Raw genomic sequence first — 57,492 nt, 5'->3', positions numbered from 1 at the left:
ATCAGATCAGACCCACAGAGTAGCCCCCCAGGACTTGGTCCTCCCAGTGAAATCAACGCATGTGTGCTGAGGGGCTGAGAGAGAGAGCATGGTTGATTTTGACTGGGCATTTCATCAACTGGAGACTTAAGGGTATTCCTTAAAATATCACTGGTTTGGCTTCCATTGATTTATAAGACTCTCCTTGAGCAGTTTTTCCCTTGACCATTTTTATACATCAAAAGAAATCTGAGCACTGAAGAATTGATTCTTTCAATCTGTGGTGCTAAAGAAGACTCTTGCGAGTCCCTTGGACAGCAAAGAGATTCAGTCAGTCAATCCTAAAGGAAATCAACCCTGAATGTTCATTGGAAAGACTGATGCTGAAGCTGAAACTCCAATACTTTGGCCACTTAATGCGAAGAACCAACTCATTGGAAAAGACTTTGATACTGGAAAGAATGAGGATAGGAGGAAAAGGAGAAGGGGACAGAGGAGAAGGGGGCAAAGAGGGTGAGATGGTTGGATGGCATCATTAACTCAATGGACGTAAACGTGAAAGTTGCTCAGTGGTGTTTGACTCTTTGCAACCCCATGGACTATATATAGAGAACCCCATGGGGTTCTCCAGGTCAGAATACTGGAGTGGGTAGCCATTCCCCTCTCCTGGGGATTTTCCCAACCCAGGGATCAAACCCAGATCTCCAGCATTGCAGGTGGATTCTTTTCCATCTGAGCCACCAGGGAAGCCCAGGAATACTGGAGTGGGTACCTTATCCCTCTCCAGAGGATCTTCCCCACCCAAGAATTGAACTGCAGTCTCCTGCATTGCAAGTGGATTCTTTATCATCTGAGCTACCAGGGAAGCCATGAGTTTGAGTAAACTCCAAGAGACAGTGAAGGACAGGAAAGCCTGGCATGCTGCAGTCCATGGGGCCGTGAAGAGTTGGACAGGACTTAGCAACTGAACAACAACAGTAACGCTTCTTTGAGGCCCTAAATCTCTGTAGAGGATATTCCTGAAAGTTCTGTTCACTATCACCCAATTTTGGTGAGTTAGGAAGAGTGAGGTAAGGCAGGTTCTCTGTGAATGAGAAACTTCCTCTTCACATGATTTTTCCTGGCTTTGAGGGGAAAAAAGCCAAAAGAAGTCGCCATGCTTATTTATATCAGAGGTTTAGATAAGAAGTATATAGTTTGCTCCAAGGGGTCAAAATATGTGTTATTTCCTCACATCCAGTTCTTCTTCTTGCCCCTGGATAATAACTGAGGCAGAACCCATGGCTTTTTTGCTGTCTGTGAAGTGGAATAAGTCCTTGGGCAGCCACTGAAATGCCTCTGGCCGTTCCCTGTCATAAGCAGAGCCCGGAACATGGCTCAGAAGTCAGTGTTCTCACTCTTTCCAGCGTGGGCTCAATGTGGGCAGAGAAAGAAGGAGAAGTGACCCTTGCTTTCTCTTTTTCCAGGCCCACTTCAACTCCTCCTCTTCCCAAACTGCCAAGGAGGGAGAGGAGGGAAGAGGCTGGGACGTTCTTATCTGATCAGCCTTTCTGGGCGCCAGCATCTGCTCTCAGGTATTTAGACCTGACTCTTTGTTGGAGACACTCCTCCCTTCCCTGAGTGCCTGTCACCTGCAGCTCGCCTGCCAGGAGTCAATGCATCTCACTGGTCTGAGCCACCAGGGAAGCCCTGTGTGGAAAAGTTTCCACAATGTCTGAGAGGGAACCCTTAACTGAGGGTTCTCTCCTTTGTTCAGAGGACACAAATTTATGTCTTTGCTCTCTTGATTTGAGATGGAGAGAGTTCTCCAAAAATTCATGGATCACTTCTAACACCTGTTCATAGAACCCTAGCTTGGTGTGAGACCACGTCACAACCGACTCACGCTTCTTTGCCAGAGACTGCTCTAGGTTGGGCCTGGAGCCCGGTTCTGGGCCATAAAGGAAACCCCACCAGTCGCTGCTGGGAGACATTTCTCTTTGATGAGAAAGAGGCCTGTGAGGAAAAAACCTTGTCATGAAATCCCTGTTGCCAGCCCTCACTTCTGGTTTTGGGCGCTGATACATGCAGACCCGTTTCTTAGACTTGCGGCAGCCATCTTGTGACCAGGGGGCAAAAGGTCCCAGGATGAAAGTCACCTCCGGGGAAGCAAGAATGGGAGCATGACGGCCGTCGGGTCCTGGATGGCTCCATGGAACTGCAAACCACACCAGGACTGGCTGCTCTGTTAAACTATCCTCGCTACTGTACAAAATGCTGTAGGTGTTTTTTTAAGTGGGCTTCCCTGGTGTCTCAGACGGTAAAGCGTCTGTCTGCAACGTGGGAGACCTGGGCTCAATCCCTAGGTCTGGAAGATCCCCTGGAGAAGGAAATGGCAACCCACTCCAGTATTCTTGCCTGGAGAATTCCATGGACAGAGGAGCCTTGTAGGCTACAGTCCATGTAGCAAAGAGTCAGACACGACTGAGCGACTTCACTTCACTTCACTTCATTTTGTCAAGCAAGACCACGAAATGCTTTTATTACCTAACCACTTCTTAGTCAGGCATTTTGACCCTTAGTCAAATGCATGTTGACTGGTGAAAAGTGAAAGTGTTAGTCACTCAGTCATGTTTGACTCTTTGTGACCCCACAAACTAATAGCCCACCAGTCTCCCCTGTCCATGGAATTTCCCAGGCAAGAATCCTAGAGTGGGTTGCCGTTCCATTCTCCAGGAGATCTTCCTAACCCAGGGGCCAAACCCTGGTCCCCTGGACTGAAGGCAGATTCTTTACTTTCTGAGCCTCCAGGGAAGCCCCTATTGATTGGTACTCAGGCTGAATCCCTGGAAGCGATGAGAGGTGACAGAGTGACAAAGAGACAGAGAGAAAGAGAGACAGATTTGGAGTCCAAGTCAGCAAGTGAGTATTTCACGTTTCTGCACAGTCAGGACTTTCCAAGCAAGTTTTACCAGAACCTGGGCTTAACAAGCATTGGAAGTTAAGTTATGACTATGACAGAATAGTTAGTGAGACGACTCTAGAAAGATTTACCTCCCTGGAGATAAGTGTTTACATTTCAAATGGGGGAAAAATCTGGAGTCAGGACCTGTAGACCAGAGAGGCTTCACTTGTCTTCCTTCCCCCAGAGACATCTATTTATATTCCAGAAGGTAAGAGCACCGGACCTTTCCCTTATCTTCCCAAGAAAATTAGTGTTAATTAGGCAGAAGAGCTTTCCCTCCCTTTCTCGTGAGATGAAGAAGGGAGCTCTTCCTCTCATGTATAAATTCTGAGGTGCTTATTGGGATAGAGACTCTGTACTCTCCTGCAGTACAGAGTCGGGAACATACAGGGGAGCATCTGATTCCATTCAGCTTACCCTGGGCAAAGAGAGCAACTGATGTAATAAAAACTGATCTCCGCTCCAGAAACCCCATATTTGCATTCAGGATAATATAAATAAATATAGATATTAAAAACCAACCAGCTGTAGAAAGAGGCTCATGCATGGTTCTTCACTGGAGACTGTGACTCAGTGATACTAGGACACATTGTAATAGGTTGAAAGTACTGTGCAGATATAGCAAAGGAGACAGATATATCCCTGGCCTCAGTCCTAATCTGATTCAATCATTTCTGGGTACATTTCAATAAGAAAACTGAGAAATTAGAGTATTTCTAATCTCAAGGAGATAGCTGGAGAAGTGATGGACTTGGAAAACATATCATGTGAGCAAAGGTGGAAGAATCTGAGTACGCTGGTAGGTCATCCCACAGATAACTGGAGATTCACTTCCTTTTGACTGCTCACATACAAGAAGAGGCATATTTTAGCATCATATAAAGAAGACTTTTTCTAACAGAGATTTCAGCAACACAATGAGCTGCTTTGAAAAGTCGTGAGTCCTCTTGTCATTGGAAATAGTCAGGTGGCAGCTGCGATGGCCATCTGTTGAAGGATTTGCAGAAGAAATTTGCATTTGATTTAGAAAGTTGGTCTGTTTGAGATTTTAGGACCCTGACAATTTTATATATCCACCAAGTTTAACTGATCATCATCTGAATATTCTTTTTCTAGCCATTATCCTGTAGAGTTCTCTTCCTTGATAGTCTGCCAAATTCAGAGTTGTTTTAACTTCTGGAGTTGAAGTCAAGACTTTATCACTTACATTGTGATTTCTAGTAAATTATTTAATCTTGTCTGTAAAAGGTGGATATCAATACCTCCTATTTTATTGGGTCATTATGGTGATTAAATTAAACAATGCCTGTAAAGCATGCATAGCACTTGGAACAGAACCTAGCAAGCACTCAATACCCAATGGTTACTAGTTTATTAGCCTCTTCACTTGTCTTACTCCATCTTTCATTTAGCTACCTACTCATCCTTCACATGTCTATTGGTTTAATTTATATCTCTTACTTTCAGTGAGTCTCTCTTGTCACATGATTAAAGAACCACTTGAGCAATTGAATTTTCATACCTTTCCCATTTAAAAATTGTTTTGCTGATAAGTCTATCATGTTAGTCATTTTACTATCAATTTATAGGAGTTTTTTATATATTAGATCTATGGAAATAGTTGTAACATTTCCCCCAGCTTATCCTTTGTCTTTTGGCCATAGAACTATTGAAGATTCTTTTGAAAGTTAGAGCATGTAGAATATTTTCAAAATATATAATGTTTATCAATCTTTTTGTTCATGCAGAGCCCCCACTTTTATCTTTACTCTTACTCCAAAAGAGAATTTTTAAGTATATATATATATTTTATATTGTAGTTGACTTACAATGCTTCAGGTTCACAGCAAGGTGATTCAGTTATACAAATACACATTTACTATTTTTTAAATTATTTTCCATCATAGGTTATTACAAGATATTGACTATAGTTCCCTATGCTATACAATAAACCTTTGTTGCTTGATGCATATCTACAAAAGGGGATTAAAAGAAGTAGCTCCTTGCATTAACATTATGAAATGAGCATTCTGATGTCTTTGTAGATACATAAAATAAAGTATTCCATCATCAAGATGCTTCGGCATCATGCTTTTAAAAGGGACTCACACTTCTTGACAGTAATTTTCCCAGTGTCTCTGCTGCTAAAGAATAGCTTTTCTTAACATTCTGTAGCTAAGTCACTACAGAGGCTCACTGCAAGTCTCCAGACAGACTGGAACTATCGTAACCATTATCCTTCAGTTCAGATCAGTTGCTCAGTCGTGTCGAACTCTTTGTGATCCCATGGACTGCAGAACCCAAGGCCTCCCTGTCCATTACCAACTCCTGGAGTTTACTCAAACTCATATGCATTGAGTCAGTGATGCCATCCAACCATCTCACCCTCTGTTGCCCACTTCTCCTCCTCGCTTCAGTCTTTCCCAGCATCAGGGTCTTTTCTAATGAGTCCATTCTTTGCATCAGGTGGCCAAAGTATTGGAGTTTCAGCATCAGTTCTTCCAATGAATATTCAGGACTGATTTCCTTTAGGATTGACTGGTTTAATCTCCTTGCAGTCCAAGGAACTCTCAAGAGTCTTCTCCAACACCACAGTTCAAAAGCATCAATTCTTTGGCACTCAGCTTTCTTTGTGGTCCAACATTCACATTCATACATGTCTACTGGAAAAACCATAGCTTTGACTATATGGACCTTTGTCAACAAAGTAATATCTCTGCTTTTTAATATGCTGTCTAGGTTGGTCATAATTTTTCTTCCAAGGAGCAAGCGTCTTTTAATTTTATGGCTGCAGTCACCATGTGCAGTGATTTTGCAGACCAGAAAATTAAAGTCTCTCACTGTTTCCATTGTTCTTCCATCTATGTGCCATGAAGTGATGGGACTGGATGCCATAATCTTCATTTTTTGAATGCTGAGTTTTAAGCCAGCTTTTTCACTCTCCTCTTTCACCTTCATCAAGAGGCTCTTTAGTTCCTCTTTGCTTTTTGCCATAAGGGTGGTATCGTGTGCATATCTGAGGTTATTGACATTTCTTGTTAAATACCATTATCCTTAACTGCCAGGAAATGATCAGATTGCCAGCCAAACCTACACTTGTGGCAACAGGAAAATTAAGTCCCTGCTGTTTAAACAAAAGGACCTGAATTAGTTGGCAGCAATGCTGATATTTTTAGCCCCATCTTCAGGCCAGTCCCTGAAAGGAGGCAGCCATGCTAAATGCTGGACTTGTATCGAGGCCAGGTTCACCCAGTTCCATTCAGTTCTGTTCAATTCAATTCATAATTCCTGATCTCTCATTAGGTGCCAGACACTCTGCCTGAGTTACGGACGCAAAGAAGAACCCGTTAGTCTTCTGTATACTGTCAGGAGCCCACAGTCTAAAAGGGGAAACAGAATAATCCGTGACAACATTAGAGTCAGCAACATCCAGATATATAGAACATGTTTCGAACATATAGAGCAGAAACCTGAAAGAGAAGCCTCAGTTTACTTCTAGATTTCTCCTTAATGTTACCTGCATACAGCCAACTCTTTCCTGGTGAGTTATCTTTACTCACAACATTTTAAACACCAAATGCAACTTTGTTTTTTGGGTTTTTTTTCTCCTCCTAACATCCAAATACATGGTATCTTTTCCAAAACCACATCTCCAACTCTCTGGACACCAACTGGTCCAAAATTCAATGTCAATTTTGACATTAACTACTTGGAGTTAGTACAGACTCCACAGGTTAAGGGCTCAGTCCTACATGACAGTCCTACTTCAGATGCCTGTCACAAGTTTTGGGGCCCACATACCTCTTACTGACTAGCTATAAATTGGGGGTTCCCATAACCCCCTCAGGTTAGACAATTTATTAGAACAGAACTCAGGAAGACACATTCCTTACTATACCAGTTCATTAGCAAGGATACACTTCAGGAACAGCCAAAATGGGAAAGATGGCAAGGAAGGAGGGAAGGGGCAGGGAGAGCCCAAGGCCTCTCCAGCTCCACCCTTCCTGTTCCTGGTGTGTTCACCAACCTAGAGGCCTTCTGATTCCCGAAGTGTTGGGTTGCTACAGATTTCCAGCAGACAGGCATGATTGCTTAAATCGCTGGCTCTTGGTGGTTAAGTCACTCTCCAGCCCCTCTCTCACTTTTAGAGACTAGGGGTGGTGCTGAAAATTCCAAGCGTCTAATCAAGTCTTGGCCGTTCTGGTGGTCAGCCCCATCCTGCAGCTATGGAGGGTCCTGCTGGAGTCATCTCATTCAAACAAAGTTGCTCCTGTTACCCTGTCACTCAAGAAGTTCTAAGAATTTTAGATGTCCTGTTCCAGGACTGAGGACAAAGACCAAGCATCTTCCTTATTGTGCCATGCCAGGACATTTTTTGCAATACATTGAGCCTCTTACATCCCAGACCACACTTACTATCCACCTCTTACCTCTTTCCTGCCCCAACACATTTCTTTTTCTTTTTCTAAAAGATTTATTGATTTTATTTTATTTATTTTTCTTGGCTGTGGTATGTCCTTGCTGCATGAGGACTTTCTCTAGATGAGGCGAGTCAAGGCTACTCCTCATTGCAGTGGCTTCTGCTGTTGCAGCTCACGGGCTCAGAGGTTGTGGCGCACCGGCCTTGTTTGTTGCCCCACAACATTTGGGATCTTCCCAGACCAGGGAATCTAAACTGTGTGCCTTGCATTGCAAGGCAGATTCTTAACCACTAAACCACCAAGGAAGCCCCCCATCACATTTCAAGGTGGCCTCCTGACTCTGCACCCAGGGGGCTGCACAACAGCACATTCTTCAGGCTCTGAAACTCAAAACCTTAACATTTGCCTGGATTCTTTCCACTACTTCTCTTCGAGACGCTGACCCCTCACTGTGCCCTGAACGCTCTTTCTTTGTAGTATTTCTCACTTTTCCCTCAGGCCTTAATCTCATCATTAAAATAACCTCTTGTCATATTGGAAATAAAAGCAAAAATAAACAAATGGGACCTAATGAAAATTAAAAGCTTTTGCACAACAAAGGAAACTATAAGTAAGGTGAAAAGACAGCCCTCAGATTGGGAGAAAATAATAGCAAATGAAGAAACAGATAAAGGATTAATCTCAAAAATATACAAGCAACTCCTGAAGCTCAATTCCAGAAAAATAAACGACCCAATCAAAAAATGGGCCAAAGAACTAAACAGACATTTCTCCAAAGAAGACATACAGATGGCTAACAAACACATGAAAAGATGCTCAGCATCACTCATTATCAGAGAAATGCAAATCAAAACCACAATGCGGTACCATTACACACCAGTCAGGATGGCTGCTATCCAAAAGTCTACAAGCAATAAATGCTGGAGAGGGTGTGGAGAAAAGGGAACCCTCTTACACTGTTGGTGGGAATGCAAACTAGTACAGCCACTATGGAAAACAGTGTGGAGATTTCTTTAAAAGCTGGAAATAGAACAGCCATATGACCCAGCAATACCAGTTCTGGGCATACACACTGAGGAATCCAGATCTGAAAGACACACGTGCACCCCAATATTCATCGCAGCACGGTTTATAATAGCCAGGACATGGAAGCAACCTAGATGCCCATCAGCAGATGAAGGGATAAGGAAGCTGTGGTACATATACACCATGGAATATTACTCAGCCGTTAAAAAGAATTCATTTGAATCAGTTCTAATGAGATGGATGAAACTGGAGCCCATTATACAGAGTGAAGTAAGCCTGAAAGATAGAGAACATTACAGCATACTAACACATATATATGGAATTTAGAAAGATGGTAACGATAACCCTATATGCAAAAAAGAAAAAGAGACACAGAAGTACAGAACAGACTTTTGAACTCTGTGGGAGAAGGTGAGGGTGGGATGTTTCGAAAGAACAGCATGTATATTATCTATAGTGAAACAGATCACCAGCCCAGGTGGGATGCATGAGTCAAGTGCTCGGGCCTGGTGGGCTGGGAAGACCCAGAGGAATCGGGTGGAGAGGGAGGTGGGAGGGGGGATCGGGATGGGGAATACGTGTAACTCTATGGCTGATTCATATCAATGTATGACAAAACCCACTGAAAAAAAATAATAAAAAATAATAATAATAAAAATAAATAAATAAATAAATAAAATAACCTCTTGTCCTCGATAATATTGTTCTCTGCACCATTCACCCTTCAATTTTTCTACTACTCAGATTCACTTTCCCCAGACTAATTTCATCTTGCAATTTTCAGTTTAAAACATGTTATATAATTCTCCACTGTATTCTGGATAAAATTCAAGCTCTGAAATCCATCCACAACAGTGAAATTGACAGGAAAGGTAGGAGGAATTCCATATGGATGGAGAGGAAGGGAAGCCTAAGGAAAGTACTGGCAGTCTCTGCTTTTCCATTCAGAATGGATGGAGCTGGGCCACTCGTGGCACTAAGACAGGAAGGGTGTTTAAAATATGTGTAATAGTGAAAAGATGCTTATAATGGACACCTGAACATGTATGTCCTCTAGGCTCTGTAGGACATCCTCATGGTTGATCCCAAGTGGAGCAGAGGACGGCCTCACCCAGATGGGAAGAGATGGGCTCCACCTTCAGGTAAAGGGCCCTGAGCCCCAATCCTGAGTGACCTGGTCACAGGCGGCTCACCGCACAGCTCGCCCCTTATTCTCTACAGCATCCCACCACTCTCCTGGTCCCACATGAAAATCACCTTTGGTCTGGGCTTCAGATTTTTGCTTTGCTTTGTTTTTTTTTTTTTTTAACATTAAGATAGAGAGTATTTGGGGGTACACTGGAGCAAGAATGGATATTCTGTGCTAAATTCACCGGATTCTCTAATTTTGCAGTGTCCAGGGATTTTGGTTTTAAGCACTGGCAAGCACTCTCTTTGGAATTTTCATTCTGGCCAAATGACTATCCAGCATTACAGCACCTCTCTGCCAGTCTCCCACTCAGAAAGGTGACAGGGTGAGAGCTTTGGCTTTGTTTTGTTTTAATGAAAATATAGTTGATTTACAATATTTTGTTAGCTTCAGGTATACACCAAAGTTATCTGTTTTTATATATATATGAATCCACATTTCCCTAATTCTTTTGCACTATAGTTTGTTACAAGATATTGAATATAGTTCCCTGTGTTACACAATAAACCCTGCTGTTTATTTTATATATGGTAGTTAGCATCTACCAATCCCATGCTCCCAATTTATCCCCCCCCCCCACCTTTCCTCTTTGGTAACCGGAAGTTTCCTTTCTATGTCTGTGAGTCTGTTTCTGCTATGTAAATAAATTCATTTTTTACTATTGTTTAGATCCTGCATGTAAGTGATATTAGGGAGTGTTTGTCTCTGACTTACTTCACTTAGTATGATCATCTCTAGGTCCATCCATGTTGCTGAAAATGGAATGATTGCATTCTTTTTCATGGCTGAGTCAGGATGAGAGTTTAAATACCCCCAGGAAATGTGTTTCCGCTTAGTAACACTTTCCACGGGGGGGCATTCATATGGAATAATTTGTCAGGGCCGCACCCCAGACTGTCTGAATCGAGCCTCAAAAGACTCCTAAATCCAATCTGTGTCAGAAGAGATCCATCTCCAGAACCAGCCGAGAGGGAGGAATTTAAACTCCAGAGTTTGGGGAAGTGACATGAATGATTACTTGAAAAACCAAGAATGTGTCAGTCATCCTCAGAATCTTCAGTAAGAAGCGTCTGTGAGAGGGACTGCTTCAAGCAACTCCAATACTAGATGGAGAAGCCGGAACTAGAACCAGAAATGCCCCCAGGGTAGAAGCATTCTGAAGAACCATGACCCAACAGCTTCAAGATCTGATTTTGTCTTTTATTAAAAAGTGAGAGGAAAAATAAATAAATAAATAAAAAGTGAAAGGCAAGGGATGGGGGCGTATAATCACACTCTCTTCAAAATCCAGATAGAAATTACCCTCTTAAAGAAACAATGCTTCTTTAAAAAAAAAAAAAAAATTTCTTTATTTGGCCGTGCCAGGTCTTCATTGCAGCATGTGGCATGTGAACCCTTAGTTTCAGCATGAAGCCACATGTGGAATCTCGTTCTCTGACCAGGAATCGAACCCTGGGCCCCTGTATTGGGAGTGCAAAGTCTTAGCCAATGGACCACCAGGGAAGTCCCTTAAATTTTGTGTTTTTCAATTTTTTGGCCTCACTGTGCAGCATATGGGATCTTTAGTTCCCTGACCAGGAATCCAACCCTTACCCTCTGCGTTGGAAGGACAGAGTCTTAAGCACTCAATGCTTCTTTTTTATACTTCATTTATTATCAAAGTATCGTTGAACCACAATGTATTAATTACTGTTGTACAGAAAAGTAACTCAGTCACACACACATATTCTTTCTCATATTCTTTTCCATTATGGTTTATCACAGGATATTGAATACAGTTCCCTGTGCTATACAGTAGGACTGTATTGTCCATTCATTCTATGTTTACCAGTCCTCATCTTCTAATCCCAAACTCCTACTTCTCCCCTCTCTCACCCACTTCCTCCTTGGAAACCACCAGTCTATTCTCTATGTTCTTGACTCTACTTCTCTTTCACAGACAGATTCATTTGGATCATAGTTTAGAGTTCTCATGTATGTGACATCCTAGGGTATTTGTCTTTCTCTTTCTGACTTACTTCAAAACAATGCTTCTTTAAAACAAACGCTAGCCTCTCCCAGATGTCACAGTGGGTAAGTGATTAGGTTTCACAGATTAATAAGTAGCTATGCATATGCATGCAGTCCAGAAATGCACCAGGAAGGGGAAGTTCCAAACCAGATAGAGAAAGGCAGTGGACCTTTTCTCTAAAAGGGAATGCAAACAGCCAAGACTCTTGATACCCCATGAAGCATCAGAGATGGGGAGAATGGAAAAAGATTTTCTTTCTGGGATTTGCTGCCAACACAATGAGCCCCTGACACCAGCTGCTTTGATTCAAAGCAGACATTCATTCTGCACTAGATAAACTTTGGACTTTGGGGGGAAGCCGCCAGAGCTAGCAGCCTGCTTTCTAATGGAAATGTTTGAACTGGGACAGTAAATTCTGAGAGTCCCCAAAAGCTGGTAACCCAAACAGCAAAAATAGAAAGACTATCTATTCATTTGAAAGTGCTTTAAAGATGAATTCCTGACTTGTGGAAGTTACTTTTCTTTCTTTTTTTCTTATTTTAATAAGCTGCTTCAGCAGCAGTGTTTCTTTCTTTCTTTTTTTTAGTAGCTCAGTCATGTCCGACTCTTTGTGACCCCATGGATTGGCTCCTCCGTCCACGGGATTTTCCAGGCAAGAGTACTGGAGTGGGTTGCCATTTCCTTCTCCAAGCAGTGTTTCTTATTCAAGTATTTTCTAAAGCAAGCAAGGCTATAGATAAGGCTACTATGGTAGAAGAAGCAGAGCGTCAATCCAAACAGAAGTGTCCATCTTTAGGATGTCTGAAGTCTCTAAAAACTTGGTTGGTCATGGGAGCCAGAAATACAGGAGACATACACTAAGAATGTGTTGAAACGACAGGCCTCATCTAAGTTTCTCTTGAGAATGAAGAACATATTTTCCCCAGGAAGTCCAAGGCAAGGAGGACCCACAGCGTTAACCTGCATACTGGATTTAAAGAAGCAATCAAGCACAGACAGTCATTTCTAATTCCCAGATGTTCCCTACTTTTTTGAGAAGTGGTTTCTCAGATGGGAGCACCGGCTCAAGATTGTTTAAGCTAGTGTGGCTGGAGGGACGACGTACCCAGCATTGATTCTGGTGGGGATCTGAATTCCAGATACTCTCATCTATTTTACCTGATTCTGAACTGTGAACTCTTCTTCAGCCCAGTAACCTAATAGCTAATTCGCATTTTCTCCCTCTGCATGACAATCCTGACCCCAGTTAAATCGGCGTTAGTGCTTCAGGTGTGGTGGTGCTCGGTCACTCATTGTGTCCCACCCTGTGTAAGCCCATGGACTGCAGCCCACCAGGCTCCTCTGTCCATGGGGCTTCCCAGGCAAGCATACTGGAGCGGTTGGCCGTGCTCTTCTCCCGGGGATCTCCCTGACACAGGGATCAAGCCCACGCCTCCAGTGTTTCCTGCACTGGCAGGTGGATTCTCCACCCCTGAACCACCAGGAAAGCCTGCTTCTTGTGCCTTCATATTGTCTTTTCTCTGCATGTGTCTGTTTCTCTTCACATAGTGTATTTTTTTTTCATCAGTACACCAGGCATACTGAATTAGGGGTCCATCCTATACCAAGGTGGCTTCATCTTAATCAGTGACACCTGCAATGACTCTATTTCCAAATAAGATCACACTCTGAGGGGCTTGGACTTCAACAGATGAATTTCGGGGAGGACCTAATTCAACCCATAACACTACATAGAGTTCTATCATAAAGCACTCATTTAAATTCATTGAAATGCTCTCAGCAAAGAACTATAAAAATAAGAAGAAAGGAAAAACACAATTTGAATAATCTGGGCGGTTTTGCCCACTATTTTACAATACATTATGCTACTCAGGGGAGACTGAGATGGAAGATGAGATTCTGCTGTTCACTCAGTCAGATGCAATTTCCTTTAACCTCTTGGGAACTCAGCATGAAGTCACTCAGAATATGATCTAGTGTTTAAAAATACGTATTTGATAATATGTGATATTTTTCCTAGAGGCTGGCTTTATTATTTCACTTTGGATGAGAGGCTATTTCGTGTTTTGCTGGGCTGCTCTAGTTTGCTCTACAGGGATGGTAGGAAAATGCTTTTAAACTTCATTGGATTCTTTCACTTTTACCTAGACTGCCCCCTCCATCCCTCTCTCACTGCAGCCATAACTAAACAAACAAGCAAAGGTGGAAAGCTCTCAGCTTTTCAGTGAGACAAAGAGGGAGTGAAGATGGAAAAAAAGGATACAAAAAATGAAAAACCTTAATGCAAGTGTAAGGCTCTATAGGCTATATGACACAGTCTTTTGTCTTCCTGCTTACCCAGACTAAATAAAAATGTCAAAAACTAGGGGAATGTGGTGGGGTGAATGGTCGCCCCCCCCACCCCCCCACCCCTGCCAAGAGATAGGTCCACATCCTAATCCCCAGAACAAGTAAATGTTACCTTATTTGGAAAAAGGATCTTAGTAGATGTAATTAAATTAAAGACCTTGAGGTGAAGAGAGTACCTGGATTATCTGGGTGGGTCCTAAATCCAGTGATAAGTGTCTTTATAAATACCACCATTATGGCAGAAAGCAAAGAAGAACTAAAGAGCCTCTTGATGAAAGCGAAAGGTGAAAAAACTGGTTTAAAACTCAACATTCAGAAAACTAAGATCATGGCATCCGGTCCCATCAACTTCATGACAAATACATGGGGAAACAACGGAAACAGTGATAGACTTTATTTTTCTGGGCTCCAAAATCACTGCCCATGGTGACTACAGCCATGAAATTAAAAGATGCTTTCTCCTTGGAAGAAAAGCTATGACCAACCTAGACAGCATATTGAAAAGGACAGACATTACTTTGCCGATGAAGTTCTATCTAGTCAAAGCTATGGTTTTTCCAGTAGTCATGTATGGATGTGAGAGTTGGACCATAAAGAATTGATGCTGAAGAACTGATGCTTTTGAATTGTGGCGTTGGAGAAGACTCTTGAGAGTCCCTTGGACTGCAAGGAGTTTCAACCAGTCCATCCTAAAGGAAATCAGTCCTGAATATTCATTGGAAGGACTGATGATGAAGCTGAAACTCCAAAGCTGAAACTTCAGTCACCTGATGTGAAGAACTGACTCATTGGAAAAGACCCTGATGCTGGGAAAGACTGAAGGTATGAAGAGAAGGGGATGGCAGAGGATGAGATGGTTGGATGGCATCACCAACTTGATGGACATGAGTTTGAGCAATCTCATGGGAGTTGGTGATGGACAGGGAAGCCTGGCAAGCTGCAGTCCATGGGGTGGCAAAGAGTCAGACACGACTGAGCGACAAAACTAACAGAGGATTTCCCTGATGGTCCAGTGGTTAAAACTGAGCCTTCCGATGCAAGGAGTGCAGGTTCGAGCCCTGGCTGGGGAAGTAAGATCCCACATGCCTCAGGGCCAAAAAACCAAAACAGAAAACAGAAACAATATTGTAACAAATTCGATAAAGACTTTAAAAATTGTCCACATCAAAAAAATTTTTTTAATCTTCTTAAAAAAAAAAAAGACACGCGGGAGATTGGAAGATACAGAGAAGAAAAGGTGGAGGCAGAAATGCGAGTGAGGTTGTCACAAACCAAGGAAGCCAGAGAATGCCAACAGCCACCATGAACTGGACGAGGGAGGGAAGGACTCCCCTCCAGAACCTCTAGAGGGAGCACACACAGCCCTGACAACATGCTGATTTCAGACATCTGCTCTCCAGACCCCTGAGAGGCTGCATTTCTGTTGTGGTAAGTCAGCTAGTTTGTGATCGTGTATGAGGGCAGCCATGGGCTTCCCAGGTGGTGCTGATGGTAAAGAAACCGCCTGCCGATGCAGGAGACACAGGAGACGTGGGTTCGATCCCTGGGTAGGGAAGATCCCCTGGAGGAGAGCGTGGCAACTCATCCAGTATTCTTGTCTGGAGAATCTCACGGGCAGAGGAGCCCGGTGAGCTACAATCCATAGAGTTGCAAAAAGTCAGACACGACTGAAGTGACTTAGCACGCTCGCATGCACATAACGGCAGCTGAGGAAGCTAATACAGGGAGTAAAAGTATGGAAGGGACAAAATGGACTTAATAGAATCAGTGTCAAAGCCCAGAGTCTAGGAAATCCCTATCTTCCACACCCCACACACCAAGCCAGCAAGAGCCATACACACCAAGCGTGTGCATCCCGTGTCTAGAAGTTTTCTCAGCCATCTTTCTCCTTACTACTTGGAGAGGCTCACAGTCAGTAAGTAACTTGCTGATGTCCAGTATGAATAACGCCTGTTTGTTTTACACACAGAGTTTGCTTAGCCTGCAACTGATCCGTCCTGCTGGCAGAACGGTAATGAAGTAAGAAAGGTCAGGACGCAAAGCGTCTGCTCCAGGAGGAGGTGAAACCACACAAAAGCAGCTCCGGACGGTCTAGGGAGCAAGACAGCTGGAAGCATTCTACCAAAAACAGCTGTGCTGCTGTTAGCTCCAGCAGGGTACCCGGTGCCACCAGGCCCTGGGCCTTTGAGGTTTCTGCAGAATAGTTAGGTGGCTTCTTCACTTTCCCCACTGCTGGTTGGGATTCAAGATTTTCAAGGCTGAGAAGTCAGTTTCCTGCTGCCCATCTGCTTGCCAGCCCTGAAACTTTATTGATCTCGTCTCTACTGCTGTTCTGTTTGTTCTAAAGCCTTTTAAAAAAGTATCTTTAAAATTCCTTTATCATCATTCTAGAAGGATGAAGGAGGGAGGGATAGAGAGAAGGAAGCAATGAGGGAGGGAGGAAGGGAGAGAGGTTAAAGTTAATGTATACGTTTAATCTTCCATCTTTAACTAGAATGATGCAAATTTTTCATCTGAAGATGTGTACCTTGATTCAGTTCTGGAAGATTCTTAGCTATTATCTCTTCAAATCTTGCTTCTCTGCTGAGTTGTTTTTTCTCTTCCTACAGTAATAAGTCACATAAACATAGCAGCTTAAGACAATGCAAATTTATTATCTCATAGTTCTGTAGGTCGGAAGTCCAAGCGGGCTCTGCTGTCAAAAGCAAGGTGTCAGCAGTCTGAGTTTTTACCTGGAGGGAAGAAAACAGAGGAAGAGATCTGCTTCCTCGTCCATCCCAGTTGTCGGCAGGCACTCAGCTCCCCGTTCCTGGGGCTGAGGCTCACGGGTCCCTGCGGGCTGTTAGCCTCCTTCAGCTCTCCTGGGACCCCCGCACTCATCGCATGCACCCACCAGCCTCAGACCCCCAGCAGCTGTCAAGCCCTGTTCACATCTGTTTGCTTTTAAGGGTTTGTGCAAATACATTGGGCCCACCTGAAAAATTCAGGACAATCTGCCTATTCTTAGGCTTTTAACGACCTTAATTACATCTGTAAATTCCCCCCTGCCAAGTAATATAACATATTCATTGGTACCAGAAATTTGGGTGTGGACATCTTTGGAGGAGAGGTCTGCCTGCCATAGCTGCTATTCCCTTCTGTGCCTCTTTAGAGTCTCTCAAGCTAGTATTTGTATTTCTTAATTGTGTTCTAAATGTACTTGTCTGCAAAGAAATGGGTTCTAGGTAAATTCTCTGATTCTTTTAACTATAATCTACATTTCATTCCACTTAATAATGTAAAGTTTTTGATGACTATAATTTTAATTTCCAGATTAAAACTAATTAAATCCAAATCCAGACTGGTTCCCTCTCATATGCATCTGTTCTTGTTTCATTTAACAATTCTTGTTCTTTCTAATGGAAGTTACTTCTTCCGTCTATCTAGACCAGTGGCTCTCAACCGGGATTGGTTTTGCCTACCAGGGGACAGTCGGCAGTATTTGGAGAGATCTTTGATTGTCACAACTTGGTGGGTGGTACTGGCATCTCGTGGACGGAAGCCAGGAATGCTACTCGACATTTCTACAGCACCTAGGACAGGCCCTCTGAAACAAAGAATTTTTCAGCCCTAAACATCCAAAAGGCCAACGTTGCAAAACTTTGATCCAGATCACCTTACACATATGCATTTTTAAAGCTTCATCAGCCTCTTCCGTCTAGAGAGAATTCATGGGTTTTTGAATTTTTATTTGTTTATTGTTGGCTATGCTGGGTCTTTGCTGCCGCGCAGACTTTTCTCTAGTTGCGGCGAGTGAGGGCTGCTCTCTAGCTGCTGTTTGCGCTTCTCGCTCAGGTGGCTTCTCCTGCTGGGGAGCACGGGCTCCAGGACACGCAGGCTTCAACAGCCAGGCACACGGGCTCAGCGGTTGCATCTCCCAGGCTCCCGAGCACAGGCTCAGCAGTTGTTGCGCGTGGGCTTAGCTGCTCTGGGGTGTGTGGAATCTCCCTGGATCGGGGACTGAACCACGTCTCCTGCCCTGGCAGGCAGATTCTTCACCACTGAGCTACCAGGGAAACCCAAGAATTCATGTTCTGATGTTTTATTGTGTTGGCTTTGTTAGCATCAGATTTCTTGATTGTTTTTGGTTTGCAAGCTCATTTTCAGTGAAAGGTTCTTTTTCTCTGGGGCTTCCCTGGTAGCTCAGCTGGTAAAGAATCCACCTGCAATGCAGGAGACTGACTCCCTCTGGATTCCTGGGTCAGGAAGTTTCCCCAGAGAAGGGATAGGCTGCCCACTCCAGTATTCATGGGCTTCCCTGGTGGCTCAGATGGCAAAGAATCTGCCTGCAATTCAGGTCCCATCTAGCTCTACCTCCTCCTAATTATCAATTTTGAGGGTAGGCCTACCAGGATTGACCCCCAATTCAGGACTCCCGTCCCCTGGTGATTTGGGGAGAGCCCAGAGCAAGCTCAGTTTCTACTTTCTTCTGCTTCCCTAGCCCTGCTGCTCCCCTAAAGCCTAGGACCTGGGTGGCAAACAGCAACAACTTTGGGTGTGCACCGGGGACCCTGACCTCAGTCCAACAGTGAACTTGCTCTGGTCTTCCATGTTACCTGGAGCAAAACTGGCCTATAACTTCAGTATCCCACTTACCTTTTAAAATTTCTTTGACTTTGATTCTTACATTTTCTAACTGCTATGCATTTGGGACAGAGTTATCTGGACTGGATGGCCACTGCATAGTCATTTTGGTGTGATTTAAAAAAAAATATTTGTTGTTCAGGAAAAAAAAAATGTATTTAAAGGTACATCTTCAAGACTACAAAAGCCATCTACAGAACCTAACTCACTTCCTCTTAGAAATGCCACAAAACAACTTTTAAAGCAGCCGGAAGGCAGACAAGACACAACGGAAACGGCTAAAACAATACATGAATGGGTACAAAGTATTCACAACCCACAAAGCAGTCAGGTAACATGCAAAGACAATACCTTTTCAGAATGAAAGTCCTACTTGCCAGAGCAGTAATCAGAAAGGAGAAAATGAGCTCGTCTCTGATCATCTAGAAGTTTTCACGCAAGAAATAGAATTCTACAATTTGACCATGTGTTTTCGGTTTATGAACAAACTCTCTAAACCGAGTTGATTTGGATTTAATTCCATTCACAAATGTTTATTGCGGTTAGTGCCAGAGAAACATAACTGAGTAAAATAATCTCTGACTTCAAGAATTCACAACTGGGGACGGCAGGGAGAGACATACAAACAAATAATTACGTTTTGACGGGATGAGTTGTAACTCACGGGATCAAAACATCATGATGTTATATCATCATAGCGGACTGAGTATTTTATAAGGGTCTACACATCTGGGCATGGGTGTGGGAGCAACAGTTAACTGTGTTAGGGGGCTGACACGGAAAGTTGCAATTGCGCCTGTCGTTGGAGATCAGGCGAAGGCGTCCCCCGAACGGGTGAAGGCAGGCTAATCCGCGGCAGGGACCAGGGCTGGGCGGGATTTTGACCCCGCGCCGAGAAGGTCAAGCAAGGCGCGCGATCGACTTGGAGGACTCCTACCGCCGGCAGCCGCTGAGGTTAGGGGCTCGCCGGCCGCCAGGGGGCGCCGCGGCCTCGCGCCGTGCGGGCCGTTGCGTTTCCGGGCACCGGGGCCCAGCGCCGCCATCCCGGTCGGGCGCGTCCCCGCTGCGCGCGGCGAAACGTCGGCCGCTCCCGTTACCGAGGCAACCGCGGCACCTCCTCCGCGCCGGCCCTGATCGTCTCTCCGCGCCATTTTCAAACTGTCCCAGCGCTGGAGCCGGTGTCTGGGCGGAAGGAGCCAGCGAGGGAGGCGAGGCGCGAGGGGAGATGCGACCGCAGGCGGAGGGAGCGGCGGCCGGGGCTGCGGCTGAGCGCGGCGCGGGGCGGGAGGGCTGGGCAGGGCGGTGCCTCCGCCTCCAGGGCCGTCCCCGCGGGCCGGGCCCGGCAGCTGCCGGGAGGGAGGCCGCGCGGCCTCGGGAGGAAGCGGGCCCCGGGCGGCCGGGGCGCGGAGCCCTGTCGCCTCGCCGCGGACACCCCCTTCCCTTCAGCGCCCGACCGCGGAACTGCGGCCCGGAGGTCGGCCTGGGGTTGCCAGGGCTCCCGGTTCCTCCGGCCCCGCTCGCCGCGCGTCTGTGCGGTTCCAGCAGATCCGCCTCCTACCGACTGATGGGTTGATTTAAAAGTTAAAATACCCTTTCGTATAAGAATCATACAGGCTCTTTGTAAAACAAAAGTGCCCCAAAGCCTAGGACGAGTCATTTATTAACCTTTGTCCGGCACCTTAGTAAACATCCCCTCTTCCACTCTCTACTGTTTTTAGTTCAGTGAGGGAGGATTCGCGAGATAACCTAGTTAATGATGGTTTGGGGTGTTTTGGTTTTCTAGCCCTTGTGCATATTTATTATATACACAGGAGATTATACACACACATGCACAGGATACTTTTGTAAAAATAAGATGCACCGGCTTTCAGACGTGAGCTCCCTAAAGTTAAGGAAGTGGGTGGTTCCAAACACGTACGCGTGGAGGACCTCCAAACCTTCCCTTTTGTGTTGTTCTGCTGGAAAACTTTCAGTATGGCCGCAGTGTTCGGATGATGTAGACGGGCGCGTTGTGTTGGTGGTGAAGGACAGCAGCCCATGCTTGGGTGGGGAAAGCCTAATGTGTTTTTGTCCTTCCTGAGAGGATTTTAATCTTTTTCATCTGTCGTATGTGTTGATGATTTTTCTTTTTTAGTACTTACTCATATTGTCTCTCAGAAGGATGTGAGGATGTATTCTTTCTGGGTAACCAAGTTGATACCAGACGAAAAGGAGGCATGTTTGAATTGTGAGGCCCTGCTGGTTCTTGTTCTGACAGGTGCACTTCTGACTTCTTCAGGACTTTTTCTAGAACACCTGCATCAGTCAGGTCCCTCTTGTGGAAGGAACCTAGAAAGAACCTAGCATAGAATGGGGACGTCATTCAGAGAAAAGGCTAACGAGAATGTGGAGAGGGAGAGATTTGTAGGAAGGAGTTATCAAGGAGTAGTCCTCACTTAGGAGTCATCTAGTAAGTTATCAAGGAGTAGTACTCACTTAGGAGTCACCTAGTAAGTTATCAAGGAGTAGTCCTCACTTAGGAGTCACCTAGTAAGTTATCAAGGAGTAGTCCTCACTTAGGAGTCACCTAGTAAGTTATCAAGGAGTAGTACTCACTTAGGAGTCATCTAGTAAGTTATCAAGGAGTAGTACTCACTTAGGAGTCACCTAGTAAGTTATCAAGGAGTAGTCCTCACTTAGGAGTCACCTAGTAAGTTATCAAGTAGTAGTACTCACTTAGGAGTCATCTAGTAAGTTATCAAGGAGTAGTCCTCACTTAGGAGTCACCTAGTAAGTTATCAAGGAGTAGTCCTCACTTAGGAGTCACCTAGTAAGTTATCAAGGAGTAGTACTCACTTAGGAGTCACCTAGTAAGTTATCAAGGAGTAGTACTCACTTAGGAGTCACCTAGTAAGTTATCAAGGAGTAGTACTCACTTAGGAGTCACCTAGTAAGTTATCAAGGAGTAGTACTCACTTAGGAGTCACCTAGTAAGTTATCAAGGAGTAGTACTCACTTAGGAGTCACCTAGTAAGTTATCAAGGAGTAGTCCTCACTTAGGAGTCACCTAGTAAGTTATCAAGTAGTAGTACTCACTTAGGAGTCATCTAGTAAGTTATCAAGGAGTAGTCCTCACTTAGGAGTCACCTAGTAAGTTATCAAGGAGTAGTCCTCACTTAGGAGTCACCTAGTAAGTTATCAAGGAGTAGTCCTCACTTAGGAGTCACCTAGTAAGTTATCAAGGAGTAGTCCTCACTTAGGAGTCACCTAGTAAGTTATCAAGGAGTAGTACTCACTTAGGAGTCATCTAGTACGTTGAGGCGGCATAATGCAGAAACTTGAGCGCTGGGTCAGGACTCAGGAGACCTGACTGCCCACCTGCTTGGTGACCTTGTGATTTAGAAAAAGTTCCTGTCTCTAGGCAGCCTTTCCTCATCTTTGAATGTGGAGGGTGTCCTTGACCCTTTTTCCCTCATAGTAGTTGTGAGGATCCAATTTTGCATATATCCATATCCATGCATGTTTTATATAAATTGTGAAAAGCAATACAGATGTAAAACAAAAATATTGAGTACTAGGACCACATTTACCTGGCAAAGGTTAGAAAAGAGAGCATGTTTTTTTTAAAGAAGTGATCTTTGGATAACTCCATTTTAGGGCAGTTTGATAGATGATATATTCATAGATATTTAAAAAGACAAGGATAAAAAGATGTCCAGAGTTACTTACATGTTGGGGTCTTTCTTTTTTAATCTCAGTAAACTTTACATATGCTATTTGAAAAGCTTTGATAAATGTATACATTGGTGTGATGTCTGTCCCCATTGCCACAATATTTTCATTACCTGAGAAAACTCCCTCATGCCCTTCCAGTCAGGCTCCAACTACCCCCATCACCCTAGGTGACAGCTGTTATGATTTCTATGTACATGGTTTAATTTTGCCTGTTTTGAACTTCATATAATCATGGCTTCTATTGCTCAGATGTTTTTAAATTCATCCATACTGTTGACAGGTACCAGTTCTGTTTTATTCTTGAGTGATATTACATTGTTTAAGTATAGTGTCCTTATCCTTCTTCTGTATAGGTTGTTTCCAGTTTGAAGCTATCATGAATAAAGATGCTTCAAATATTCTTGTAGAGTCTCTTTATAGATGTTTATTTTCATGTTCTTGAGTAAGTACCTTGGAGTAGAATTACACAGTCATAGGCTAGAAGTATGTTTAAATTTATGAGAAACTGCCACACTTTTTAATTTATTTTTAATTGGGGGATAATTGCTTTACGAGTTGTGTTGGCTTTGCTGTACTACAGCGTGACTCAGTTATGAGGACTTATATATCCTGTCCCTCTTGAGCCTCCCTCCCACAAACTTTTTCCACAGTGATTTCACACTCCGGTAGCAATATGAAAATTCCTGTTACTCCAAGTCCTTGAAGACATTTAGTATTGTACCTTCAATTTTAGCCATTCTAGTATGAACAAAATTATATTTCATTGTGGTTTTAATTTGTATTTCTCTGATGTCTAGTGGTGTTAAGCATCTTTTCATATGATTATTCTCATTTAAATATCTTTTGCAAATCTTAGCCTTGCATTTCTTATTGGGTTATCTTTATTATTGAATTGTAAGGGTTCTTTCTGTATTTTGTATACAAATCCTTTGTTAGATATTATGCATATGTTTCTCCTACTCTTCTAAGTTTTTGTTTTGTCAAATAAAAGGATATATTTTGATAAGCAGACATTTTTAATTTGAAGAAATCCAATTTATCAAGTTTCTCTTTTATATTTAAAAGAAAAACTTAAAAGAGGCTTCTCTAAGTATTCTCTGCCTGTCTCAGGTTTGAAAAAATATTCTTCTTTCTTTTGTCTAGAGGTTTTATTGTTTTAACTTCTGTGTATTAAGTTTATGAGGGGATATTTATTTTAATGCAGCAACATGGATATCTTTAGCATTGGATTTAAATAAATCTAAATATTCTAGAGAGCTGTCTGCCTGAAAAGAAATAAAAAAAAATAATTGCTTCATAATAAAAGAATCCTTTTTTAAAACATTAAACAATAATAATAACTGATAATAGAATGATGTTTCACTCTTTTCTTATAGGATTTTAATTTTTGGAAGTGAATAAACCTAGTTTGGAACACAAGATGACTACAGCTGCAGAAAGAAAGTATCTTAATATTAGGAAAAGATTGGATCCGTTGGGATACCGCCAGACTTTGACAGTGGACTGTTTACCTTTGGTGGAGAAACTTTTCAGGTAAAGATGGGAACACTACTGCAAACTTGTGTGACCCTGAATCCCCTTTATCTAGTTTCTTGTTGAGCTTTGTGCTTTAGTACAGAAATGGGTAGACTTTTAAAGTCCTTAAATCGTCTGAAGCTTCTCTCTTCTCCACGTCGCAAAACTCCAGGGTCACCGTGCAGTCTATACTGTTTAGAGTAAATGTTTCTGAGGGTTTTGTCTGTGAGTAAAATACAGTTTTTAATGTGATTTTCTGATCTAGTTAGGAGTTCTGTAGCTGCTTTATTCACTGGTTTTTATTTTATTGAAATGCAGTTGACATGATATTATGTTAGTCACTGGTCTCTAATTGCTACGAATTTATAATGCCGATCTAAGGTGGTTGATCATGACTTTAGCTGTGAACATGTTAATTTAGCTGAAAGATTCTTTGTGATTTTTATTCTTTTCCACATGAATCTTATTACTGTGATTTGAGACTAATTAGAGCAGAGAAATGGTCTAGGAAGTTTTTGCAGTAGGACTATAAGTGATAATGATGAAAAGAAGAGAGTGGATGAAAGATACTTTGTGGTCTCTAGTATGGCCTCCAGAATCCTTCATGATCTAGTTCTAGGTCAGCAATTCAGAATTATAGGGTGGGAGTATGTTTAACTTTCCAAGAAACTGACACACATTTTCCCCAGTGATTTTACATTCCCTTCATCTTCCCTGCACCAACCACCTAAGCTCCTGAAAACATGTTTGCTCTCGCCCTTGGTCTCTCCATGTGCTGTTCTGTCTGCCTGTAAAGTCTCTTTCTCCTCTCCTTCCTGCTTTGTCTTTACGCTCAGTTAGCTATATGGCCTGCAGCTCTCTGTCACATATACTGCACGTTACCTTAGCTGTTATTGTTGTTGGAAATTTGTTTTACCTTCCCATTAGAATGCAGACTTCCAAGAAACTAGAGACTGACTGTTTCACCGCCATACCTAGGACAGGCTGAACACAAGGTCGGCACTGAAATATTTATTGAGTTTATCACATAGTACCGTAACTTTTGACAAATTGTTAGTAGGATATAAGCTCCATGTCAGTGGGTTCCTTACCATGTTCCCTGCCCAGTAAATGTTGATGTAGTGAATATTCTGTTCATCTGTGTTCTTAGAGGTAGGTAACTGATCCGTGTTTGTTGCATCCCTGACACTTAACATGTAGCAGGCATTCAGTAAATGTTAAATGACCAAGTAAGATTCACAGATTCCACAGGATCAGGTGACTAATTAGACATGGGGGGTGAGTGAGATCAGGTTTAAAGATGGTTCTGCCTATATGTATATGTTTTATAACTTAATTACGACAGGAAAGTTTTGAGACCTTCTTAGTACCTTGAAAGACCTCTAGTGTTTGTTTTTGTATGTTTGATTTTCGATTTGATAGCATGTTAGTATTAACATTTAAGTCCTTTTAGAAGTCTGCTTTTAGTTATTAAAAGTTAATAGAATGTTTCCTTGTATTTGCATTTTCCATTCTTTAATGTTGGTGATCTAGTTCATACAACAGAAAGTCTTCGGAAATCAAAATTATCTGCTGTGAAAGCTGAAAAAGAGAGTGCCAATTTTGATTTTGTATTGGAACCTTATAAACTTGAAAATGCAAGGTTGAGTAAAGAAAATAATGAATTATACCTGGAATTAATGAAACTGAGAGAACAATCAGGTCAACATATTAAAGGTAAATTTTTGTGACTTTTGAAATTTTTGCCCTTTTCATTTTATATGTGGGAAATCCTACTCTACCTTTGAAACTATTGATTAGAAAATGTGATAGTCTTCCTACTGATAGTTCCTGAAATATTGTAGGGTGTGTTGAAGAATTTCCACAAGAAAAATAAATTTGCATTCCACAACTATATTCATCTTCACTGAATGTGGATTACATTTTTAGAATTAAAATTGCTGTAATGGTTGTGGTGTGCGCTCAGTTGTGTTTGACTCTTTGTGAACCTGTGAACTGTAACCCACCAATCTCCTCTGTCCATGGAATTTTCCAGGCAAGAATACTGGAGTGGGTTGCCTTTTACTTCACCAGGGGATCTTCCCAACCCAGGGATTGAACCCGCATCTCTTGTGTCTCCTGCATTGGCAGGCAGATTCTTTACCAACTGTGGCATCTGGGAAGCCCAGAAGTTGCTGTAGAAAATATTAAATGCTGGTACTGAAGAAAAATTTCCTTGTAACAACTTCTGTGTTTCTGAGAAAAAGTTGTGTGTCTATTGTTCTGATTCTTTTATACCCTGTTTTTGACCTGGAAGATAGAATGATTTCAGAGGTACTAGGCAAAGGGTAAATTATGTGGCTAACTTATTATAAAATCTTCTTGTATTTAGTAGAAAGCCCTGGCTAATGCTTGGCATGAATTGATAATCCCTTAGCTTCATATCCAATTTACTGGATCAAAAGCTCATATTAGTCTCATCACAGAAGAAAAATATAATTCCTTTTTGTGCTTAGTGACTTGTTTGCAGTTTTGTTAATCGTGGTAGAAAAGTTACAACCTTCTAACAAAGCATATAAGAATCAGGTGGAGCCTTTCAAATTATTGTGATTATTTTGTTTTATGAAATGGGAGAACTTCTTGATGTATAAAATGCTCTTTAAATCTTTTTCATTTTAAGAGTTGAAAACCACATTGAAAAAGTGCGCACATGAAACAGCTGATCTGAAATTTCTAAATAATCAATATATTCATAAACTCAAACTTATGGAGAAAGAAAGTAAAGCTAAGAATGGAAAAATTCAACAGCTTCAAGAAAAGAGTTTGCAAGCTGTAGTTCAAACTCCAGGTGAATCTGTTCCCTCTCAAAACAAATTATATACATCTAATCTTTTAAAGATGTTAAAACTGTTGACTGAAATGGGACTTTGGGTATTCATGCTTTAGACTTTAGTATTTGAAAAAATGTATTTGGATAGTCACAGAACCTTTAAAATTGATTTCTGGAGACCCAGCTTATATTCTATACATGTGCTTAGAAACTTATATAACAGTAAACTTCTTAGGTGTAAGTAGTCTATCCTCAGTGCCTAGGGTTTTCTTTCATTATTAATTTGAATTCTTTTTTCTATTATTATTATCATCATTATTAATTATAAAAATAATTCATACTCTAAAGACTTTGAAAATGATATACTTTGTTATTTCTTAGTTTATTTTAGTCTTCTTAGCCTAATGCTCAGTAGTTATCAGAGAAGGAAAAAGAAATGATGGGGCATATGCAGCGTTAGTGGTTGTCCAGGCTCAAAGTTGATGGAAGAACCCCCAGTAGTAGTAACCAGACCATGGAGGTGTCTGAACCATGAGATTAAGGTCACGGAAGTAAATGAGGGGAAGGGAGGTGCTGAATTATGAGACTTGGTAGAGACTGAGGGATTAAAGAACACGGCGAGGACCAGCAGTAATTTGGTCAGAATGAAGGCTGCCTCAGAAGAGAGCTGAAGATCTGGAAGCTGGCTCAGTTCTGTCTGGTAACACAGTCCAGGCTTAATCATGTTACTCTGTGCCTGGAGCTGAGTGAAGAGGAGACTCTAAGAACTGAAGAATTGCAAACTGGGAGGCCAGGATCAGGGAGGAATCCGTGGCAGAAAATAAGCTGGGAGAGCGAGGACCATGAGCCAAGGGCAGAAGAGATGCCGAAATGTGGGGGAACATCTCAGAAGAAACTAAAAGATTAAGAAAACTAAAAAAGGAGGATAATTAGATTTTCTGAGAAAAGAGTGGGCCTAAATCAAGGGTGATTTAGAGGTGTAATCTCTAAAATTTAGGGATGGATAAATTTAGTAAACTTGGGATGTAGAGGAATTTCCAAATTTCTGTTTGAAGTGAATGAGTGGATGAATGAGGATATTAATACTATTTCTTTCTCTTTTTTTTTTTTGGCTGCACCATGGGGCATGTGGGATGTTAGTTCCTTAACCAGGGATCAAACCTGCGCCCCTAGTGTTAACCACAAGACCACCAAGGATGTCCTGGTACTATTTCTTAAGATAGGGAATATGGAAAACAGAACAGAAGTCCACCGTCTACAAAGGGTTTGTTGAATATGTTTTATCCACAGGACATTCACATTGAAACTCCTAGTATGCAGTGGAATATGTAGATCTGTCCTCAGAAATATGGTCCTAGATGGAGAGTCACATTTGGAAATCATTGGAATATCCTGAGAACTGAAGCTTTGACTGTGGTAGGAGTTACTAGTGAGATTATGTAGATTGGAAAGAGAGGAGAACCAAAGACAGACCCTAGGAAATTGTCTTTTAAGGCACAGATGGAAGAAGAGGGTCTCTGAGAGAAACTGAGAAGGACCAGCCGAGGAGGAAAACCAGGAGATGAGGGAAGAAGAAAGTGGTTTGCATGTTCAGGTGTGTAACTACAAGCAGGTCACCTAAATGCTCTTGACCTGATTTCTTCATCCTCAAAACAAGAGGGTAGGAGTATAGAAAACTTGTTAGGATTCTGAGGAAGACAGAGTTATGGGTTGTGTTTGTTCTTTGTGAGGTTCAGTTAGTTTTTCAAGTACGTGTCTAATCTTGACCAGGTACTGGAAAAGCTGAATTATCCTTGTGGTTTGGACCAACATGGGATATATCTAGCCATTAAAAGAAATTACTCCTGCTGGTTTTAAGGATAATTAAGAAAATTCCCCATTAATTCAGGATACATATTCTGCTATATACTGATTTTGATTCTTAAAGTTTCAGTTATCTTCTCCTTTGGCCTTGCTTAATAAACATGTTTATTTTAGTTATCATTGCCTTGAAGCTTCTCATTTGACAGTTTTCTGCTGGCGATGACTTCTTGGGCTCTGTTATGTACCACAAGGCACACTCAACTTTTAATCTTGCCAGAGTTTGGTCCCCATCTCATGAAGGGACAGATTAAATCTGGGCATATATACCAAGCATGCAGAAAATAAAGGTTGCTTTCTAACCATGTGTTGTTGAGGTTTGCAGAAATGAGTTGTTCAGTTAAAGATCAGGTAGGTATTTATATGTAAGGGAGAAAACATTTGACCTGGCTCTTATGTAATAAGACCCAGAGACATAGTTTATAACAAAAAGGCTAGCCTTCTGAACTATTTAATTCTAAGACAGTGTTTTGTTTTCAGTTTTTTGAAATACACATTTGCTTTTTTTTTTAGGTGGCAAGAAAAGAAATATTGCTTTCAGGCGCCAGCGCATGCAGATTGATGAACCAGTCCCTCCCTCTGAAATCAGTTCATATCCGGTTCCTCAGCCGGATGGCCCTTACATCGCAGACCTCCTGCCCGTGGCTGATGACAGGTGCATTAAAGAATCCTCTGTTGGCTTTAGTTACCTCATCACTTGGTTAGCCCTAAGTTTCTTGATAGTACGGTTTTGTCTTCTTAACTAGCCTATCTCTGGTGTGTAGCATAGAACTTTGCATAAGCATCCAGTAAATGCTTTCTGAATATATTCTGAATATTGAAGGTTTTCACTTGTTTTGAAATTTGATTTCAAGTAAATCATATATCTGAGGTTTCTGTCCATATTTGCTTTGAAACAGTTTAGTGCCACCTAGAGCCTATTTCAGTAGAGTTGCTTTGACATTCAGCTTTATCACCCAAGTAAATCTTCCACAGATTCTCTGTTAGTTGAGATTTTTCTCAAATGCCAGTAGCATGAGTAGACTTGTAACTGGCTGTGAAAGTCTTGCTTCATGATTCTCTAGCTCTGTATGTTGGTGTTTCCTTAACTTGGAATCAGGTGTAAATTCTATTTTAATTATAATTTCAATAAACTCTTTGGAAAAGGCTATGTAAGTGTTCTCGGGCTGTAAAGATGCAACTTTTGAGAAACTTACAACCCGGTAAGAAGGTGAGACAAGGGGAAATACACAGAATGCCATTAAGAACATGTTAGAAGGTGCAGAGGAGCAGGAGAGCGCGAGTGACAGCCTCTCAGGTCTCGGCTGCAGACGCGGTTTAGGTGCAGAACACACTAGTGGGAATGGCTAGTGCAGCCGGCTTTTTACTTGTAGATCATGTAGACAATATGAGAGAGTTTTCTACTTTGTTATTAATGTCTGTAGCAATTTAAAAAAAGGACATTGATTGGGGGACTAATTAGGGTCTTCAGCTCAGTTATTCTCACACAATATTATGTACCTGTATTTATACACTTACTTGACTTTACCCATGAAATATTTTGTGTTTTTCTGGTACTTATAAATTAGGACTTAGACAATATGTTAGTATTATTTACCGAGTTTTAGACGGCTCCATATGTATTCGATTCAATGGACATGAACTTGGGCAAATTCTGGGAGATGGTGAGGAACAGTGAGGCCTGGGATGCTGCAGTCCATGGGGTCGCAGAGTTGGACACAGCTTGGTAACTGAACAACAACATGTGTATCTTTTCTGTCTCTTTCTTTGCCTTAGCATTCTTCTTTTCTGTCAAGCCATGGTAGGTAGCATCAGTCTCTTGATTATCTTACTTGTTTTACTTTGCACATGCACTGTGTTCAGTCACTCATGCGTGTGTGGGTGCGGTCGCGTGCGTGCTGCGCTCCTGCTCCTAGGTCAGTGGGCGGTGTTGGCTCTGGTAGTACTAGCAGCAGGTACACGCAGTGTTCAGTGGTGCTGTGCCGACCCTATGGAAAATCTCTCTCAAAATTAAACCTGGCTTCAGGCTTCATTTTTCCAGTATGAAAGTGATTATGTCCTGTTTTGTTAATGCTTGGCAAAGTTTGATGTAGTACAGTACATTTAGGCATTCATACAATTCAGATGATTTAGACAAATCTTGATTTTCTGGGAATTAACAAGTTCCAGGAAAGAGTAGGTTTTTTTTTGCTGTAGGTACCTGGAAAATTGGTATTTCTTAGTATTTTTCTTCTCTCTAAGATTGCAAGATAATTTGTTAGAAAATACAGGGTCATGTGGGGTCAGAAAACATTTAGTCCCTTATTTCACTTAATAGTATTGTGAGTTTTAGATTTGATGCTTAGTTCCCTGAACCTAAGAATTGGCAACAGTACCCAGAAGAATTTGTCTTAAGACTCAAAATGCAGTAGGAGACATAATGATTCTGAGGAGACATAATGATTCTGAGTTTCAGATTATTTACCACTCAGTTTTGTATCTGTTCTTATAAAATTAAATCTCTAAGATAATGTACTCTGTGCTGTGGCCTGGGAACCCTTTGGCCCAGCACCTCCTACCTCACTGAGAAACAAAAAGTTCAGGGTTTTTAAAAGAAGGCATCTAATTTCACTTTTGTAATTTTGTATTTCTTATCAAAAATATATTGAAATTACTTATAAATATGTTTCAGAATTCAAGAACTTCAACAGGAAGTGTGCCAGTTACAAGAGAAGTTAGCAGTGATGGAAAGTGGACTGAGATTATAACAAGCAGGTAGGATTTTTTATTTATCTAGTTGGGATTGAGGTGAGTGCGCTGTGACTGTAAATAGAATTGGGTTATGTTTAATATTTCTGATACCTGAGTTTTTAATACAGCTTTTCTTTTTAGTAAATTCGTTAATAGAATTAATAGATGGAATGGCTTAGATGGCTTCAGAGCCTTCAGTTCATTCCCTGCACTATGCATTGAGGTGAGTAGTAGTTTGTTTTTTTTTTAAGGTGAGTCATATATCTCCCCAAATATTATGACCATATTAACTGTTTCCATCTCAAGAGATATTTTATTGAAGTGTATTATGCTTTATGATAGTCTTTTTAAAAACTTGTTTTACCCTTTCTGTAGATTTTATCATTTTGAGTATGTCTTTGAAAGTTACTCTTCCAAGTGGCCATGCTTGTTGAATGTTTTCTCTAAAAGCACTGGTGCTCTGTAAAGAAGCAAGGGAGTGAACAGATTTGGGGTTACGTGAAAACTTTCTCTATAAGCACTGGTGCCCCATAAGATGGTTTTCTAAAGAAGCAAGGGAGTAAATAGACTCGGGGTTACATGAAAACTTTGAACAACCTTTGTTCTTTTATACTTTCTTTTTGTGTCTTGGATAAATTCTGATTTGGGTAATTATAGGCTTTCTTTCTTAATATGCTTACTGAAGTTTAAATCAGGTAGCACGTTTTTCATATTCTGCACATAACTACGTTTTTTTGGAGTAAAGAAATCTGCACATACCAGTATAGATATAACCTGTGTATTGGTATAAGTGTTAAGTTTATAAAGTACTTTGAAGATCACTTGGATAGATGGAGTTAAAAGGAATTGTAGTAATGTCATCCAAAAAACTTACTTTATGGAGAGATGTTGAACATATCAAATATGCATATGAGATGAATATTAATTGATATTTTTCAATTTATATTCAGTCATTCTTTCATCACATTTTTTTTCTAAGTACTTTATGAACATAAACTGATCAGTCTTTATTGTCTCCATGAGGTGGCTGAGGCGTTTGAAGAAAATAGCCTGACCGTTCTGATTGAAATCACCAATTTCATGTGGTTATCAGTCTTGATTGAGTCTGCTCTATCAGTTTTTTTTTTTTTTGGTGGGAGTTTGTTCTGTTCTCAGCATATATTCCAGATTTTACTGTTCTCTTCAAGCTCTTTCCATGGCCTGTAACACCCTCCTTCTTAGGACATCATCTTCTTTTTCATTTTCCTATCTCTGCCTTTAAAATGAGCAATATTCACAGGTTCTCCTTAAGACTTAATGGGTAGGATGGTATTCTTCCTGTTTTGTGTGCTTGGCCCCATTCCCTCTCTTCTCCTTAGGATATTGCTTTAATCAGTTATTCTTTAGCAAACTTATATGGCCATTTTAATGAGTATACATTTTTTCAGTACTGTGAGGAGATGCTTTTATCATCATCACTAATACCCCTTAAAAAATCTTTTAATTACCTTTCCCCTCTTGCTAACTAAGGCCTTCTTCTCCCTCATGCCTACTTCTCTGAAAGTGAAAGTGAAGTTGCTCAGTCATGTCCGACTCTTTGTGACCCCATCGTGTCTGACTCTTTGCGACCCCACGGATGGTAGCCTACCAGGCTCCGCGGTCCTTGGGATTTTCCAGGCAAGAATACTGGAGTGGGCTGCCATTTCCTTCTCCAGGGGATCTTCCCAACCCAGGGATCGAACCCGGGTCTCCTGCATTGCAGACAGATGCTTTACCGTCTGAGCCAGTCTAAAGGGTGTCTTATTCTTCTTTCTCTACTTCTTCACTTCCTGTTCACTTCTTAACCTTCTGTTGGCCTCTGTCCCCCACTGTATAAGTTGGTCTAGTTACTGTTACCATTGACATTAGTTGCCGCATCCGGAAGGATACTTTAAGTCTTCATTTTCCTGACTCACTCTGCAGTATTTGACATTATTGATCATTTCTCTTTGAAACTCTTCTGTGGCTTCATTTTCTTTTTGTTTTCCTTTTCTTGCCTTTTTTTTTTTAGCCTCTTATAATATCGTCTTTGCTCTTTTGTCTGCCTCCTCCCTAAAATATCACCAAACCCCAGGATTCTTTGACTTCTCCTCTCCATGTTTTCTCAGATAGTCTCATCTACTCTCTTAGTTTATTACCTGAATATTGGTGACTCCCCAGCCTCTCAGGCTGACACTTCTCTGCTGAGTTCTGTTCTGATATGCCCAGCTTGACACTGGCATTTCCATTTGGATGAAGGCTGTGTGTTCACATATGCCTAGTGCTGAACTTTCAGCTTCTGTCTCACATTCGTTTCTCCTTCTATATGCTCAACTTTGGTTGGAAGCTTCAGCATCGACCCAAGCCAGCATTCTGGAGTCTTTATACGTCTCATTCTCTGCCTGTCACATACCACTTGCCGAGTTCTATCAGTTCTTAAACTTACATATTCTGTTCTGTCCTGTCCCACTGTTTCTTAGGCTCTAATCATCTCTCATATGTTCCTACAGTAGGTCTCCTTGCTTCTGGCCCTATTCTTATCACATTCACCCTTTAGTCCTGAGTAATATTTCTCCCTAGTGAAGTATACAGAGCTTATCATAATTAGTTCCTGCCTAATTCTTTGGCCTCATCTCCAACTGTTAATTCCCCTTGCGTGTTGTAATTCAGTCACACTGAGTCACTTCTGCTCCTTTAAACATAGCGTGTTGCCTGTGCTTCTTTGTCACTGCCTAGAATATCCCTCCTTTCTTCTCTGCCTGGCATATTTTATAACTTTTTTGGACTTATTTGTTCCCTTGACTATTTTGGTACTATATACCTATTTCTATTATTGTATCATTGAACAACATATTAAAGCAATTATTGGTTTACTTTATTGCTTTTCCTGTAAAGCTGTGTGTTCCTGAAAGTAAGGGATCATGTTTTATTCATATTTGTATATTTAGAACTATGCTCAATAATTGTTTGTTAAATTGAATACTTGGTTTTTGTTTTCAATTTTTTTTTTGAAAAGAAAACCAAAGTTTGAAAGTGTGTGTGTTTTTGTAGATTCTTGCATGTGAATTCATGGTTGGTAGGGATGTTTTTGATTGTATGTCTGTTTTTTTCTACATAATAGATAGTAAAGCAAATTCATTCCGGCCTTATATCCTTTTTAATAATGAGTTTCAATAGCAAATCACTTTCTTTTTGTTTTATATTCATTTGTTTATCTCCCATTTATTTCACCAGGCACTGAAGTAGTTCAAACTCAGTTCCGGGACTTAGTTTCTTTTTGTATAAACATTGCCTAATCTTAGAGGAGGGAAAAAACAAAACATAAAATTAGAAAGAATCTCTTCAATAAAAATACTTATGAAACCTGTGTTGACAATTCTTAGGTTGAGATTTTCTGTGTATATTTTTGCTCTGCTTAAATGGATCTCATAATACCATTTATGTGTCAGTAACATATATGAATGCTAATCTTTTGTGTACATTGTGGGACATAAGAAAAATGGAAGTATATTCAAATAAACATTTGTGCAGTGTTAATCATTTCAGTTCAAAACCATATCTTTAAAAATGATAGCACAACTTTATGTTTTCAGATTGAACTTAGAGAACGAGAGATAGAACGACTGTCGATTGCATTGGATGGGGGTCGCTCCTCTGATATCCTTTCTCTGGAGACTAGAAATAAAGCCAATGAAAAGCTTATTGCTCATTTTAATATTCAGGTCACGACTCTTATGATTATTTCACTGAGCGTATAAAGTTGTAAGTGTTTTTAACAGTCTTTGGGTTTGTAAAGGTGGAAGGGTTTTTTATTTGGGTATTATCTACAGCAGAAAAAATTACATAGAGTCAGAGTATCCAAAATTGGGTACAGCTGTTGAAAAATCCTGTTTTTATATTTAATGAGGTGTAGGAATTGATAATACCACAGTATTAGGTGTTTAAAAGAAGAGAATAAACTACAGGTAAAAAGTAATCCTCAATTTGCTTTAAAAATTGTATATGTACTTTCAGAGAGAGAAAACACTAGAACTACGCCAAAATACACTAATAAAGGTTTATCTTTGTGTGGTGAGATAGTCTTCTTTATGATTTTCTCCATTTTCAAAATTTTTATTTCTTTTATAATATTACAAATATTATTTTTAAAAATAAATATAAAAAGTAAACATAGTTTTTATTTAACTATGTAGTAGTTTGCCTTGCCATGCGTTTGACCTAAGAGTGAAAGAACAAGAGATTTCTTGAAACATGACAAATGGCCTTTAGAAATTTTTTTTAACTGAAGCACAGCTGAGTCACTGTGTGTTACTCTCTGGCGTGCAGCAAGTGACTCAGTTATCCGTATTGTATCAGTGTTGTTTTTCATATTCTTTTCCGTTGTGGCTCTTCGTTTTTAACTGCACTGGGGCTCCTGTGCTGCACGTGGGCTTTGGTTCCCACGGCCGGGGCGACTGTAGGCAGCGCACAGGCGTCTTGCGGAGGCGGCTTCTCTTCTTGCCAAGCTTGAGCTCCAGGGCCCAGTCTTTAGCAGTTGCAGCGGGCGGGCTCGGGAGTTGCATTTTTCAGGCTTAGTTGCCCCGTGGCCTGCGGGATCCTAGTTTCTGGATGAGGGTTGCGCTAGTGTCCCCTGCTTTGGCAGCTGGGATTCCTAACTACTGGACCACTAGGGAAGTCCTTCCATTATGTTTTATTACATGTTATTGAATATAGTTCCCTGTGCTATATGGTAGGACCTTGTGTATTTTATATACAACAGTTTGTATCTGCTGATCCCAGACTCCTAATTTATCCCTCCCCAATCCCCTCTCCCCTTTGGTACCCATAAATTTGTTTTCTGTGTCTTCGAGTCTGTTTCTGCTTTGTAAGTAAGTTCATTTGTATTTTTTTATTCCACACATAAGGGATATCACCTGGTATTTGTCTTCTTTCTGACTTCATTTAGTGTGATAATCTCTAGGTTTGCCCATGTGTCTGTAAATGGCTTTATTCCCTTCTTTTTATGGCTGAATAATACTCTTGTGCGCACACACACACACACACACACACACACACACACACACACACACACACACACACACACACACACACACACACACACACACACACACTACATCATCTTTATCCATTCACCTGTCAAGGACATTAGGTTGTTTCCATAGGATCTTTAGAAATATAGATATCACTGCTGCCTGGACTGCAGCCAGAGTAGATTAAGTCCCAAATATTAGCATAGCTCTTGAGCAGTGCTGTTCAGTAGAAATAGGGTATGAGCCACATATGTCATTTAAAATTTCCTAGTAGTCTGATTAAAAAAAGTAAAAACAAGTGAAATTAATTTTAATAGTGTATCTACTTACATATATCCAAAATGTTATCATTTCAACATGTAGTTGGTGTTGTCAGATATCTTTGGCATATTGTACTATTTTTTTGTACTGAGTCTTTGGACTCCTCTTTGTATTTATAGCACACCTCTGGACTAGCCACATTTTAAGTGCTCAGCAGCCATATGCAGATGCTAGTGGCTACTGTATGGGACTGCACTCCAGACTAATATCATCATAGTGGTAATCTTGTCATATATTTAGAACTCTATATTGGGAAAAGGCTCACACAAATTTCTTACTTATCCTTTCCTTCCATGCTTGAAAACTGAAGACATATATATATTTTTACAAAACCACTCATCAGCAGTTTTACAAATCAAAACTATAAATTTGAAAATGTAGAATAGCTGGAGTTTTAAGTTTCAGTATTTTAAAAAACACAGTGTTTTGAAGTATTTTGAAAGTTCAGTATTTGATAATTTTCCGATTTATTGATTTATGAATTAGAAATTCCATTTAGGTTGACTTTCTTCAGCAAGCTAATAAAGACCTGGAAAAGCATATACAAGAGCTTATGGAAACCAAGGAAACAGTAACATCTGAAGTTGTTAATTTAAGTAACAAAAATGAAAAACTCTGCCAGGAATTAACTGAAATAGACCAGTTAGCACAGCAGTTGGAAAGACATAAAGAAGAAGTGCTCAAGACTGCCGACAAAGAACTTGAGGAAGCAAAGGTACGTCTCAGCTGTGGGGGCGCTCGTTAATTCTCCTGGAGTGGAGTGAGCTTGAGTTCTTTTGATATCCCATCCAGGTCTTTTGGTTTGTTTTGTAATTCAAGCTTTTTTAAAGTGTTATTTACATGCTCTAAATGTTGGCACTTTCTCCAGTTGTTCACGCGTCTTTCTGAAGCACATCTATTCTTATGGCAATTCTCCAGATTCCTTCCTCTTTTCACTCAAGATTTTCATCTGTCCTTTCTCTGCATTATGAGCAGACTTCTGAAGTTTGTCCTCTAGGTCATTATGTGCTCATGAACCCTTTAAAGGTATTTTTTGAAACTGTATATGTCCTTGTACATTTTTAAGTTGGTAGCTAACATTTTTCATCTTTAAATAGATGCAAAGGATGTAATTTCTAATCAGTTGTAAACATTGATCTCTTAAAGTTGTCATATTGTTCTTATAAATATAGCCAGTAGAATCCAAATGACCCTTCTTGAAATCCCCACAAAATTGTATCTTATTGTAACATATTTTATGCTTGAATATCTTTTTATGATAACTATCAAATGTCTGTGCAATTAAAAACACACATGAATTGAAATTTTTTTAATTTAAAAATGTCCTGTGACTGTAAGGTTCAGAATGTTAGCATTTTCCTGTAAAAAGTGTTATCATTATAATTATTAGTAGTCAATGGATCAAAGTGACAGATGTAGCACAAATGTTGGTACTTATCAGCTAAAAAAGTAAAATTGTACTGAAAAGACATCTTTTAGTAAGATATAATGGGAGAAAATAGCATCTTAATAAAAGGCTTTGACCAGCCCCAACATTTCAGGTGTTGTCTGGTACTTCAGAAGTTTTTTATATGTAGAGATATTATAGTATGAAATTAGAAGCTTGCTTTTCTTTTGAAAAGTGGGCAAAAGGCAATTGTGGGAGGGTAGATGGGAAAGAAGAATTCACATGATACCTAGACCACAGGTTTTCAGGTAGATAATTTTTAAGAAGGATATTTGCAAATTAGGAATCCAGATATTGATTTTGTAAAACTGTATGTATATGATAGTTTTGCATAATACTTGGATAATCTTTATATTATCCCAAGTATGAGTATAACCTATTGATAGTTTTAAGGTCACTACTTTACATCAAACTAAAATGAATTAATCTTATACAGTGTCATCTCCATTAATTAGTAGAATAGAAAGAAACTGCGTCAATAAAGGCCATATGTGAAAAGCCCACAGCTAACATCATACCCAGTGGTGAAATACTGAAACCTTTCCCTCTAAGATGAGAAACAAGACTAGGATGTCCATTCTCTCTACTTCTGTTCAACATAGTACTGGAAGTCTTGACCAGAGGAATTAGGCAAGAAAAAGAAGTAAAAGGCATTCAAATTGGAAATAAAGAAGTAAAATTTTGTTTCCAGATGAGATGATATTATGTACAGAAAACCCTAAAGATGCCAATAAAAAAAAAAGAACTAATAAATTCAGCAAACTTGCAGGATACAAAATCATTGCATAGGAATCTGGATGCATTTCTATATTAAAATCCAAAAAGAAAATTAAGAAAATAATCCTGTTTATAGTAGCGTCAAAAAGAATGAAGATCTTAGGGATAAACTTAACCAAGGAGGCAAAAGACTTATATACTGAAAACTATAGAACACTGCTGAAAGAATTTAGAGACAGAAATAAATGGAAAGATATCCTATGTTCATGGATTGGAAGACTTTATTGTTTGAATGTCCCCACTACCCAAAATAATCTGCAGATTCAGTGTGATCCCTCTCCAAATCCCAGGGATAGTTTTTTTTACAAAAATAGGAAAAAATCCAAAAATTCATATGGATCTCAAGGGACCCAGAATAGCCAAAACAACCTTGAAAATGAAGAAAACATAATTAGTGCAATTTTTAAAAATTGTTTATTTTACCAGTCTTAGTTGGCACGTGGGATCAAGTTCCCTGACCAGGGATCAAACCTGGGCCCCCTGTGTTGGGAGCATGGAGTCTTAGCCATTGAACCACCAGGGAAGTCTCGATTAGTACAGTTTTAATTTTGCTTTTGTGACTTTGGTTTCTTTGCAGTATTTCTGTTATCTCATTGCTCTCCTTTTCTACTTTCTTTGCATATTCTCTCATGTGTGCACAACATACTGAACAGTTTCACATGTCACATGGGCAGTAGTTGAGAATGACAACTTGGCTGAGTAAAAGATTCCTGTTAGGTCATAATATTTTAACCTTGGCATTCAGCACTCTTAGTTGCCATTTAGAGGATCCAGGTTGATCGTCTCCTGGATGAGGGCATGGCAGCCCTCTTCAGTATTCTTGCCTGGAGAATTCAATGGACAGAGGAGCATGGTGGGCTGCAGTCCTCGGGGTAGCCAAGAGTTGGACACAGCTGAGCACTGAGCACAAGCCCAGGTTGATAGTAGTGGGTGGTGGAAAAGCAAATAGGGTAGGAAAGTCAGGAAATGACAGGGCCGTAAGAGGAATTCTAAACATCAAGGCTTGAGGAAAGTCCTACAAGTACACAGACAGAAGATTTTCAAGTGGCTCTCTTGTTGCACGTGTTACAAATAGGTCCCTATAAGCATTCAGGATACCAGAAATTAAAGAGAAAGCTAAACTTTGCGTCCTCTTCATGGAAACTGAGGCCTAGAGCTGGCTGAAGCTTTGGCTCTCACTGATGGCAGGGAACATGAATTACTCAAAAATGACTTGGCCTCATCTTCACTGTCACCTAGCATTAAGTATTCTTGACTTTTAGGTATGTACCTAATAAGCTTTTCATTCCTAGAAAGAGATTAAAAAAAACCTTTCTGAAATGTGGAATCTTGAAGAAACAATGGGAAAACTTCAACTGGTGAGTAGGTTTTGTATTGAATTGCTAGAATTTTCATTAAAAATTTTATGTTTTATTTTACATTTTTTTGCTAAATATAATTTACCTATCATATTTACTGTTTTAAGTGTACAGCGGTTTTGGTATAGATACAAAGTAGTACAGCCATCACTACTAATTCCAGGACATTTTAATCACTCCAGAAAGAAACCTCGTACCCATTAGCAGTCAATCCTCGTTTTCCTCTGCTCAACCTCTGACAGTTGCTAATCTGCTTTCTGTCTCTGTAATCTATAATTTGCCTATTCTAGATATTCTATGTAAATGAAATTATACAATATGTAAACCTTTTATGTGTGATTTACACTTAACCCATTGTTTTCAATGTTCATGCATATCATAGCATGTATCATTACTTCTTTTTTATGGCCAGTAATATCCCATTGTATTATATATTTGGTTTTTTATATTATTTTTATTTATTTTTATATTATTATTTTATATTTATATTATTTATATTTCTAGAAATTAAAAAAAGTTTATTGGAATAGAGTTGATTTACAATGTTGTGTTAGTTTTAGATACACAGCAAAGTGAGTCAGTTATAATATACATATATTCACTCTTTTTTACAGATTCTTTTATGTATAGAGGCCATTACAAGAGTATTCAGTAGAGTTCCTTGAGCTATACAGGGGGTCCTTGTTAATTTCCTATTTTACATATAGCAGTGTGTATATACAGGGGGTCCTTGTTAACTTCCTGTTTTACATACAGCAGTGTGTACATACAGGGGTCCTCACTAACTTCCTGGTTTACATACAGCAGTGTGTACATACAGGGGTCCTCATTAACTTCCTGGTTTACATACAGCAGTGTGCACATACAGGGGGTCCTCATTAACTTCCTGGTTTATATACAGCAGTGTGCACATACAGGGGGTCCTCATTAACTTCCTGGTTTACATACAGCAGTGTGCACATACAGGGGTCCTCACTAACTTCCTGGTTTACATACAGCAGTGTGTACATACAGGGGGTCCTCACTCACTTCCTGGTTTACGTACAGCAGTGTGTATATACAGGGGTCCTCACTAGCTTCCTGGTTTATATACAGCAGTGTGCACATACAGGGGGTCCTCATTAACTTCCTGGTTTATATACAGCAGTGTGTACATACAGGGGTCCTCACTAACTTCCTGGTTTACATACAGCAGTGTGTACATACAGGGGGTCCTCATTAACTTCCTGGTTTACATACAGCAGTGTGCACATACAGGGGGTCCTCACTAACTTCCTGGTTTACATACAGCAGTGTGCACATACAGGGGTCCTCACTAACTTCCTGGTTTACATACAGCAGTGTGTACATACAGGGGGTCCTCACTCACTTCCTGGTTTACGTACAGCAGTGTGTATATACAGGGGTCCTCACTAGCTTCCTGGTTTACACACATCAGTGTGCATGTGTCGTGCCCAGTCCCACTTTACGCCCTCTCCCTGCTTACCTCCGGCTCACCGTGGGTTTGTTTGCTGCATCTGTAACTGTACATCTGTTTTGTAGATAAATTCATTTGTACCCATTTTTTAGATTCCATATATAAGTGATACCATATGATACTTGTCTTTCTCTGACTTATTTCAGTCAGAATGTATATTTGTATACTTCTTTAATCTCATATATAATAGGTAGCAAGTTACACTCAAATTTGGAAAGCCTGTTAGGAATTTTATATTACTTAAATGACTTCATGACTCGTCATTTTACTAATATTAAATGTAAAAACTGATAATTACTTGATAAAATTGTTGACCTTTATTAAAAAGAACTCAGTTTTCTTTTAATTATTTTGCTTGGAAGTACAAACCATCTTACTAGTCATATTGTTCATTCTGGTGGTCTTCAAATGAGACAACTAGTAATCATCCCAGCATAAACCTGGATGTAACCTAACTTAGATATAATCTTATAGCCTAGAACCGGCAGAAAGAATGTCTTGTGTACAAGTAGAAATTCCTAGGTGGTCACCTGATAGATAATTGAGACTTTTTTAATAGCCTGCTAAATTGGATGAGTCTCCATTAATGTTGGAAACAAAGACTAATACTACCTTCCAAGTTCTCTCATTACTACACTCTTTTTACAGTCTAGTAGTAATACTCTGTGGCAGTCATGAGGCAAATTAAAAATCGAAGCCTTTTGTGATACACTGGCTCATAGTAGGTGTTCAGATACTTAACTGGTTTTTCACTATGTTATGTTCATTATGAACAGTGTATCACAATGCCTTTCTGTTTTATCCAACTACTTTATCAGGTAGTCAGTTCAGCTGAACACTGAATAATTAGCTAAACCTGCTAGTTGTTGTCCACTTTTGAGTTTCATAGATACGTAAAAGTGTCCCATGAAGTCAGGAAATGTAAAGTAGATGTTTTGATGATGTTTTCACTATAGGGTAAGCTCCGTGAGGACAGGGAATTTTGCTGTTTGTTCACTGCTGTTTGTAATGCACACTGTTTGCAGTTGTATGTGATTTATAATATTGTCTCAGAACTGTGACCAAGTTTCAATATTGTTGCCTGACAGCAAGATGTAGCTACTTTCTGACCTTTCTTATTTTTTCCATTGGTATTACATTTTATGTATTTTTAAGATAAAGGCTAACAGTATTATTAGCTAACATTTATTAAGTACTTGCCATGTGTTAGACACTGTACAGAGTGTTTCACACTCATAGAATCACCCATAGGTGGACCTGTAGATGAGTCATCATAGATGACTCCTCGGTGTCCAGGTGCTGGTCTTACCCCCATTGTGTAGGTGAAACTGAGAATAACCCCGTGCTTATGTATACCCGTGGTGGTCTCAGAGCACCGTCTTCACTTACATATACCCGTGGTGGTCTCAGAGCACCGTCTTCACTTACATATACCCGTGGTGGTCTCAGAGCACCATCTGCACTTAACGTATACCTGTGGTGGTCTCAGAGCACCGTCTTCGCTTATGTAAACCCGTGGTGATCTCGGAGCACCGTCTGCGCTTACGTATACCCGTGGTGGTCTTAGAGCACTGTCTATTTTCGCTTTTCTTTAAACACAAAAACGCCTTAAAATTTTTTATTGAGCAAGTCATATTCACTTTTTTGAAAGACACTATGCTAAACAAATTAAAAGAAAATAAAATCCAATAATTCTACTACTTTAGAAGGGAGCACTGTTGAGTTTGGGTTTTATGATGCTTTTAGCCTCAATTGAGAATTAACTTTAATTGAAATGGTATATATTTGACTGACTAAAAGTGTGTGTATGTGAATTACTCTTAAATAAGTGTGCTTTCATGTTTTGTACAGTTTCTAGAAATCTTAATTTTTTTTTAAAATTTTTTAATTTTTTTAATTTTTCAGTGAGTTTTGTCATACATTGATATGAATCAGCCATAGAGTTACACATATTAGAAATCTTAATTTTAGTGTTAAAATTTTCAGGAATTAAGCTTATGTCATAAAGAACAGGAGAGGCTGAATGATGAACTCCTTAAAAAATCAGACCTGGAAACTGTTGTTCATCAGCTTGAACAAGAAAAGCAAAGACTTAACAAAAAAATTGAAAGTTTTGCAGTTACAGGTAAAATATAAAATGTTAATAACTTAAAAAGTGTGATTTCCTCTTAATGTTTTATTTTTAGTAGTAGATGGTGTTTCTTTTTCATTCATTCATTCAATAAATATTTGTTGCATGTTTGCGATGTATCAGAAACCAGACTAGGCACTGAGATACAGTAGAAAATCTCTCTCCCTCAAGGACCTTACAGGAACCTTTTATATTCTGACTAGTTGGTACAGGGAACCCCAGCTGAATATTTTCCAATGAAAATTTATCTTTCTTTGAGACACAGGATAATAGAATTAAGACTATGGGGAAGACCATTATGAAATAGTGGGAAGTTGAAGTACAGAATCTTTTTAAGTAAATGCAGTTTTATCACCTTCAGGCACACACACACACACATGCACACACTTAACATACTTGAAATAGGCTAACTTTCTACCAGGTACCTTATCCTAAATGAATTGGTTTAAGGAACTTGTAAGAATTCATTCATTCATTCATTTGACAAATGGTTATGAGCCTGTAGTGCTGGGATGTATAAAGGTAAACAAGATACACAGGCCCACTGCTCTTGTGGAGGCTTTAATATAGTTAGGGAGAAAAACTGGTAGCACATAAGTGAAGGAATTAATCTCAGATGATCAGGGTATTAGATAAAATGGGAGGGTATGCTAGAGATCATCTGATCAAAGGGCTTAGTGCTGGACACCAAGCCTTATGACAATCTGGGGCAATCTTCCAGGCAGGGGGGATGACAAGTGCAGAATCCTGGTGCCATCAAACTCCATGTGTCTGAGGAAGTGAAGGAAAGCCAGTGTGCTATTTTAAGAAGCTGCTGTATCCTAGGCTCTTCAGCATCCGTGGGGCTAATCTATCTGACCCCTTGTCTGCTTAACCAGCTGTTTGACTTGAGCATGTTCTTTAATGTTACTTCAGTTTCCCTGTCTCTGTGGTTAAGATGGCACCTAACCCAAAAGGTTGTCATGAGGATTAAATGAGTTCATATATTATTAAAGTGCTTAGGCCTACATATGAAAGTTAGCAATTTTACTTCCTTTCATGCTATGTCTATCTTGCCATTTCAGCATAATCTCTCAGATACCTGAAACTCCCTTGTTTCTTTGTGTTTTGAATGCATCCTCCTACCCAAAATCCAGCCGTGGATCAGCTAAAACATTCACACGTGAGCAGCTAAGCGCTGCTTGCCTGTGCCCCAGTTGAGTTCAGTTCAGTCACTCAGTCGTAGCCGACTCTTTGCGACCCCATGGACTGCAGCACACCAGGCCTCCCTATCCACTCCAGCTCCCAGAGTTTACTCAGACTCATGTCCATTGAGTCAGTGGTGCCATCCAGCCATCTCATCCTCTGTCGTCCCCTTCTTCTCCCGCCTTCAATCTTTCCCAGCATCAGGGGCTTTTCCAATTAGTCAGCTCTTCACATCAGGTGGCCAAAGTACTGGAGTTTCAGCTTCAGCATCAGTCCTTCCAATGAACACCCAGGACTGATCTCCTTTAGGATGGACTGGTTGGATCTCCTTGCAGTCCAAGGGACTCTCAAGGGTCTTCTCCAACACCACAGCTCAAAAGCATCAATTCTCTGGCACTCAGCTTTCTTTTTAGTCCAACTCTCACACCCATACATAACTACTGGAAAAGCCATAGTTTTGACTAAATGGACCTCTGTTGTCAAAGTAATGTCTCTGCTTTTAATATGCTGTCTAGGTTGGTCATAACTTTTCTTCCTAGGAGCAAGCGTGTGCCCCGGACGGTAGCTATAGCACTGGAAGTTACATGGCCCCGAACCACAGCGCCCCCTTCAGTGAGGTATGGAGATCTTACTCTATATTCCTTACTGCTTGATCTCCCATCCTGCGGGAACATACTCAAGTGTTTTTCATTCTCAGTAAACCCATTCTGAGTAGATGATCTTACCTCCAGTTTTCCTAAAAGAACAGAAGCCATCAGGGAGGCATTCCATGTTTCCTGTCCCCAGATCTTGAACCTGTCCATCCTTATCTTCCCTGTTAGAGTGGAGCCATTTGGCTTTTATGATGGGCCACTGCCTCCATCTGTTCTCTAGGTCCCATTCTCTCTCACTTTAAAATGCTACATATTATCTCTTTTTGATAACATTAGCTTTTGTACTGTTTTTTCCCCATTGGTATTCAAACATGCTTTTCCCTTTTCCCATTCTAAAGCAAAAACTGTGACCCATCCCTATCCAGCTACTCTTTCCTCCTCATTATAGCTTTTACATCTTGAAAAGTCATTCATCCCTGCTTTTCTGCTTGATCACCTTCTATCCTTTAGCACCTCTGCTGCTGCTGCTGCTAAGTTGCTTCAGTAGTGTCTGACTCTGTGTGACCCCATAGACGGCAGCCCACCAGGCTCCTCTGTCCACAGAGTTCTCCAGGCAAGAATACTGGGGTGGTTTGCCATTTCCTTCTTCATTTAGCACCTCAGTCCACTCCAGTTTGCTTCTGTCCTCTACTTCACCAGTACAACTGCTCTCGTTAAGGTCACCAGTCACCTCCATTGTGCCAAATACAGTGGACACTTTTCATTCATCAGTTTGACTTACCATTTAAGGCATTTGCCCATTCCTTCAGCTCTCTTACTTTCTTAACCTCTCTGGTCACTCAGAATAAATTCTGCTGTTCATCCTCTGGATTGTATTGCACACTGTTCTTTTGTGACTCTTGTCCTGCTACAGTTAGAATAATTATTTGACCTTGGACATGTTTTTCATACTGTATTCTTAGCTCATGCTGGACCTACAGTAAATTCTCAATAATTATCTGTCAAATGAATGAAAGAAGATGGTAAGTGACTTGGAATATGTCTTGAAAATCACTTCATGACTTTGAATTGTAAAGAACATCAGTTAAATTAGATTGAACTATACAAAATTGCCAATATTAGGCAACTTTTGGCTTCCCAGGTGGTCCTAGAGGTGAAGTACCTGCCTGCCAGTGCAGGAGACATGAATGATGGGGGTTCCATCCCTGGGTTGGTAAGATCCCCTGGAGGAGGGCATGGCTACCCACTCCAGGATTCTTGCCGTGGACAGAGGAGCCTGGTGGGCTACATACAGTCCATGGGGTCGCCTAGAGTCAGACACAACTGAAGTGACTTAGCATGCATGCATGCACAGGCTACTTTTGACTCCTGAAAATGTCATTTCTATGGTAAAAGTTAATAATTGTGCTTGTGTGAGGAAAGACTAGTTATTCTGTGTATACTATGTTAAATTTAAGCTTCATGTTAAAGTCACACATATTATAACCAGTTTGAACAGGTAAATTTTCTTTTAGTGCATTTTCAGGTCATCAGAGAGTAAGTACCATGTGAGAGTTTATTGTTCACTGTGTAGTACTGAATAGTACCCAGACTTGTATATGACAAAAGCAGGACTTGACTTATTGGATTTTATTTAAACTTTTAATATAATTTTTTTTAAATCTTTTCCTTTCAGCATTTACCTCTTTGATATTTGGCAGTTGTAGGTGATATGCAAAACAGCTAATGATTTTTAGTAGCTTTCATTGTAAAAATTATAGTTTATTTGGCTGATTATACATTTTATATGCAACATTGTTTTAAGATTTTATGACTTTAATTTGCAGAAAGAGAACTTACTGTGGAAATTGAGAGGATGAGACTAGAACATGGAATAAAATGACGAGACAAGTCACCTTCTCGTTTAGATACGTTTCTGAAAGGTATAGAAGATGAATGAGATTTTTATAAGAAAGAACTAAAAAAACTCCAACATATAATACAGCGAAGATCTTGCTCTAGAAGTCATTCTACATGTGAAAAAATTCCAGTATTTAAAACACTAGAAAAGGTAATATCTCTTTGTGAGAGTGTTTGATAAGGCAAAAAAGAGCTTTATGAGCAAACTTTTGGTTTATTATTGTAATAATGTAATGTTATTCATACTTATTTTTAGGAAGTTTTTCTTAATTTTCATTTTTGTAGTCTTCTGTGACCATTTTGTAGTCTGTGACTTTAGGAACACTGCATTAATTAGGAAAACTACTTAAGAACAAAGTGTAAGGTACTGATTCCTGGAAATTAAGGGAGATTGAATAGCTCATTATATATCTGGGAAGAGTGCAGGGGCATCTGAGCTTCCAGAAACTGGATCCAGGAACTCATGCTGCTGGACACTTCCTCTCTTTCTAATCTTTACTTTTGGTATCATCTGCATTTTCTCTCTTTAAGTAGAATGGCTTTGTCTCCATGGCAGGCTACGTGGCTTCAGGCCATTCCCATTCTTGGACCAGTCAGAAAGGCAGGCCACATTATACAGACCAGACATCTTCTATGATAACTGTGCAAAAGGAAGGGGTAAAAAATGGCAGTGAGCACTGGACAGATCATCCCCTTTGTCCACTACAATCATGTTTGCAACTTGATGGTCTGAAGATGTATAAGGTTAACGATGATGAATAAAAACATGAGAATAAAAACATGTCCTCATTTTAGGTCTTAATTATTTTCAAAATTTTATGACTATCATTTGGGTTCTTTAGATTTTTCTTTCTTTCTTTTTTCATTTATTTTTATTAGTTGGAGGCTAATTACTTTACAATATTGTAGTGGTTTTTGCCATACATTGACATGAATCAGCCATGGATTTACATGTGTTCCCCATCCTGATCCCACCTCCCACCTCCCTCCCCATCCCATCCCTCTGGGTCATCCCAGTATACCAGCCCTGAGCACTTGTCTCATGCATCCAACCTGGACTGCTGATCTGTTTCACACTTGATAATATACATGTTTCAATGCTATTCTCTCAGATCATCCTACCCTCGCCTTCTCCTACAGAGTCCAAAAGTCTGTTCTGTACATCTGTCTCTCTCTCTCTGTTTTGCATATAGGGTTATCATTACCATCTTTCTAAATTCCATATATATGTGTTAGTATACTGTAATGGTCTTTATCTTTCTGGCTTGCTTCACTCTGTATAACGGGCTCCAGTTTCATCCATCTCATTAGAACTGATTCAGATGAATTCTTTTTAACGGCTGGGTAATATTCCATGGTGTATATGTACCACAACTCCCTTATCCATTCGTCTGCTGATGGGCATCTAGGTTGCTTCCATGTCCTGGCTATTATAAACAGTGCTGTGATGAACATTGGGGTGCACGTGTCTCTTTCAGATCTGGTTTCCTCAGTGTGTATGCCCATAAGTGGGATTGCTGGGTCATATGGCAGTTCTATTTCCAGTTTTTTAAGAAATCTCCACACTGTTCTCCATAGTGGCTGTACTAGTTTGCATTCCCACCAACAGTGTAAGAGGGTTCCCTTTTCTCCACACCCTCTCCAGCATTTATTGCTTGTAGACTTTTGGATAGCAGCCATTCTGACTGGCGTGTACCTCATTGTGGTTTTGATTTGCATTTCTCTGATGATGAGTGATGTTGAGCCTCTTTTCATATGTTTGTTAGCCATCTGTATGTCTTCTTTGGAGAAATGTCTGTTTAGATCTTTGGCCCATTTTTTGATTGGGTCATTTATTTTTCTGGAATTGAGTTGCAGGAGTTGCTTGTATATTTTTGAGATTAATCCTTTGTCTGTTTCTTCATTTGCTGTTATTTTCTCCCATTCTGAAGTGTGTCTTTTCACTTTGCTTATAGTTTCCTTTGTTGTGCAAAAGCTTTTAAGTTTCATTAGGTCCCATTTGTTTATTTTTGCTTTTATTTCCAATATTCTGGGAGGTGGGTCATAGAGGATCTTGCTGTGATTTGTATCAGAGAGTGTTTTGCCTATGTTCTCCTCTAGGAGTTTTATAGTTTCTGGTCTTACATTTAGATCTTTAATCCATTTTCAGTTTATTTTTGTGTATGGTGTTAGAAAGTGTTCTAGTTTTATTCTTTTACAGGTGGTTGACCAGTTTTCCCAGCACCACTTGTTAAAGAGGTTGTCTTTTTTTCCATTGTATACCCTTGCCTCCTTTGTCGAAGATAAGGTGTCCATAGGTACGTGGATTTATCTCTGGGCTTTCTATTCTGTTCCATTGATCTGTATTTCTGTCTTTGTGCCAGTACCATACTGTCTTGATGACTGTGGCTTTGTAGTAGAGCCTGAAGTCAGGCAGGTTGATTCCTCCAGTTCCATTCTTCTTTCTCAAGATTGCTTTGGCTATTCGAGGTTTCTTGAATTTCCATACAAATTGTGAAATTATTTGTTCTAGTTCTGTGAAAAATACCATTGGTAGCTTGATAGGGATTGCATTGAATCTATAGATTGCTTTGGGTAGTATACTCATTTTCACAATACTGATTCTTCCAATTTATGAACATGGTCTATTTCTCCATCTGTTTGTGTCCTCTTTGATTTCTTTCATCAGTGTTTTATAGTTTTCTATATATAGGTCTTTTGTTTCTTTAGGCAGATATACTCCTATGTATTTAATTCCTTTTGTTGCAATGGTGAGTGGTATTGTTTTCTTAATTTCTCTTTCTCTTTTCTCATTGGTAGTGTATAGAAATGCAAGGCATTTCTTTGTGTTAATTTTATATCCTGCTACATTACTGTATTTATTGATTAGCTCTAATAATTTTCTGGTAAAATCTTTAGGGTTTTCTATGTAGAAGATCATGTCATCTGCAAACAGTGAGAGTTTTACCTCTTCTTTTCCTATCTGGATTGCTTTTATTTCTCTTTCTGCTCTGATTGCTGTGGCCAACACTTCCAAAACTATGTTGAATAGTAATGGTGAGAGTGGGCACCCTTGACTTGTTCCTGACTTTAAGGGAAATGCTTTCAATTTTCACCATTGAGGACAATGTTTGCTGTGGGTTTGTCATATATAGCTTGTGTTATTATGTTGAGGTATGTTCCTTCTATTCCTGCTTTTTGGAGAATTTTTATCATAAATGGATGTTGAATTTTGTCAAAGGCTTTCTCTGCATCTATTGAGATAATCATGTGGTTTTTATCTTTCAATTTGTTAATGTGGTATATTACATTGATTGATTTGCAGATATTAAAGAATCCTTGCATTCCTGGGATAAAGCCCACTTGGTCATGATGTATGATCTTTTTAATATGCTGTTGGATTCTGTTTGCTAGAATTTTGTTAAGGATTTTTGCATCTATGTTCATCAGTGATATTGGCCTGTAGTTTTCTTTTTTTGTGGCATCTTTGTCTGGTTTTGGAATTAGGGTGATGGTGGCCTCATAGAATGAGTTTGGAAGTTTGCCTTCTTCTGCAATTTTCTGGAAGAGTTTGAGTAAGATAGGTGTTAGCTCTTCTCTAAATTTTTGGTAGAATTCAGCTGTGAAGCCATCTGGTCCTGGGCTTTTGTTTGCTGGAAGATTTCTGATTACAGTTTCGATTTCCGTGCTTGTGATGGGTCTGTTAAGACTTTCTATTTCTTCCTGGTTCAATTTTGGAAAGTTATACTTCTCTAAGAATTTGTCCATTTCTTCCAAGTTGTCCATTTTATTGGCATAGAGCTGGTGGTAGTAGTCTCTTATGATCCTTCATATTTCAGTGTTGTCTGTTGTGATCTCTCCATTTTCATTTCTAATTTTGTTGATTTGGTTCTCCCTTTGTTTCTTGATGAGTCTGGCTAACGGTTTGTCAGTTTTGTTTACCTTTTCAAAAAACCAGCTTTTAGCTTTGTTGATTTTTTCTATGGTCTCTTTTGTTTCTTTTGCATTTATTTCTGCCCTAATTTTTAAGATTTCTTTCCTTCTGCTAACCCTGGGGTTCATTTCTTCCTTCTCTAGTTGCTTTATGTGTAGAGTTGGGTTGTTTATTTGACTTGTTTCTTGAGGTAAGCCTGTAATGCTATGAACCTTCCCCTTAGCACTGCTTTTACAGTGTCCAGATTCTTCTTTCTTTTAAACGTTGGAGTTAGAGGATTCCTGGAGGCTTCTATGACCCTCACATTATCTACATACTGGATAAAATTAGAGAAGTTGGAAGTACAGTCATTAAAACTCAGGACATTTGATTTTAGACTTGGCTGCATTTACCAACTCTGTCATCTTTTTCTTGAAGATCTGCCTACTGCCAAATGGTTTTGAGACATTTTCTGATTAGACTGTTTTGTAACTTCATTGGCTCCTGACTGAATTTGATTTGGAGTGTTAGTTTAAACACTGTGCTTTGTTATCTGTTAAGAGCACAATGAATGGGTGGGGACATACAGTTAAGTTAATTTATGTGTGCTGAGTTGTTTTTTAAGCTCCAAATATACTTAGGAATCAAGAAAAAGAAATCACTGAATTGATCACCTTCATTGTGTGGGACAGTCTTCTTCAAAAATGTTGATTAGTTTAATCAACTTATTAAGTAGAACTGAGTGGGTAAGTGTCTCAGTACTTTTAAATGTTGGATTTGTTTGCTTGGTGTGAATTCATGGTTGAAAGGCAAGTTGAGATATGGGTAAGTTACTGGTAAAATTAGGAGGGGCCTTCCCCCCTTCATCTTATTTAGTTTCTTGAAATGTTCTAATGACACCTGACATGATTCATTTTGTAAAGTTTAGAAAGTTGGGACCTTGGTAGCATTTTAGAGTCCAGTAGTAAATTTCAGGCGTGGTAGGGAATAATGGGTGATGTACGTGAGTGAAATGGGTGGAGTGTAAGACAGTTGTGAGTGCTGTGAACTAAGGAGTAAATTCTAGTCTAAAACTGGGTGTTTTAAGCTTGTTTAGAAACAGTTGTTGGCAGACAGCATAGACCTGTCTCAAGCTCGATTTGGTACAGGCTGTGTTTTCAACCCCTGCTTTTTATAGCAAATTGTTGGGCAGAGTTTCCTGGGATTGCTGCAACTCAGAAAATATATTGACATTTTTTTGTATCGGTAATTTTTTTTTCATTTATTTTTATTAGTTGGAGACTAATTACTTTACATTATTGTAGTGGTTTTTGCCATACATTGACGTGAATCAGCCATGAATTTACATGTGTTTCCCATCCCAATCCCCCCTCCCGCCTCCCTCTCCACCCCATCTCTCTGGGTCTTCCCAGTGCACCAGCCCTGAGCACTTGTCCCATGCATCCAACCTTGGCTGGTGATCTGTTTCACCCTTGATAGTATACTTGTTTCAATGCTCTTCTCTCAGGACATCCCACCCTCGCCTTCTCCCACAGAGTCTAAAAGTCTGTTCTGTACATCTGTGTCTCTTTTTCTGTTTTGCATATAGGGTTTTCGTTCTCTGTTGTCTATGTAGGGACAGCGCTGGTCTCTTTGACCTTGTACTCACCAGATTTCCAAATGTGAGTTTTGGGTATAGTGTAATGGGAAATGCTTTGGAGTTGGAAACCTTATTAGAAGCTTCAACTCCAGACACTGGCTTTATGACCTTAGACAAGTTACCTAACTCATGGCTTCCTGATTTGCAAAGTGAGGAATGTATCTACAACCTCTTATGAAGATTACATGACATAATTGTATAAGGGTCTAACATAACATCTAATTCGTAGTAAATGTTTTATTTCTTTATTATTTGCTGGTTTAAAGCACATCTGCTGCTGCTGCTAAGTTGCTTCAGTCATGTCCAACTCTGTGCGACCCCATAGACAGCAGCCCACCAGGCTTCTCCGTCCCTGGGATTCTCCAGGCAGGAATACTGGAGTGGGTTGCCGTTTCCTTCTCCCAAGCACATCAGGTGTAGATAGAAAGTTAGGTTTAATTCAGTAGATGTGTACTGAGAGCATACTATGAATGTGGCATCCAGGATACAAGATAAAGAAGACCTGTTTCCTATCCTCAGTCTAGCATTGTGGGTATGTGTACATGAGTTTGTGTATGTGTGCATGTGTGTTTAGGAAAAATGGAGTGATAAAAGGGAATTATTAGCACTCATACATACATACAAGACACATTTAGCGAAGTGGGGAATTCATTCATTTTAGAATTACATGCTAAGTACTGAAGGTGTGGTGGGAAGGACCTCCTGTGTCTCTGAGGGCACTTGCGTTTTAGTGTTGGTGGTGGTTCAGTCTGTAAGTCACGTCTGACTCTCTGCAACCCCATGGACTGCAGCACACCAGGCTTCCCTGTCCTTCACCATCTTCTTGAGCTTTCTCAAACTCATGTCTGTTGAGTCAGTGATGCCATCCAGCCATCTCATCTTCTGTCATCCCCTTCTCCTCCTGCCTCCTGTCTTTCCCGGCATCAGGGTCTTTTCCAATGAGTTTGCTTTTCACACCAGGTGGCCAAAGTATTGGAGCTTCAGCTTCAGTATCAGTCCTTCCAGTGATTATTCAGGGTTGATTTCCTTTAGAATTGAGTGGTTGGATCTCCTTGCTGTCCAGGGGATTCTCAAGAGTCTTCTCCAGCATCACAATTTGAAAGCATCGATTCCTGGGCTCTCAGCCCTCTTTTTGGTCCAACTCTCACATCTGTAAATGACTACTGGAAAACTGTAGCTTTGACTATACAGACCTTTGTCAGAGAAGTAATATCTCTCTTTGTAGTACTCTGTCTAGGTCTGTCATAGCTTTTCTTCCAAGGAGCAAACATCTTTTAATTTCATGGCTGCAGTCACCATCCACAGTGATTTTGGAGCCCAAGAAAATAAAATCTGTCACTCTTTCCACTTTCTCTGCATCTATTTGCTATAAAGTGATGGGACCAGATGCCATGATCTTAGTTTATTGAATGTTGAGTTTTAAGCCAGCTTTTTCACTTTCCTCTTTCACCATCATAAAGAGGCTCTTTAGTTCCTCTTCACTTTCTGCCATTAGGATGGTAACATCTGCATATCTGAGGTTGTTGATATTTCTCCTGGCAGTCTTGATTCCAGCTTGTGAGTCACCTATCCAGGTATTTTGCATGATGTACTCTGCATATAAGTTAAATAAGCAGGGTGACAATATACAAAACTTGATGTACTCCTTTCCCAATTTTGAACCAATCCGTTGTTCCATGTCCAGTTCTAACTATTGCTTCCTGACCTGCATACAGGTTTCTCAGTAGACAGGTAAGGTGTCTGGTACTCCTATCTCTTTAAGAATTTTCCACAGTTTGTTGTGATCCATATGATCCATACAGTCAAAGGCTTTAGCACAGTCAGTGAAGCAGATTCTTTTTTTTTTTTTTTATTTCTCTTGCTCTTCCTATGACCCAGTGGATGTTGGCAATTTGATCTCTGATTTTAGTGATAAAGACACACTAAACACCCAGTTGTGTAAATAACTTTATAATCTCATTTATAGTAAGTATTAATGAGGAAAGAATACAGGAAATTTTCAGAATGCTATGAGAGTATATAGAGGGAGATCTAAATTAGATTGGAGAATCTGGAAGGACTCCTTACAGAGAGTGGCGTTTAAGCTGAGACCTAGATAATAATGAAAAACAGACTGTCAAATCCTTATTCGTTGAGCTCTCCTTTTCTAAAATCTAGGCATACCACCTCCTTTCTGTAAAAATATTTTTATTTAAATATGGTTACGTCATAGGTTCTCTTTTATCGTTATTTAAATGTTAATTAAGTCCTCACCCTAATTGCTTTTATCCTGTAATACAGATGCATTTTGTCCTTCAAGGTGTCCAGATAGCTAATCTCATTCATTTTCCCTTGACTTTTCTTGCTTAACCAAGAGGATAACTTATTTCCAAGTGGCAGGTGAAGGATACTTCATGGATATTTACCATTTACCAAGTGTACTTTGGACATGGTATGTACATAGTAGATATTGAATAACATAGATCAGAATGCTTTCCAATGTAGCAAAATACCAGATTGTCACTATCTCTGGAGCTTCTGCATATAGTACTTGAACATTAATATGCCATAGACCCCAAGTGTACATTTGCCATATTTATTTTCTACAATAACTATGAAGTTAATGGGTTTTTTTTTAAGTTGTACTGAAGTAATAGGTATAATTTTGTTTTAGGAATGTTGGAAGTACTTGCTTATTCAGTGAATATCCTAATGTGCACCGTCTGGTAGAAATATTTATATTTATCTGATTGCAGAAAAAATAGAGCTCACATAGGTTTGGTGCTGGGACAGTTGGGGGCTGGTATGCCTGGGAAATTGATCTTGGATTTAGTCTCAGGAAACACTGAGGAATGTGCTAGGCTGTTAAGTTACTTGTGCTGGGTGAGCAGGTGAGCAGGTATTCACATACCCGCTTGATTCCTCCCATGGAGAGGGCTATGAACTAGTGATTCCCAGCTCCAAATGAATCAGAATCACTTGGAGGGCTTGATAAACCAGTTACTGGGCCCTGCCCCCATAGTTTCTGATTGAGTAGGTCTGGGATATACCTCAAAATTTGCATGCCTTGCATGTTCGCACATACTGTATGCTTCCAGTCTGGGGATTATACTTTAGTTACAACAGCAGTATACACAACTGGGGTAGAGTGACACTTGAAGCATCTGATGGGGTCTCATCAAGTAGGATCAGTGGCAGCTGGGTCTCTTGCTGGGAACTCGAAGGTCTGGAAATTTGCCCCAGTATTGCCAGCATTCTCTCTCCTGCTCTCCTTATAGATTAATAATTGTGTTCCTTAATTACATTAAAGGAAGTTGTGTTCTTTTTGTCTGTTAGCATCTTTCAGTCAGTCTCATCTTCAGCATCCTTGTGCCAACCATGTGGTGATAATTCTGTCTTGAATTATCTTGAAACAATATTGTCTTGAAATGATAACTGCTGTCTTGAATTATGTTTCAGGGTGATTGCGACTCAGATATCCATCTCGTCACAAGAGAAAGAGACGAACTTCAGCGTATGCTAGAAAGATTTGAAAAGCACATGGTGGATATACAGTCCAATGTTAAATTATTGACAGCAGAAAGAGATAAACCAAGTATCTTATATAAGATATTGATTATGTAACACCAGTTAACTATAATGGAACCAGTATATATCCTTTATATTACTGTAGTATATGGATTTTAGGGATATCCCTTCATAGTTAGTAGTTTCTACTATCATCCTGTGCCCAAAGCAGAATTTTCTATTGTTTTTTCATATTTATTTTCCCTCTTTTCTAGCCTATCTATGGGTCAGGTCAGTTTGGGATAATTCCCTATTTCTCAAACTACTGAATGGGTCTTAGCCTGACTCTGAGTCAAGTGTTTGCTTGGGATTCAATCACGTTGGGTTATGTGTATCTTCCAGTGGGTAGCACTAACTAATGCTTGGATGTTAGTTGAATGTTAAGGACTTAGCTTTGAGGGATAGGGAGGGGAGATTGACTAGGTTGGACCAGTTACAAGCCTCAGTTGTCAGAAGGCAAAGTGAGTCTGAGCAAAGCATCATGTTTATCACCACAATTTGTTCTCATACCAATCTCCCATGAAATCCTATTGCTGTTTTGAAAGGAAGAGAAAGATATAGAGTTAAAAGGCCAAGTTGAAGGAGCTTTTCTTTCTTTTGAAGTTTTTTTGGGATTCTGCAGTACATATTGATCTACTTTCTGGGTTTTTCCTGCAGGTGGCTTAGATTTCAGCTTTCTTGGGTCTGCTTACTTAATTAGTAGTTGTCCATCTGCTATTTGGCTTTCAAAATTTTGTGGTTGGCACTTCTCTCCATCTTCTTGTCTTTTTGTTTTAATTATTACTATTATTGCTTGAATCCTCTTACTCTCAGTCTTTAGTATGTCATTTTATTTATAAGTTAGAATTTTTTTTATATTTCCTTAATTTTTTTCCCCATTTATTTTTATTAGATGGAGGCTAATTACTTTACAATATTGTAGTGGGTTTGGTCATACATTGACATAAATCAGCCATGGATTTACATGTGTTCCCCATCCTGATCCCCCCTCCCGCCTCCCTCTCCACCCCATCCCTCTGGGTCTTCCCAG

At 40.1% G+C, this 57,492-nt stretch overlaps 1 pseudogene; it reads left to right on the top strand.

Annotated features, from left to right (window-relative positions):
* Nucleotides 1–20,397: 20,397 nt before the first annotated feature.
* Nucleotides 20,398–56,519, top strand: LOC136155423 (centrosomal protein of 135 kDa-like; annotated as a pseudogene).
* Nucleotides 56,520–57,492: the final 973 nt, after the last annotated feature.

Source organism: Muntiacus reevesi, unplaced genomic scaffold, assembly GCF_963930625.1.
Source record: "Muntiacus reevesi unplaced genomic scaffold, mMunRee1.1 SCAFFOLD_99, whole genome shotgun sequence".
NCBI lineage: Eukaryota > Metazoa > Chordata > Mammalia > Artiodactyla > Cervidae > Muntiacus > Muntiacus reevesi.
The sequence above is the reverse complement of the archived record's forward strand: the minus strand, read 5'-3'. Positions and strand labels throughout refer to the sequence as shown.